The following is a 69,636-nucleotide window of genomic DNA, read 5'->3' on the forward strand; positions in this document are numbered from 1 at the left end:
TAGGGCGTCCCTTTTTATAAAGGGGATCCGCTTGTTGTGAAATCGAGAGGAGCGACTTTGTCAACTGATATCGACCTCAATTTTTCACAGATCGCGAGAGAACGCTATGTGTCACTAGATCAAGGATATGGGGCGACCGGTGTCATAGGATATCAATCACTCATTTTGCCCAAAATCTAGGGATCACGATTGTGTCGTTAGAACGAGCGGGGGTGGACGCGTGTCACAAGTATCGATTAACGCTTTTGCCCAAATCGGAGAACTGACGTGTGTTCCCAAAATCGAGAAGAGCGACCGCGTGTCACATTTTGAGCCACGCGTTTTGCACAATCGAGAGATAGCGACCATGTGGTCGCATGAATTGAGCGAGTGACACGTATTGCAAAATTTGCAAACTCTAGGTTCTTTTTATGTTTTTACATCTTTATTAATGCTTTAACTATAATTAATTTCATTCTTAGATCACCACTTGGGTGGGTGGCCTAGTGGTAAGGAACCGGCCGTGCATCCATGTGATCGCGGGTTCGAGTCCCCACTACGCCCAAGTGGTCTCATGCCCTGACTTTGCTTCGGGGGTAAGTGAGCTATAGCCGATGATTTCCACCCATGAGGCCCCCTTTTTTTTTTTTATAACTACAAGAGTACCCCTTATATATATATATATATATATATATATATATATATTCCATTAACATTAGTATTATTATTATTATTATTATTAGATCAAATAAATGTTGGGCATGTTTAGCCGATTGATGATTTGACATTGGTTAGTTATTTGAAGGAAATTAGTAAATTTTTATATTGCTTTCATTAAAAATATATATATATATTTTTTTATATAGAAAATTTTAAGTTGTATTAACTTTTATAAAGTTATACAAAATTAAAAATTTCATCAAAATTTGTACTCCTAAATTAAACTTGGATACTTGATGGAAATTGAATATGTAATGGGAGAAAAAAAAAAATTAGATATACATATTTAACTTGCACATGCTAAGGGATTATATATATATTGAATTTAAATATAATAAGTAATATTTAAATGATATTTAATTCCTTATATACTAATACAAAATAAAAATTAAAGATTTGTCAAAATATATATTCCTACATTCACCTTGAATGTTTTGTTGATAACTGAATATGTAATGTAAAAATACATATTCATATCCAACTTATACATGCAAAGAAATTTTGGGTAAATTCAGATTTCATAATAAACCGTTTGTTCATATCTATTTGTATGTGTAGCACTTCTAAATTCAGTAGGGTCTAATAGGTTATTTCTTATAAATTTAGTGAAAATAACAACAGTAAAAATAATTAAATCTCAGATATTATTATTATATTTATATATTAAAAAAAATTTAAATTATTAATTGCATTTGACAATTATTATGAATTATCAATATGGGTACGTGTTTCTACAAACATAAATAATATATTTAAATTAATTAACGTGTCTTCAATAATACTACTATTTTTCTCAGAGAATTTATAATTATTACTTATCCTTGGGAGCCTTCACGTAAATCTCATTTCCTCCACTGCTACTATCTTTAGGATCAATTCTTAATAATTATCAAATGTTATTTTAAAAATCATAAATCTATTATTAACGTATAATAATATAACAAACTACAATAAATATTCTAAACTACCCAATCCTACCCAAATCATATTTTATACCTATGCTCTGATAAAATTTATATATTAGATTATACAGAACCTATATCCTATGCTCTGGTAAAATTATTTCTTTAAAGTCTACAGAACCTATAACCTATTGCTCTGATACCAAATGTAACACCCCGACCCCGAGGGTCCTGGGATATTAACTTTTTACTACTAATTTACAGCGGAAGCAAATAAACTCAATTTTTATTAAACCAGAGCACTAATATTCCATATTACAATCATTTATTTCAAAAGAAGAAAATTACACAAACGTAAATATCTGAAATCATACTAATGTTTCTAAGTAAATCTTTATTTTTCTAATCCCCACCCGCATGCTTGCTAAGCCTGATTTCCGACATGTCCTTCAGAGTTATCTGAAATAAAATATGATTGGGGTGAGACGACGCTCAGTAAGTAAATAAGATTATTATTAGTGTGTGGCCAAAATGAGCTTTTAAAGAATTTCGTAAAATAATATTTAATACTATAACTTCAAGACTGCTTTTAGAATAAACATAAATTTAACAATTCCTGCATAAAACTTTTGTCATCAATTTTAACAGTAAATTTTTACAATCATATACTATAACTGTTAAATTAAACTTTTAACTTTAAAACTGTAAAAATATTTAATGATAAACATACATATACTTTTCCTTATACGTTTTCCTTAGATCGTCATTTAAGCACCAAATGATCCTTTTCACGTAAACTTACACTTTTCCTTCAAATCATCAGTAACTTTGTACACGTAATTAAATATGTATAAACATATATTGTAAAAACCACCCTTAGGCCTGTTTGCCGTAAGTCATGTTTATCCCCATAACTGGGTTGTGCGGTCCGAAGACTGGACTTAGCTGGCTGGCCGACCAAACTAAATCAACGTACGTAAACTTTAAGTGAGATTTTCCTTATTAAGTCCTGGACTTAAACCAGGTGTGCACTCAGGAGAAATCCACTAACATAAATAACCACTCTGTAAACAGTGTGGGTGCACTCTGATCCGTATAAACTTTAAGCCGCGGTACCGAGCATCTGTAACTTTGAACTTTCGTTGCCATAAGAGGTTTTAAAATCATCTTATTATAATTTATGCAATTTAAAAATAATATCGTGAAAATCTCATCTTTACTCATATTTTCATAAAAATGCAACATAGAAATAAACTCATGCCACACAATTTTTGTGTTAAAAATATATATAATTTTATTTTTGAATAGAAAGAAATGCTGAAAATTTACCCGAGGGGATTGGAACATTTCTTAACCCAAAAATAGATGCAAGTATATTAAAGATAGAACTAGTATAATTAAATATGCGTAAAAATAAACTCATGGAAATTTTGTGGAACTAAGTAACATAATTAAAATTTATGTACAAAATAAACTCGGGTATGAATTTAAAATAAAAAGAAACTAACATAATCAAAATTTACTTACCTTCTTCTTTTACCGTGTGCTACGAACACAATAGTTATCTTTAAGAAATGAGATCGGAAAAAGTGGGTGATTGAGAATTTATTCAAAAATTCTCTCTCCACCACAAATTCTTTCACTCACTAATCCTTCTCTTCCTTGGAAAATTGTTGTGAAAAATGAAGGTTGAGAGCTCCCTATTTATAGGAAAATTTTGGGGAAGAAATGGAATTTATAAAAGTGTGGGGAGATGAGTGAAATTATAATTTTTTTAAAATTAAAGAATGGGCAAGGGATGGGCAAGGTATGGGTTGAGTATGGGATGGGGATGGAGGCCATGTGGGAGTGCTTGCCACCATTCCCATTAAATAAATTTTTAATTAATCACTTACCTAATTAATTAATCAATTAGTTAATTAATTATTATTATTATTTTTTTCTAATCATTATTATCATTATTATTATCATTGTTATTAATTTTAAACTACTTTTAGTATTTATTTATTTTATTATTTATTTTTTGAATAAGAATAAAATTTGAATTTTGAAAACTCATGTGGGCCCCACATGGTCTTGTGGGCCCCACACAACTTCGAGACCCGAATGGATCCTACGTAACTCGAATAATTCTTATACGATTTTATGCATCCTACATAACTTTGAGACTTGTGAAAACCTCCATACGGCTTCGGGACTCATGTGGGCCCCACACAGTCTTGTGGGCCCCGCATAGGATACCTATATTATTATTATTATTTTATCATATATTTCTACAAATTATATCAGTTAAAACATTATTTTATGTACTTATTTACGTATATAAACAGTGTCTTGTGGCTCCGGGACTCGTGTGGACCCCACATAGTCTTGTGGGCCCCACATATGATACCTATATTATTATTATCTTATTATGTATTTCTACAAATTATGTCTGTCAAAACACTATTTTATGTATATATACTTATTTACGTGTACAAATAGTGTCTATCCTGTTTATCCTATGAAATTCCATTTTGACCAGGCCGACCTCCAGGGAGCGACTGAGCCGCAATGGTCTCTGAGCACTCGCTAAGACAAGGTCTTTCTTAGGCATCAAACATGGAATCAAGGATCCTACAGAAAAACACTTCTGTATTGATATTAACTTAATGACTATTTTTATTATTTTATTATTATTGTACTTTAATCATATATATATATTTTTGGGTCATCACAGTAGGCCCCTCTAACTGAGATTCCATACCTAGATCCAGAATGGATATTTTGTTCTTTTGAATGGTTACCTACCCAATAAGCATTGCAATCCAAATATAGGATATAACAATAATAACAACAACAGTAATAATTAGTTTAGTGTGATCCACTTCAAACCAATTCTATCTTGCAAATCTTAGAGTTGAAAGAAATGAAAATTATTCATGCTCGTGATCATTATTTTGATATGAGATATCCTAATTAGTTTTCATATTGAATATCTATATTAGAAACTTCAATTTCAAGCTTTAAGATGGAGTTACTTAGGATAGAGGATGAAATATTTTGCTTCATATATCAAAGACTTAACCCTCTATTCGAAAGAGATATGAATTTAAATTTATATGAATTCAAAAAATATATATAATGCAAAATTATATTAAATCTTATCTAAATCTACTCTAAATTTAGGTTTTAGATTCAAAAATCTTGCTCCGAAATACCGTGTAAAAGAACTCTTTATTACATTGCATTGACATTTTACTTAAAATTTTGTCACATTATATTTCTAATTCCACGTAAGAATATATTATATTTTATATCTCTCCTCATAATTTTAAGTATTGATACCGTGCTAGTGAGAGAGTTTTCCAAAATATGCCAATAGGTATGGTCAACATTTTTAAAAAAAAACACACATACACACACATAAATATATATATATATATATATATGTAAAAATGGGTTACTACCAAGAAAAACAGAGAGGGCAGACCATAAAATATTGCTTTGTTTTTGACAAAGTTTGTTTAAAAAAAAAAAATCGAGAAGCTTGTAGAACTTATTGCCTGTCTGACAGTTTGGCAGCAAACCCGGAAAGCCTGCTGCAGGGTAAAGATACTAGGTTCTGTTTCTTGTTGCTCCTCTTGGCCAATTGAAATCAGCCACATCTTCAGCCACTTTCACACAGCCCTTAAACATTTGATAATTAAAAGTTTACCCTTAAATTCTTATAATTTTCAACAATATAAATATTATTTTTACTTCTTCGATAAAAATATTCAATTAACAAATTAAACAATATAAAACTCGAAAATTTATCTTAAGAAGCTTGTAAATTTTTTGTCTAAAAGAACATTTTTCTAGTACTTGTTCAAACTACGAAGTTTGATCATGTTACTATAACCCAACAACAACATAATACTTTACGTAAATAAAAATTAAATTATTTAGTATAAATTTATCTCTAAATTTAGTAATAATATTCCTTAGGCCCTAAGAAAAATCATAGTAAGAAGGTTTAGTATCCAAATTAATAATAATAATATCCAAAGATACTTGGGATATTAATGTGAGTAAGAGAAATATCTTTGCTTTCTAAAATCTAATAGTGTTTGCCTATTGCTTCTTGGTGGGCGAGAATACTTTATAGAAGTAGGAGGAATTCCAATACATCCTTTTGAATTTTTTGGTGAAAATAATTTTAACTATTCACATTCGTTTTCGTAATGAAAAAGATGTTGAAAATACGACCTATTGAAGGGGTTCAACTATTGGGCCATTCTCAATTTTGTTATTGGCGACCAAGAGAATGATGCAAGTTGGAAGGTAATTTGGCTGGTTGGAGCTTCATAAAGAGTTCAATCGGTTAATATGATTGGTTGTCAAACAGAAATTATTCACTAACAACAATAGAGCTAAACGTGGCTTAACAAATACACCAAGGTAGACTTGTGTTTATGAGGTACATAAGATGTTAGCATGGGATTCGAAGTTGTCCTTGTGCAATGCAGCTCAACTATGGATCAACAATCCTTGTGACAAGCTCAACAAGAGAATGGAAACCTTCAGGGTAACTTGCTATAGGGAGAAGTATTCCTATTAAAATTCATTGGTGGCAGCCTCCCCATCTACGAAATGAGTGTATGGAAATCTATCCGCAAAAATATGAACAATTGTCTAAGGCTATGTTTGGAACTTGGAAAACATTAAGTAAAGGAAAGGAAATATGAAGGAATTCTTATTTTCATGTTTGGTTATCAAGGAAAGTGAAAAAGAAAATGAAAAATATACCATATTTATTAACAAAATTTTTATTCTACTTATCATTAATATCTGACTTTTTTCATATTTTCAGTCATATCAAAATAACATTTCATTTTCAAAAGTATTTAATATAGAAGGAAAATATAATGAAAAAATGAGTTTCTGATGGATCCATACCTAGTTAAGAGCAGCCGGCTGTTGCTCCTTCAATATTTTTGGCGCCGACTGCTCCTCCGTCAATCTTTGTTGCACTAGTGGCTGCTCCGTTTCAACCTTGTCGGCATCGGCTGTCCAGAATGTCAAAATTAGGCAGCCTACCAACTTTGACTTTTGATCTTCCCCTTCCCTATATATATATGTGTGAGTGTGTCAATGGAAAAAAACAAGAGAAAAGACAACACAAGGCAAGGCAAGGCAGAGGGAACATCGGAAATTCTTTTGTAAATTAGTGTGTTGTGAGTCGGCAGAGAGAGCTATAAGAGTTGAGTGAGAGTTGAGTGATTATTGTATCCTCCTCCTCCTATGTATTTTTCCCATTACATATAGTAATTTCTCTCTCCCGTGGACGTAGGCCGGAATTTGGCCAAACCACGTAACTTTGATGTCAATATTTTTCTCTGTGTGCTTATTTATGTCATTAATTAGTTGAATGGTAAACCTAACAAAGTGGTATCAGAGCATTGTGGAGTGTTTCCGACAAATTTTCTGGACGAAAGAAGGCATCTATGACTCTCAGACAGATTTTTCAAGTAGCTTGAAACTTGAAATTGATCAGACCATCATGTAGCTCTTGTCGATACGATCGCGACAGTGAAAACGATGTCAAAAATCGACTCTGAACGAAGTCACACGGGCCACCGCAATATTGCAAATTAGACTATGTTTCTTAAAAATTTGCCAAACCTGCAAATCTGATTTGTAGTGAAGAAGAAGGAGAGCACCACATTAGCGTGCCCCCTAGACACGTCATCAAAGTGGGTCCACTTTTCATGTCATTAGCAAACCCTATGTGCCACTGCATCGCGGGCCCCACTTTGCCACCTCAGGCGTGGGCCCCACTCCACCACCTCAACTATGGGTCCCACTCTGCCACGTCATCCCGAGGCCCACTTGCCAAGCTAACAAACAGTGTTAGAATATTTTGTCAGCCAGGGGAATATTCCATTAAGTTGAATCAAACCAATCTAGATCTATTTTTGGGTTGAACTAAGTCAATTTTGAGCCCATTTTTGCAAGGTTGGATTGGTTTCCAACAAAATCAACCGTTTCAAACACAACCAAGCATTCGGTTTCTTGAGATTCTGCCTCGATTTTTCTATACAAGTAGGTTAGTGCTTAATAATTACTTAAAATCAATGTAGGAGACACATCTCAGTAAGACAAAATAGATTAATACCAGTGTGTGGCTATTATGAGGTTTGTGTATGTTATTTGTGGCTCTTATACTTTTGTTTTGATAAGCAAAGAAGGAAAAAGGAAAAACATGAAGGGGGCAGCACAACATGCCTCATCGACGAAGGCCTTGTGTTCGTTAACGAGGGGATAGAAAAGATTCATCGACGAAGGCTTTGAAGTTCGTCGACAAATAATTACCAAGAGTAGGAAATTTCAGACTTATGTCATCGTTGACGAAAGTCTTGTATTTTTCGATGAAGGTTCTCTTGGTCTCATCGATGAAGCCCTGTGTTCGTCGACGAGAGGCACCCGGACCGCGACAGTTTCTTCAAAAAATTGAATTTTTAAACGTTGTGTGGTTGGGCAAACGGGGGGAAACCTCCAAGGAACCTCTATATATGTCATATGAGCATATTTTGAGAGAGTGAGTGATCATTTGAGAAGTGTATTGTGTACATTTTGATTTTCATAGTGAAATTTGTGTGTCATTGCTTCCATGGATGTAGGTTTTTCCGAACCACATAAATCTTCGTGTTGATCTTGTTCTGGTTGTGTGTTATTTACATTTACTTGTTGTTTATTCTGTTGTGCATCTTCATTATTTGGCCGTATTACAACAAATTGGTATCAGAGCGATTGTTGTTATGGCATCGGGATCATCTTCTGCAAGATTTGACGTAATCAAATTCGATGGAACCGAAAACTTTGGTTTATGGCAGATAAAAGTGAAGGACATTCTTGTGCAACAAGGAATGGCTAAGGCTTTTCTTGATACTCAACAAGAAGGAATGGATGAGACAACATGGGTAGATTTGAAAGCAAAGGCAGAGTCTACAATACACTTGTGTTTGGCCGACGAAGTTCTCTATCAGGTGATGGAGGAAGATTCTCCAGTGGCTATCTGGCGAAAGTTAGAAACTTGGTACATGTCTAAATCCCTCAATAACAAACTTTTTCTTAAGCAGCATTTATATTTGCTTAAGATAGTTGAATGATCAAATCTGGATCAACACATTATTGCCTTTAATCAAATTATAAGTGATTTGATGAGGGTTGATGTGAAGTTTGATGAGGATGATAAGGCTTTGATGCTATTAAATTCTTTACCCTCGACTTATACCTACGAAAATCTTGTGACCACTTTTACGTGGAGAAAAGAAATTCTTGATATAGAAGAGGTAACAAATGCCTTATTAATTTTTCATCAAATGTTGAAGATATGTGATGAAGGAGAAGGACTTGTGGTAAAGGGTAGCAATGGGGGAGGCAAAGGAAAGTTTAAGAATGGGTCTAATCAGAAATCCCGAAATCATTCTAAGAAGAAGAAGGAAATTTGGTGTTATAAATGCGGTAAAAAAGGGTATGTGAAACCGAAGTGTCCAAATCGGAAGAAGGGAAATGCTGAAAAGCATGAGGGGATTTTAAAATCTATGAATATTGTTCAAGAAGAAGATTCAGTGGATGGTGATGTTCTATCAGTTTTAGCAGAGTCGGAAAATCTAACGAACTCTTGGATACTTAACTCGACATGCTCTTATCACATGACTCTAAACAAGGAGTGGTTCAACACTTACATGTTAGTGAATTCTAGATCAGTTCTTATGGGTAATGATTCTTCGTGCAAGATCGTTGGTATAGGAAATGTAAAGATAAAAATGTTTGATGGTGCTGTAAGAACATTGTGTAATGTAAGACATATACCTGAGTTGAGAAAAAGTTTGATATCTCTTGACACTTTAGATTGTAATGGCTTCAATTACAAGTCCAAAGGTGGATTCTTGACCGTATGGAAAGGTAATCTAGCTGTAATGAAAGAGCAGAAATTGGATGAGAATATTTACACTTTGCAGAGAACTACCATTGTAGGTGGAGTTGCAACTGTAGATGCTGAATCAGATGAGACCATCTTGTGGCATATGCGCCTTTGGCATATAGGCGAACATGGCATGAAATCATGTCAACTGGAATTTTACAGGATATATGTTCTTGGAAAACAGAATTGGGCAAAGTTCAGATCAGCTACTCACAAGATGAAAGGAATTCTTGACTATGTGCATTCAGATGTTTGGGGCCCAGTAAGAGTTGCATCAAAGGGTGGACATGTGTATTATGTGAGTTTCATTGATGATTACTTATGGAAGGTCTAGGTTTAGTTCATGCGTCACAAATCAAGTATGTTTTCCAAGTTTAAGATTTGGAAGACTGAAGTGGAGAACCAGATGGGGAGGAGAATCAAATGTTTAAGGTCAGATAATGGGACCGAGTATGCTTATTCTCGGTTTATGGAGTTTTGTGTGGAGCAGGGCATCAAGAGACATTTTACAGTTCACTGGACACCTCAACAAAATGGTGTGGCAGAACGGATGAATCAAACTCTTGCTGATAGGGTTTGGTGTCTCAGATTGATTGCGGGACTACCAAAGAACTTTTGGGTCGAGGTAGTTAGTATGACTTGTTTTCTGGTAAACCGATCACCAAGGGCATCACTAGCGGATGAAGTGGCGAAAGAGGTTTGGACGAGAAATGTAGTAGACTATTCCAAATTTAAAGTATTAGGGTGTCCAGCCTATGTCCACGTGTCTAGTGAGGAAGGTCTAAGTTTAACCTGAAATCTCAGCGTTGCATTTTTTTGGGGTTTCCAATAGGTGTAAAGTGGCACAAGCTATGGGACCCAGTGTAACGACCTGCTTAATCTACCACATGATTAATCACATTAAATACTTTGATACCACTAAAAAATCATATAATAAAGTCAACCTGAACCCATGGGTAACGGGGACACACCTATCATACACAGCGGAAACCTAAGCAGCAGTAAATATAAATTTCATTCACCAAACCATAAGGCACATTATACCAGAGTTACCTACATTCTACCATATACTGTTTAAATATATACAATTCCTAAACATCAAAAGTTATATCTAGGATCTTACACAAAACCCTATTGACCATAGTTCAAAAACTCACCCTCCTAGCGGGGTAGTAATTACTGTCTCAACGGCGACCTTGGTCCTCCTGTCTTTCTGGGTTCCCTGAAATGATTTAAGCTGGAGTGAGACACCTCTCAGTAAGGGAAATAAACTAAATACAGTTGTGTGACAACATGAATATTTACGTGCTATAATAAATATGCAGTACATACTACATATTTGAAAACATTGATAATATCATAGCTGAATAAATATACCATTTCATAAATATACTGAATCGTACTGTATTTTACTGTTCATAAAATCATCTGATATAACTAATAAATCTAAAATTTACTCTGGATAAATAGATAGATGATGCCATGTATTAACCCCCATGAGGGGTTGTGCAACCTGAAGGTGGGACCTGCCAATGGCTAGCCGACCACTGCCGAGTAAAAAATGTCTGTAAGTACGATGGGCCTGCCACACCCTGGTCCGAATTTCTAGGTGGATGTCTACAACTCTACATTGAAAGCCACATTGACTATCCATCTCCCACCCCCTTTACTAGTAGGGGCAGTTAGCACAAGTCTAAACTGAACTCAACTGAATTGTATAGCTACGTTACCGTGCTCCTGAAACTGATCTGAACTATCATTTAGGTTCTGATAACATATAATACATGATAATATATTGTTTAACGTAAATAGATTGATAGCATTTTTGAATTCTGTAATAACATGAATAATTACGACCTTGTGCCGAATACAATCATAATTGCGGCCTTGCGTCAGCTATCAATCACAGCCTTGTGCCGAACATAACATACATACTTATATGAATAAATGTATTGTTATAATATATTCTGAAATCATGGTTTACTATATCATGTTATTCCTAAAAATAATCGAAACATGTTTTTTTATGTAAAATTGAATTAACATAATACAATCTGCGTAAAATAATATTCATACCACACAATACTGAATAAAATCATGAATTTTGTCCTGAAATCATATTTCCTGACATTTCATACTAAAAATACATATTCCTGTGTAACAGCAGTATTTTCCCAAATATATATTTTCACAAATACACTCATATATATAATACATGCTTTCTGAAAATTAATATGTTATTAAGTAATAATAATTTTCATGAAAAATTACTGTTTTGGTTTACCCCCTTACTTGACTACTGAAAAGCCCCTAGAGTGTCTAGTTCTACACCCATAGGGTTCCCCGTTTAACACCCTGAAAACAATATCTCCTTGAACAAAACTTTAGTATTTCTTCGAGTATTACATTTTCTTTAACTATAGGAAAGATAAATATTAAATAAAAAGCCTTACCCTGAATATGGGATGAAGTTCAAGTTAACCCCACCAATGATCCACTCCAGCAGACTTGAAGAGAACTTTCCCAGGAGTGTCGTGGCGGCCTCGGATCGTCGAACTGGCAAGAAATCGGCCCAAAATCTTAGAAAGAAGGGGGGAAGGAACAAACATGAGAGAGAGAGACAGAGAGAGAGAGAGAGAGAGAGAGAGAGAGAGAGAGAGAGAGGTTTTTTCGTGAAATTTTCTATAGAAAAATCGAGTTTAGGCTATTTATACACTTGCACTCATCGACAAGTCACGTCACTTCGTCGACGAGGCCATGAAGGAAGTTCGTCAACGAACACTTATTCCTCGTCGATGAAATTCAGAGCTGAAATTAGCCTATTGATATCTTCTCGTCGACGAGACACATGTCCCCGTCGACGATCCCAATAGGCCACTTCGTTGACAAATGCAAACTTGCTGTGACCCCCTATACAATTTCCTTTTTCTCCCTCTTTTATTATTTAAATACCACAATTCTTTGGGTCTCTATATTCTCCCCTCCTTATAAAATTTCATCCTTGAAATTTACTATCCATATGATTCACCATCCCGTGAAAACAAACAGTCTACTTATTTTATTACCTACCCTCAATTATGGCGGAGGAATACCGTGATTACATTCAAAGTTCTAGGAGATTACATATATAAAATAAAATTTCTCCAAAACTAAAATATTACTTACTAACTAAATTAATACATATACTGACTAACCTGCAAAAGAAACATTACATAATTACTTATACTTTACCTGATTACAACTAAATTCCATGGAACAATTGCGGGTATTTCTATCTTATCTGTTCCTAAAGTTCCCAAGAAGCTTCTTCTATTGTGTGATTTCTCCACAGGAATTTTACTAGAGGAATCTTCTTATTACGCAATTTCTGCTCTTTCTTGTCTAGAATCTGTACTGGTACCTCCTCATATACTAGTGAATCACTGAACTCTAATTCACCATAATTGATTACATGAGAAGGGTCTGGGACGTATTTCCTCAACATGGAGACATGGAATACATCGTGTATCCTAGACAACATAGGTAGTAAAGCTAACTTGTAGGCAACCGACCTCACTTTCTCTAGAATCTTAAACGGGTCAATGAACCTAGGGCTAAGTTTACCTTTCCTTCCAAATCTCATAACCCCTTTTAACGGAGCTATTTTCAAAAACACATGATCACCAATATCAAATTCCAATTTCCTGTGGCGGTTATCGGCATAACTATTTTGTCGGCTCTGAGCTGCACTGATTCTATCCCTGATGAGCCGAACCTTATCATTCGCTTGTTGTACTAATTTTGGTCCCACAACTCACTGCTCACCCATCTCATCCCAATATAAAGGAGAACGACATCTCTTACCATAAAGTGCCTCAAATGGTGCCATGTCTATGCTGGCCTGATAACTGTTATTGTACACAAACTCCACTAGTGGCATGAATTGAGTCCAACAACCCCCAAAATCCAGCATGCATGCTCGAAGCATATCTTTTAATATTTGTATCGTCCTCTTAGTCTACCCATTTGACTGAGGATGGAATATCGTACTAAAAGATAACTGAGACCCTTGAGCCTCCCACAAGCTTTTTCAAAATCGTGACATGAAATGCGGGTCTTGATCGGACACTATAGACACTGGCACACCGTGAGAACGGATTATCTCCTGAATATAAATCTCTACCAGTTGGTTAAGGGAGTAGCTTATCGTGATGGGAAGGATATTTACAATCACCTAGATTGCATTCTGGCCATGCAATGCCGACGACAACCCTGAAACAAAATCCATGGATATATGATCTCATTTCCACTCTAGAATAAAAAGTGGCTGCAACTGACCTGCCGATCTCTGGTGCTCAGCCTTTACCTGTTGGCACGTCAAACACTATGTTACATACTCGGCAATCTCCTTCTTTATACCACTCCACCAATAAGACTCTCGTAGATCCCTATATATTTTCGTGTTGCTGGGATAAACTGTGTACAAAGATTTGTGAGCCTCTTCTAGGATGGTCTTTCTGTTATCCATATCGGTAGGAACACATAATCAAGATCGAAACCACATAGCCCCGTCATCTGCAATACAAAATTCCTCTCTCTGACCACTCTATACTCTGACCATTACCTCTGCTAACTCTGGATCGTCTTTCTGAGCAGCTTTAATCCTTTTTTGTAAAGTAGGCTGCACCACTAAACTGGCAATACATACTTGAGGATCACTCTCGACCAACTCAATGCCGAGTCTCTACAGATCCATCAAGATCAGATACTGAATCTCCATAACTACCAGCACTAGTCCTACAGACTTCTTGCTCAATGCATCAGCTACCACATTTTCTTTTCTTGGGTGATAACTGATAATACAATCAAAATCTTTAATAAGCTCCAACCACCTTCTCTGCCTCATGTTCAGTTCCTTTTGAGTGAAAAAGTACTTTAAACTCTTATGGTCGAAGAAAATTTCACATTGCTCGTCATACATGTAATGCCTCCAAATCTTCAATGCATGTACTAATGCAGCCAATTCAAGATCATGAGTAAGGTAGTTCTTTTCATACTCTTTCAACTACCTAGAAGCATACGCTACCACCCTGTCATATTGCATCAATACACAGTCAAGTACCTTCAAGGACACATCACTTTAGATAACATAACCCTCACCCCCTGACGGAATGATCAACACTGGTGCCGTGACAAGCCTTTGCTTCAATTCCTGAAAGCTTTGCTCATAGCTGTCGTCCCATTCAAACCTGACGTTCTTCTTAGTCAGTTGTGTCAGAGGCTCTGATAATGCTGAAAATCCCTCATTGAAACGACGGTAATAACCAACCAACCCCAATAAACTCCTAATCTCATGAACGTTCTTCGGTCTAGCCCAATTCACTACCGCATCAATTTTACTAAGATCCATAGAAATTCCATCCTTGGAGATAACATGCCTCGAAAACACAACCTTCTCGAGCCAGAATTCACATTTACTGAACTTGGCGTACAATTTCTTCTCTCTAAGCGTCTGTAAAACCTGCCTTAAATGCATCTCATGCTTTCATGGCTCCTCGAATAGACCAGTACATCATCAATAAAAACAACAACAAACTGGTCTAAATATTTGTGGAAGATCCTATTCATCAAATCCATGAATATTGCAGGAGCATTCGTCAGACCAAAAGACATAACAAGAAACTTATAATGCCTACACCTCGTAATGACCTGAATAATAAAAATGATATTTAAATAGAGAGGAATGGAAATGGAAACAGAAATAGAAGGAGGCAGCTGACTTCGTCGACGAACGCGACATTGCACTTTGGGAGTATTAATGGAGGAAATTCATCAGGTCCTCGTCGACGAACACAGGGGATTCATCGATGAGGGTACAAAAGGGCCTCGTCGACGAAGACGAGTTTCGTCGACGAGAAGTTACTGAGAGAGGGTTTTTGGGGAAGTTTGAAATTCATCAACGAAAGTGCAGATTCATCGACGAAATTTCTACAGGACTCGTCGATGAGGTGACGTGTTTTGTCGACGAATCTGACCCTATAAATAGTGCAAAAACTTGGATTTACGCAAAAAATAAGAAACCCTTACACACTCTCTCTTCCCATTCGGTTTCTCATTCCTCTCGCTTTGATTCTGGCTCCGTCGCTCGTCGGATCGACGATCTGAGGCCACCACGACGCTCCTGGGGAAGTTCTCTCCAAATCTGCCAGAATGGATCGTTGGTGGAAGTTAGTCGAAATTCATCTCTAAGTTAAGGTAAGACTTTTTATGCCGAATTAGGTTTTACTGTAGTTATAGGAAATGATATTCACGAGAAAATATTGAAGTTTAGTACTAGGAGTTTTCATTTTCAAGGTATTGATTAGGAAATACTACGGGTGTGAATCTAGGAATTCATAGGAGCTTTTTAGTTGTCAGGTAAGGGAATAAACTAAAACAGTTATTTTTCACGCGTATTATTATTATTTATCGGTAAATTAATTTTCAGGAAAGCATGCATGATATTTGAGTATTATTGAGAAAATGTATGTTATTGGGAAAATACTGCTATTATACAGAAAATGTGATTTTAGAATGAAATGTACGGAATTATTCAACTTTGTATGGCATGAATGTTATTTTTCATGAAAAGTAATGATATGACAAATTTTACGAATAAAGCATGTTTTCAGGAGTTATGAAAAGATACAGTATATTATGATGATTTTGATAAGTACATGATAATTAATTATTTTGAGTATGATATGTATAAAATGATTTCAACGCGAGACCGTATATATATATGAAATGATTTTGAGGCCGTATTTATGAAATGTTCGGTACGAGACCGTATTTATGAAATGTTTGGCGTGAGGCCATATTTATAAAATGATGTTCGGCGTGAGGCCGTATTAATGAAATTATGAAAAATGCTATAATATCATGTATTATATGTTATTAGAACTCGGATGTTAGTTTAATTCAGTTTCAGGAGCTCAGTACCGTAGTTTATAGATCAGATATCTATGATCAGATTGGTGCTAACCACCCCACAAGGGGGTGGGAGATGGATAGTCGATGTGACTTTCAGTGTAGAGTGTAGACGTCCACCTGGTAGTCTGGGCCAGGGTGTGGCGGGCCCATCGTACTTACAGATATTTTTGACTCGGCAATAGTTGCCCAGCCATTGTCGGGTCCTGCCTTCGGGCTGCACAACCCGTCATGGGGGGTAATACATGATACCAATTAGCTATTCATTCTGGTATGTTTTCAGTATTATCAGTTATAACAGACGTTTTATGAGCGATATGATTTATTAGCAAATATGGAAGTATATGATTATTCAGTACGATATGATGAATGTTTATAGATATATAAAATGTAGTGTATATGTATAATTGCATTAAATGTTCATGTTGCCACACAACTGTATTTAGTTTATTTTCCTTTACTAAGAAGTGTCTCACCCCCGAATTTAATTAATCTTTCAGGAGACCCTAAGAGACCGGTGGGTCGTGGCCGCTGTTGAGTTTGTTAAGTTACCCTACTAGGAGGGTAAGAGTTTGTACTAGGATCAGGATTATTTTGTTGTGAGATCCTAATTGTATTTGGAATGTTATGGGAGATTGAACATATATGTATGTTATTTGGTGTAAGTAGACTCTGGTATTATGTTTTATAGTTGGATGGTTTTAATTTTATACTTACTGCTGCTTAGGTTTCCACTGTTTATGACTGGCCTATCCCCATTGCCCATGGGTTGGGTTGATCATATATTTAAATATGCTTATTATTTGATAAGTTAAGCAGGTCGTTACATACCTGGTCCGAAAAGCCATCTTCGATACATCTTCTGCCTTTACCTTTACTTGATGGCCAACCATTATCGAGTCCTGCTTTCGGGTTGCACAACTCGTCATGGGGGGTAATACATGACATCAGCTAGCTATTCATCCTAGATAAATTTCAGAATTACTAGTTATATCAAATGATTTTATGAACAGTGAAGTACAATATGATTTAGTAAACCATGAAATTGTATGTTTACTTAGTTATGATATTATCAGTGTTTTTAAGCATGTCATATGTATAGTTTATTTATTATAGCATGTAAATATTCATGTTACCACACAACTGTATTTAGTTTATTCTCTTTACTGAGAGGTGTCTTGTGACGACCTGCTTAAATTCCACCTTTTTTTTTTCTTCCTTAAATAATACAAATCAATATAATAAATCTAGAAGATCATGATCAACTTGAACCTGTGGGTACTAGGGATAAAATAGAAACACATAACGGAAGCCTAAACAACAAGAAACACAAAAATCATAATAACTCATAACACCATACACAACACCATCCATCACAATACCAGAGTTACTACATCTACTGTCTTTAAGTATATACATCCCAAAAGAAAGACTTAGGGACATTTTCCACAACATCCAACCGTCCCTACCAAAACTTACCCTTCAGAGAGGGCAGATCAACAGTACTAAATCAGCGGAGCTTTACTCGCTTTCCTATCAGGGGCTCCTAAAATGTTTATAAAATTTTGCGGTGAGACACCTCTCAGTAAGGGAAATAAACTAACAATAGTGTGTGGCAACATGAGCATTTTTGTGATATATACATATATAATAATTTACATAAACATAACCAGTAAAACTGTATATCTCATTTCTGAGAAAAAACATGTATAATCAAAGCATAGCAGAACATACAGGATTCTCATAACATAATTCATCTCATATAAATATAATACGAAAACAATCCAGGTAGGTTAGCTGGCTGTTGTCATGTATTACCCCCACATGACTGGGTTGTGTTGCTCGAAGGTTAGACTTGACAATGGTTGGCCGACCACTGCCAAGTCAAAAGTACAGTCTATAAGTCCAATGGGTCAGCCAGACTTGGTCCGTACACCAGGGGCGCTCACACTTCTTAAAACCACATCGACCATCCAATCTCACACCACTCTGTATAGAGGCATTAACACAAATATCATGATGAATCATGAACACATAGCATTGGTACCGTACAAGTGTTAGCCTAGACCAAGCCAACCAGGTTCTGATAGCATATAACATATAATGAAATTGTGATACATGAATATTTCATACTATTAATTGCCAAATCGATATCATCATGTCGTTTTGCATATATGTGTATATCATGAAAATCAATGGTTCGTACGCTGATATTTCACATTTTACCATAGCTCAGCCCGTACGCTGGCAAATCATATTCATAGTTCAGCCCGTATGCTGGCAAACATATCCACAGCACGGCCAGTATGCTGACAAACATATCCATAGCTCGGCTCATACACCGAAAAACATATCCATAGCTTGGCCCGTACGTCGCCAAATCATACATATAGCTCAGCCCGTACGCCGGCAAACATATCCATAGCACGACCCGTACGCCGGTAAACCATATAAAATTCTCGGCCCGTATGCCGATTTTTCATTATAAAAATCTATATCTTTATCATGTTTCCAGAAAACAGTATTTCATTATAAATTCTACTCATGCCACATGAAATAGGTTTCATACATATTTAAACATATCATATTTTACAGCAGTATTTCCCAAACATAAACATATATAAATATATTTATTTTCCTGAAATCAGATGCTGTAATAACATACATACTTTTTCATAAAATAACTAGTTTAGTTTATCTCCTTACCTGATTCTTGAAAAAGCCCTATAAGAAAACAGTCCTGCACCCGCTGGGTTCCCCAATCAACGCCCTGAAAACGACATTCCCCAGAACTAAACTTTAGTATTTTTCTGTATACAACACTTCTATAACTGTAGGGAAAACAGATTCTAAATAAAGAGGAGAGTAGGGGAGGGAAACGTAGAGAGAGAGTGGAGAGGTTTCTGCGTTGAAAATTATGTTAAAAATCTAAGTTTTAGCTATTTATAGAGCCGGATTCGTCGACAAGACACGTCACCTCATTGACGAATCCTATAGAATGTTCGTCAATGAACTTGCACCCTCGTCGAGGAGTTTCAGTCTACCTTAAATCCTCTCTCGGTATCTTCTCGTCGACGATACGGGACCTCGTCGACGAGATCCTGAAGAGCCCTCGTCGATGAAACCCCTGTGTTCGTCGACAAGTCCTGTAAGAATTTCTTAGGTTATTACATGTCTTACCTCATCTTAAACTATTTCAGGGAACCCAGAAAGATAGGAAGATCGAAGCCACCGTTGAGGCAGTATTTACTACCCCGCTAAGAGGGTGAGTTTTTGAACTAGGGTTAGTAGGTTTTTGATATCAGTTCCTAGATATATCTTTTGATGATTTTGGGAATTGTATATATATACAGTATTATGATGGAATGTAGAAACTTTGGTATATTGTATTATATGGTTGAGTGGTTGAATTTATGTTTACTGCTGCTTAGGTTTTCGCTGTGTGTGACAGGCTCAGGTTGACTTTATTTTATGTTTGGTTAGTGGTATCAGGGTGTTTAAATATGATTAATTATATGGTAAGTTAAACAGGTCGTTACATCTAAGGTGCAGGGAGGTTTGTCTGTAGCCTACGGATGTACGAATGAGGGTTCTATTTGCCACGTATAAACTGACAGGAGAGGCCGAGAGATGGTGGACGGCAGTGAAACTCTTAGAGCAGTAGTCATCAGTGCCTATAGAGATTACATGGGACCAATTCAAAAGAAATATTTTTCGACAGATACTTTTCGGCCTCGTCCAGAGAAGCCAAGGTTGAGAAGTTCTTGAATTTGAAGCAGGGACAACAGACACTGCAGTAGTACGCGACGAGGTTCATTGAATTATCTCGTTTCGCCCCGTACATTATCTCGAACGAGATGAAGAAAGTAAGGCAGTTTGAACGAGTCCTAAGGCAAGAATTATATAAGTAGGTGGCAATATTGAAATTGCAGTACTTTGCCGAATTGGTAGACAGAGCAGCTGTGGTAGAAGCCGAAGAGCGGATGGATGTTGAGGAACAAAAATAGAAAAAGAGATCCATGCCTTCAGGTTTCCAGCAGGAATCCAGTCGGGGTTCATTGAAGAAGGGTGGCTACTATAAGGATCAAAAGCAGGAGCCGGGGAACTGTGGGATTTAGGGTATGCAGTCATACCTAGCCTATCAGATTTGTGGAAAGAAACACCCAGGAGAGTGTCGCACCGGGCGAGGTGTTTGCTACCGATGCGGGGAGTCAGGGCATGTGATGAGAGACTATTAGGCTTAGACTGGAGCTGCTCCCGCTCCTAGACCTGCTCGGGGAGGTTATCAGGCGCCCCGTGGAGGTCAGCAGAGGAATACAACTCCGGCAAGAGTTTACGCCCTAACACCAGGTGATGTTGAGACAGCCAGCGATGTGGTGACAAGTATGATTAACATGCTTTCATTTAAAGTTACTGTATTTTTTGATTCAGGAGCCACATGCTCGTTCATATCTATGAGGTGTATTAGATTATATAGGGCAAAAATACAATTATTAGACACCAAACTGTTAGTAGCTACATTGACAAGGTCAGTAATAAGGTGTAATAGAGTGCTCCGAGGTTGTCCAGTTGATATTCAGGGGAAAGTCTTTCCAGCTGACTTGATAGTGTTGGACATGTATGGGTTCGATATAATATGTGGTATGGACTGGCTGGCAGCTAACTATGCCAGTATAGATTGTCATTTGAAAGAAGTGATATTCAAACCTCCGAGAGGACCAGAATTCAGGTTCATGGGGTCACAAGTGCAATCCCTACCTCAGTTAGTATCAGTTATACAGGCGAAGAGATTACTCCTGGATGGTTGTCAGGAGTTGGTGGCCTTTGTAAAGGAAATATCAGAAAATGAATTAAAGCTTGCTAATAGGCCAATGGTGAAGGAGTTTCCAAATGTCTTCCCAGAGGAGCTACCTAGGTTGCCTCCTAATCGTGCGATAGATTTCTTTATTGATCTATTTCTGGGGATGGCACCGATTTCTAAAGCTCCTTACAAGATGACTCCAGCAGAGTTGGGAGAGCTAAAGAATCAATTGCAAGACTTGCTGGATAAGGGTTTTATTCAGCCCAGTACATCACCGTGGGGAGCTCCTGTGAAATTTGTAAAAAGAAAAACGGGTCCATAAGGATGTGTATAGATTATAGGAAAATTAATAAGGTGACAATCAAGAATAGGTATCCTCTACCCCATATAGACAATTTATTTGATCAGCTTTAGGGTACACGGGTCTATTCCAAAATTGACCTCAGATCAGGTTACCACCAGGTGAAAGTTAAAGTAGAAGACATCTTGAAGACTACCTTTAGGACCAGGTATGAGCATTATAAATTCCTCGTTATGCCTTTTGGTCCTACGAATGCTCCTGTTGTATTCATGGATTTGATGAATAGAATTTTTCACCAATATTTAGACCAGTTTGTTGTAGTTTTCATTGATGACATATTGATTTACTCGAGGAGCTTTGAGGAGTATGAGACGCATCTATGGTTGGTACTTCAGATGCTCAGGGAAAAGAAATTGTATGCCAAGTTTAGCAAATGTGAATTATGGTTAGAGAAAGTTGTGTTTCTAGGGCATGTTATAGCAGGAGATGAAATTTCAGTGAATCCTAGCAAGATTGAGGCAGTGGTAAATTAGGAAAGGCAGAGGAATTTTTAGGAGATCAAGAGTTTCTTAGGATTGGCGGGATATTACCGTCGGTTTGTAGAGGAATTCTCGGGACTATTAGGGCCTTTGACGTGACTGACCAGGAAGAATGCCAATTTTTTATAGGATGATGAATTCAAGAAGAGGTTCTAAGAATTAAAGCACCTGCTAGTCAATGCACCAGTATTGACGATTCCATTGGGGGGTGATGACTATGTAATTTACAGTGACACATCTTTGAAAAGGCTTGATTGTGTATTGATGCATGCGACATGGTAAGGTTGTAGTTTATGCCTCTCGACAGTTGAAAGAGTATGAAAAAAACTACCTTACCCACGATCTGGAATTAGCTGCAGTGGTACATGCATTAAAGATTTGAAGGCATTATTTGTACAGTGAGAGATGCGAGATATTCACCGATCGCAAAAGTTTAAAGTACTTTTTCATTCAAAAGGAGCTGAACATGAGACAAGGTGGTTGGAACTTATTAAAGATTATGACTGCACTATCAGTTACCACCCAAAGAAAGCAAACGTGGTAACTGATGCTCTAAGTAGGAAATTAGTGGGACCAGCACTGACAGCCATGGAGGTTCAGCATCCCATCTAGATGGATTTGGAGAGACTCGGTGTAGAGTTGGTAGAGAGTGAATCTCAGAAATTTATTACCAACTTAGTAGTGCAACCTACATTACAGAAAAGAATTAAACTGCTCAAAAAGAGGACCCAGAATTAGCAGAGGTAATAGCCAGAGTACAAGGTGGTCAGGGAGAGGAGTTTAGTATTTCGAATGACGGAGTTTTGAGGTTTCGCACCATATTATGTGTGCCTGCAGATGCTGATATCAGGAGAACGATTTTAGAGGAGGCTCGCAGATCTCTATACACGATTCATCCTGGTAGTATGAAAATGTATAAGGACCTTTAGAAATTTTTCTGGTGGAGTGGCATAAAGAGGGAGATTGCCGAGTTTGTAACACAGTGCTTAACGTGTCAGCAGGTTAAGGCTGAGCACCAGAGACTGACAGGTCAGTTACAACCACTTTTCATTCCAGAGTGGAAGTGAGATCACATATCTATGGATTTTGTCACTGGGCTGCCATTGTCATTGCATGGTTAGAATACAATTTGGGTGATCGTGGATCATCTAACGAAGACCGCCCATTTTCTTCCCATTAAAATAAACAATTTCATAGACAAACTGGAAGAGATTTATGTTCAGGAGAGAGTCCATTCTTATGGTGTGCCAGTGTCTATAGTATCAGATCGAGACCCACATTTCACGTCAAGGTTTTGGAAGAGCTTGCAGGAGGCTCTTGGGTCTTAGTTATCTTTCAGCACTGCCTTTCATCCTTAGATAGATGGACAGACTGAGAAGATGATACAAATTCTTAAAGATATGCTACGGGCTTGCGTTCTGGAGTTTGGGGGTAGTTGGACCCAGTATATGCCACTAGTGGAGTTTATGTACAATAATAGCTACCAGGCCAACATCAAGATGGCACCTTATGAAACGTTGTATGGAAGAAGGTGTCATTCCCCATTAAATTGGAATGAGATGGGTGAGCAGCGAGTTGTGGGGCCAAAGTTAGTGTAGCAGGCATATGAAAAAGTTCAGCTCATTAGAGACGTGATTAGTGCAGCTCAGAGCTGGCAGAAGAGTTATGTTGATACTCGCCGCAGGAAATTGGAATTTGATATGGGAGATCACGTGTTTCTAAAAATAGCTCCATTAAAAGGAGTTATGAGATTTATAAGGAAGGGTAAGCTTAGCCTTAAGTTTATTGGCCCGTTTGAGATCCTTGAGAGAGTGAGGTCAGTTGCATACAGGCTAGCCTTACCACCCATTTTGACCAGAAGACATGACGTATTTCACATTTCCATGTTGAGGAAATACGTCCCAAACCCCTCCCATGTGATCAGTTATGGTGAGTTAGAGCTCAAGGATACTTTGGTGTATAAGGAGGTACCAGTGTAGATTCTGGATAGGAAAGATCAAGAATTGCGCAATAAGAAGATTCCTTTAGTAAAAGTCCTGTAGAGAGATCATACGGTAGAGGAAGCTTCATGGGAGCTCGAGGAGTAGATACAATAGAAATACCCGAATTTATTTAATGGGGTCTAGCAATAATTAGGAAAAATGCATATAAGTATTTAATGTCCCTTTTGCAGGTTAATCAGTATATGATTTTGGTTTTGGGAGAATTTTAGTTTCTGTATTTGTAATCTTTTAGGACCTTGAATGTAACCACGATATTCCTCCACTATAAGTAAGGGTAAGTAAAAAAATAAGTAGCCCATTTTTCTTTAAAGGATGGTGTCAATACAGATAGTAAATTTCGAGGACGAATTTTTTATAAGGAGGATAGAATGTAGAGACCCAATGAATTACATCAATTAAATAATAAAGGAGAGGAAAGAAAGGAAATTTTAAAGGGGGAATTCGATAGGTTCTCGTCAATGAACAGGCTTCTTGGGCTCATCGACGTAGACATGCGTCTTGTCGACGAGAACTTACCGAGAGACTGTTTCCTAGGGTCGGAATTTCTTTAACGAGGGGTAAGCATTCGTCGACAAAACTCCTTCTTGGACTCGTCGATGAGGAGATGTGGCTCGTCGACGAGGCCATGTGGACAAACATTTCTATAAAAGGTCCAGAACTCATTTTCTATGAGAGAAATATGCAGATCACTCACTCTCTCTCGCTCTCTCTCTAAAACTCATCCCCATCTGCCTTCTCTCTAGATTTTTTACCCGATTCTTGGCAGGTTCGATGATCTGAAGTCGCCACGCTACTCTTAGGAAGATTCTCTTCATATTTGCTGGAGTAGATCATTGGTTGGACCAACTTTGGCACCGTCCAAAAATTTGGATAAGTTGATTATTTTAAATTTTATAAGTTATTTTAGTGTTTCTGGATTGAAGGAAATGTGTTAGGTGAAATAATACTAGGATTTGTTGGGAAAATATTGATTTTAGGGTGTTGAGCTGGGAATGCCACAGGAGTAAATTTAGTTAGATTTGTGGGCTTTTCAGTAGTTAGGTAAGGGGATAAATTAAGTAAGTTTATTTTTATGAAAATTATTATTTTAAAAAAACATGTATTTACAGTAATTATGTATGTTATATTAGAATATTTGGGAATACTGTTGTTGAACAGGAAAACAGTTTTTTAAAATATTTAATCAGAAATATATTCAGCTTAGGTATTTAGTTTTAATACTATTTAAAACTGTGTGGCATGAGTATCATTTTATGAATATTATGTTAAGTCAGATTCTCAGTAAAAGCATGTTTACAATAGTTTTCAGGAAAACCATAAATAATACAAGAAATTATGGTTTCAGAATTTTATGATAAATAGTACAAACTTCAGTTCAGTATGTTATAATATGCTCAGTACAAGGCCGTAATTGATAGCCGGCGCAAAGCCGTAATTATATATGTTATTCGGTGCAAGGTCGTGATTATGTATGATATGTCAGAATTCAAAAAAATGCTATCAATCTACTTTCATGTTAAATCAATATATGTAAACATACTATATGTTATCAAAACCCGGATGGTTTAGTTTAGATCAGTATTTAGGGCTCGGTACCGTAGCTATTCAGTTCAGTTCAGTTCAGATTAGTGCTACCACACTTACAAGTAAAAAGTGTGGAAGATGGATAGTCGATGTGGCTTTAGTGTAGTGTTGTAGACATGCCCCCCAACAATTTGGAACCAGGGTGGGGCGGGCCCATCATACTTACCGACACATTTGACTTGGCAGTGATCGGCCAGCCATTATCAGGTCCTGCCTTCGAGCTGCACAACCCAATTATGAGGGGTAATACATGACATCAGTTAACTATCCATCCTGGGTAATATTTCAGTACTATCAGTTATAGAAAATGGTTTTATAATAACTAAAATTCAGTATGATTTAACATGATCATGATTATGTATGTTTTATCCAGTATTATATCGCCAGATTTTATCCAGACATATGTTATGTATTGTTTATCTATTATAATACAAATATACTCATACCGCCACACAATTGATATTAGTTTATTTCCCTTACTAAGAGGTGTCTCACCCCAGCTTACAAAACATTTCAGGGAATCCAGATAGACGAGCGAACCAAGCTCCGCATCAGAAGAGGCAGTTCTTACTACCCTGGTAGGAGAGTGAGTTGCTAAGCTAGGGTCAGAGGGTTTTTGGATTATGATCCTAGTTTTTGGATGTTATATATTTATATTTACAGAAATGTTATGGATTGTAGTAAAACTCTAGTATTATTTGTTGTGAATGTAATCTATGTTTTCCCCTATTTAGGTGTCCGCTGTGTATATTAGGTGCATCCTCGGCACCCTCGGGTTCAAGTTGATTTTGCTATATTGGTATCAGGGTTATTAATAAGAATGATATTTATGTATGTGAGGAAATATATATACAATTTTGGTAAAATAGGCGGGTTGTTACAATTAAACCCTTCGCCCTCTTTATTTAAAGACATTCTTTGTGAACCAATCATTCTATCAAAATTTTCTTTTTCTTTAGTAAAGTTGTAGATGATTTTGTTTTGGTCCTCAATTTTTCTCTTAAGATTATAGATTTTTGAATTTTTTATATTTTTACCCTTTTCTTGATTTTGAGACATTTTGTTGATTCTATTTTCTAGTTCGGAAATATATAAGTCTTTATCATCATCCATAGAAGTTTTGGACTTTAGATCTTCTAGTTCTTTTATCACTTTCTCATTCTTATTTTCTAGTTTATTGATTTTTAAATCTTTTTCTCTTTCAGCAAGTCTTAGAGATTCCAAATCTTTCATTACACCTTCATTCTTATTTTTCAATGATATATATCTTTTAGTCACATTAACTAAAATCTTATGCACCTGAAATAGTTCATTTTGAAGTTCTTCATAAGAAGGCATACTTTCATTGGATTCTAGATATGATTCATTGCAAGAATCATTAATTGATTCGAATGAGGAGCTTTCCTCATTGTCCCATGCCATATAGCAAGCAACTTCTTGGTCACTTGATTCATTATCTGAATTACTTGTACTCATATTATCCTAAGTAATTGCTTTCATTGCATTTTTTCCTTTTATTTTTGGAATCTTTAAGTTTTGGACAATATGATTTTACGTGTCCAACTTTCTTACAATTATAGCATGTTTGAGGTTCAGCTTTTGCTTTCTTTTTACTGATTCCCTTTCCTTCTTCTTCATCTGATTTTGAGTTCCAAATTTTTCTTGTAAATTTATTCTTCCTTCTAAAAATTTTTGCAAGTTTCTTAGATATAAAGGCTATTTCTTTTTCATCCATTTCTTCTTCATCTTCATCATTAGAGTTTTCGTTTGAAGCTTTAAAATAAATTGATTCTTGAGCTTTAGTTTTTCCACTTCTTTCATTCATAGACATCTCATATGTGAGAAGGGATCCTATGAGTTCATCTAAGGATGTATTTTTTAGATTTCTTCCTTCCGTAATTGCTGTGCCTTTTGGTTCCCATATTGGAGGAAGCCCTCTAAGGATTTTATGGATCATCTCATAAGTGGAGTATGTTTTTCCTAAAGCATTAAGGGAGTTTATAATATGTGTAAACCTACATATTTGTTATGGTTTCATATGGGTTTATCTTGAAAGCCTCATACTCGCTTGTGAGCGTGTCAATTCTACTATCTCTAACATCTATAGTCCCTTCATAGGTTACTTTTAATTTGTCCCAAATTTCTTTGGCTGACTTACATGCCATGACCCTATTAAATTCATTAACATCTAAGGCACAATATAGTGCATTCATGGCACTAGAGTTTGCTTGCATCATTTTGTAATCAATGTCAGTCAAGTCTTTTTCTTCTTTAGGGACTTCTTTGCCATCTACAATTTTAGTAGGAATGTAGTCACCATGTGTGACAACCTTCCATGCTTTCCAATCCATGGTTTGAATATATATTCTCATTCTTTATTTCCAAAATGTATAATTTAAACCACAAAAGATAGGAGACTTAGTTGAGGATTGACCATCTCCAAAGAGAGGTACTCCTAGGTGTGTCATATAAATCTTTATGTAGCTATTAGTTAGGATTTGCTACAACCTGCCTCTGATACCAATTGAAAGTTAAGGTGTAGTCTCAAGAGGAGGGGGGGTGAATTGGGTCATGGCTTTAGGATTTGCTCAAGGAGATAATAATGACCTCTAGGGTTGTTTATTCATTGACTTCAGTCAATGTCCTCTACTCACTGCTAGGGACTCCTCCGGATGGAGTATAGAAAATGTTGTTGAACTTTGTTTGAAGATGGGAATGAAGTTTGAGAGTCATGAAGGAGATTTGTAGATCATGTTCAATGCCTTGGAGTCTTTAGAATAGATATGATGAAAGACAGAAATACCAGATTCAAAACACAGAATAATGAGTCCTAAAATTCCGTCATGGAATGTTCGAGGATTAAATGATTCAGATAAAAGAAAACAAAAACAAATTCTCTTATTTAGCAATAAAAAATGGCAAGTTCTCTATCTCTGTAAGTTCCCATTCAAGTGATGGTAGTTGGGACTGGTTGTTAATGGTTGTGTATGGACCACATGAGGATCGAGAAAAAGAATTCTAGAATGAACTTGCACAAGCAAGGACTCCCTCATCCATTCCCTGTTGTATCTATGGGGACTTCAACAAGATTCGGTATCCCCGTGAGAGGATAGGCACAAACCATTTGACAGAAAACATGCAAAGATTTTCTGGATCCTAGAGAGCATTGGTCCTAAATTGGCAATGTGGAGAAAAAATCACATACATGCTAAGTTGAGTTTTTTACTTTTCTTAGAATCAAACATAAATAGTAATCTCGTTTGTTGCTTGAAAAACATAAAGAAAATAAAGGAAACAAAATCCATTTTTTTTTATTTAGTTATTGATGAAAATTTTATAATATATATAATGAACAAATTAACGAATAACTTTTTTCTTCTTTTTTATCACACTAAAACAAAAATTAAGTGTTCAAAAATCTTAAAAGATAAAAAGAAAATGGAATACATAGGATTTTTTAATTTTCAAAAAAATTGCATATACAGTAAAGCTCGTTGGACCGTCCAGTAAGATTTCAACAAATCTCGTTGGAAAGTCTAGTGAGATTTAAGTGGTCTGCCCAATCGTGTGTTGACGCATGAGAAGCAAATCTCGCTGAACAGTCTAGCAAGATTTTAATGATTTGACCAATCGTGTGTTGACGCGTGACAAATAAATCTCGTTAAACCATCTAGTGAGATTTGTTTGGGAAATAAACCGGTTGCTGATGTGTGACAAATCTCGCCCGACCAAGTAGTGAGATTACGTAAGCATCAAACTGGAAAAAATTTTCTCAAGTAAAATATTATTTAATATTTTGTTATAAAATAATATTAAAATGGGAAAAAACTCCACCAAATTCCCTTAAACAACCTCCTCGATGGACACGGAGTGCTCATTAACATTGATCACTGATATTTCATTTCCGCCACGTGGGAAAAACAAGTATCTCCTTGACGTTGCTGTATCACCGCGGGTAACGAACGACAACCCGTTTCTCTTTCCGGTTAGCGATCCGGGTTCAAGCCGTAAGGGCAAGACGCACGCCCGGCGTTCTCTCTCCTGGCGGTCTCAGTACTCCGTAGAGCGAGAGAGAGAGAGATGGAGGTGGATGGGCTCGGCGGGGATGTGAATGGGGCAGTGTACGGGAGGTGCTTGAGCAGCTTCGTGGACGAAGGGAGCGCTGAGAGCCACAGGTACTACCTAGCTCGGAGAACTGCGTTGGAGATGCTGAAGGACAGAGGCTACGCCGTTCCCGACTCCGAAATCGACCTCTCTCTCCACCAATTCCGATCCAATTACGGCCAGAAGCCCGACATCGACCGCCTTCGCATCTCCACTTCTCTCCGGTCCGACCCCTCCAAGAAAGTAATCTGTTTTCCTTTTTTAATTCCACACATTGGGTCACTGCTCCCGGTTTGGGTTCGAGGAAAGACAGGAAGAGGACAGAAATTTTTGGGTTTTGCGCTTGCTGGTGTTTGGTTTGCAAAACAATGGAGAATTCTTAATTTGTTTCTAGTTTAATTTTTCTTTTGCTTTGGGTTTTCTAAGCAACCAAATGGAGATTTAACATGTTTTTTAGCAGCCCTATTGATTGTTTATTTAATCATATCGATTCTTATGCACGAACTTAAAATTGCTAGGGCAGTATTTGTGTCTCACTGCATGCATGATTCAAATCTATCCTCCTATAGGAACATTCTTCAGCTAGATTAGTCTCTTAGTAGATAAAAATCTATTAGTTACAGTTGTTTGGTGGTTTTTTTTAGAATAATAAAATAATTTCTTCTTTTTATCTGTTCTGATATTTCTTATGTGGGTACTTATGGGCATAGGGTGCTTAGCTGATATCTATTGCATATTTTTATAGTGCAGTATTCTTTAGACAATTAATATTGTAAATCATATAATTGTGTTTCACATCTCATGTCTTTTGCGGTGCTCCCAAAATCACAGTCTTCTTATTTTAATGTAAAATGCTCACTTCTTTTATAATTCTAATAGGGATGTTCCAGTCAAATTTTATGCAGAATAATTTGGATGTTGCCCTTTTCATCTATTGTGTCTCAAACGTTTTGCTTTTATGACTTAGTCATGGCTGTTACCTAATATAGCTGGAGAAGGACACTTTGAGCTAAATCTTTTTAATGGCCACATTCCATGCTTTATACTCATGGAATTTGCTATGTCCAACGTAGATACATTGTGCTTGTTTGACACAGAGCACATGGTAACCTCCCAAATACTGAATTATCTAGTGACTTTGGACAGTTGTAGGTGTCGGATGGAGTGGGGGCTGTGTTGAGGATGATGCAATATAAGAGTTCTCACTTGTATAATGATGTTCTCAATCTATTGTGTAATTAAATGTAGCTAATTATCTACTATTTTACTTGCAGATTCTGGTCATTTTCTGTGGGCCTGAGGTGGTAAAAGTAAATACAATCCGCCGAATTGCAACTCAAATTGTTAATAAAGACAGTCTAAAGCGGCTGATCTTAATATTGCAAAATCAAATAACAAACCAAGCTCTCAAAGCTGTGGATATTTTCTCCTTCAAAGTAGAGATGTTCCAAGTAAGTCTATGTTTTTGTCTTTGTGAGACAACTTTACTGTTAAATTACTTGGGAATCTTTAACTATAATGACTGTTCTGCTGGTTTATTTTGTCACTGTCAAGCAATTATAATCCGCTGCAAGTATTTTTTTTATTTGTGGGGCATTTATGTTCATTTCTGTAAAGGACCTGTACAAACATTGCAGAATTTTGCATGCATGCTTGCCTGCCTGTCTTACTAGGTCAACTCTTTCATAGTTTCTTTGTGTTATTGACTGACTAAATTTTTCCAGAGATTGATCAGCACGACTGAATACTTTGTATTTTTAAGAATCTATGATTATAATTTGACAAGGTGATTTGGCTTTATCTGGAATTGTTATATATAATAGTTGCATACCTGAAGGCCTGGCAGAAGTGATATTTTTGGCATCCTCTTCCTCTGGGTTTTGGACTGTAGATGATGTTAAGCTTGTTCAACAGAAAATGTTTTTAATAACAATGCAAGTGTAGGGGTGGCAATTTAATGGGTGAGGCTTGTGTTGGGAGTACCCTGGTTGATAACATTCGTGGTTCATCTAAGGGGCCTTAGTTGGACTCTGAAAGGAGTCCCATCCTTGGTTATATTATTATTATCATCATTTCATCTCAATGGCTTGAGCCTTATAGACCTGAAAAGGGCCCTACTGTGCATCAGTCTTCTGCGGCCCTTCCAATTCAGTGTGTGGGAGGGTGGTCTGGTAAATGCATCTTACCAGCGGCACATAGGATATTTCTGTGCCTTGAATCCATCATGCAGAGGTCATAATATGGCAACCTCAACCGTTGCACCTAGTCAACCTTAGTTGGTCTGTTATTATATAGTTTTGAAAAATTCTGTAGCTGAGATGGACTTGAACCGTTTATAGCACAAGAATCGAATGTCATTCAAATGAGACACCTGTTGACAGTAAAAAGTCTGTTTGACATATATTAACACTTTTAACTACATTACTTGTTAGTTGTGCTAATTTCCATTCAAGTTGCTTGTTATCCTTAATTATTCAACATTGTAGAAGATGATGAGTTTAAATGGATATTCTATTTGAATTATGGGGCAAAGCAGAGCTGTCCTGTTTGATTTTAAAGCAAGAATCAAAATTTTCACATGCTTGGAGGTGGTTCACTATAGGAATAAGGTTCTATGAGGAGAATGGATAATCGAGGTTTGACATTTTGTTCTATAGACATTGGAGGTTTATTTTGTTCAGCATCACCTTTTGGGTTTCTATTATCGTTGATGCTGAGGGGGTTTTCAAGTTTATGGAGACCTAGGTATCTATCTTTTGGTAAATTAAGTGTTAAGTTCTGAATATTGATCTGGCTAATGTTACCTAGAAAGTGGAATGCTTTGGTTTGTGGAACAGGAAGGGGTTCGTAGTATGGCACATGCCCTAAAATGTGGAAAGTTAAGGGTATACATATTTTGATATATTGATGAAAAAAGTGTAATGGCACTTATATATTTTGGACAGGATGTTGAGGTGTTTCTAAATGTAGAAGAGATTTTCTGTTTAGTAGAATTAGAATGTCATGATTCCCCACTTTTAGCTGAAAAAAGTTATGTTAAGTACTTTTAACTAACAAAAAGTTATGTGAAAACTATTGAATTAAAACTTTGGATTGTTAGATTTAGAGTTCTGGAATGAAAATGTTTCATGTTTTGGAACATTCGTACCAGTACATGGTTTGATAGGGTGTTAGTGTTTTCTGGTAAGCAGGATCAGACTCTGAATTAGTGAACAGGAATTTAGAACTACTTTGAGTAGTGACACTGATCAATTCATAAGTATGATAATTGTTTTGTTTACATCTGGACATCCTTACTTTTGCCTTTTTAACCCCTTTTATTGATAATAATCCTGCATAATATGTAAACACCATCACAATAACCAAAAATCAAGATTGGTTTTTGCCAGTATTTGATCAATGTCAACATCAATATGTTTTGCTGGAATTTGATCGAAGATGTGGAAAATTGCCCATTTACAAATTTAATTATAAAAAATCATAATATAATGTATCACGCCGTCACAGGAAAAAAAATTACAGATTATTGAGAGGGGGAAAAAAAAGTTTGAATCACTGAAAAAAATTGCATCAGATGTGAGGGATTTTTTCTTCTAAAAAAAAATTGAAAAATCATGCTAGAAAATTTGCATCACAGCCTCAAACTGGACCACTATACTTCCATCCATCCATCCACCCATGGCAAGCAGAAAACTGCACTAAGTATTTTAAACAACCATTAATTTCATCTTTCGTGAGCCTGAACCAGCGGAAATGGCTATTGTCAAGTTGCTGTAATCAAATCATACCCCTGTATGCTGCGGTCACAAGCCACCCAGCCGAACCACTGTGACTGCCTTGATTGGAACATTGGACAATTGCATGATTGATTTGAGTTTTATTTGTCATTTTCTGGTCAGTCCCATCTTGTGTTAAAGGGCAGCTCGGTGCACAAAGCTCCCACGTATGCAGTGTCTGGGGAAGGGGCGGACCACAGTTTATACTTTATTATAATTATCATATCCAATCTAATTCTTTTCAGTTTAATCCAGTCCTGTGCAACCTAGTTTGTGAAACAAACACACCCTTGGTGCAAACAAGCAATCCTTGTCTGTACCTTATCTCTGTTATTTGGATGAGATGTAGTATATATTGCCAGGATGAGCTTCCACAGCAAATCAGGGGAATGATTCGATTGGATTTATTGGGATTTCCTTCCTTGCGCTCATGATGTTTTGTGCTGGTGTTTGTGAAGGTTGGAGTGGTTGGTTTATTCCTCGAGATCTTCCGGAGTTTTGTTTGTTTTCTACTTATAGTTGTATAGTTCTTATTTATTTGTTTGGTTGTTGGTCATTGGTTTCTTGCTTTTGAATAAGTTGGTTAAGTCAGTTTTAGATGCTTGGGGTTTGATTTTGTTTTCCCTAAATCTCAAGGTTGGAACCACGGTATTCCTCATTATAAGTGAGGGGTTTTCTAATAAAGATAGGAGGTGTCACCCTCTTTTTCCAAAAAAAAAAAAAAAAAGAAAGAAAGTCCAATCCTATATGAGTACATAACATGCTTTTTGTTTTTTTTTAAAGGAGTGTAGAGACCATTACTAGATCGCATAAATTGGCGGAAAAGGATTCATATAGCCAACCTCACCTAGTGGGACTAAGGCTTGGTTTTGTTGTTGTTGTAGAGACCATTACTAAACCCTCTTATTCTCTCTTATAATTTTCTTTCTAAAATAGAAATATTCTAAGCTTTTTTATGATTATTAGACAACTTTTAGCTTGTTGACATCCTCACCCAAAAAATAAAATCAAAAAACATAAAAAGGAAAGAATTCTAAATATTCCAGAAGAGACAAAATGAAGGAAGAACTTATGGGGAATATTACCGCAAGGGGTGCATTATTTGGCTGATGTTTTCTGGTGGTTGGTTGTGGTTGATACATGTATTCTGAAGTACAAATTATATGAGGTGAATTATTAATGGCATTTCTTATTTCCAAGTAAAATTATATGAAGTGAATGAGAAATGGCATTTCTTACTTACTATGTTGTTGTGAAAGTGTTTATACTGAGCTTGTATTTGGGAGCTCAATAGTATGATTCACTCTGCTTTCTTGAGGATTTCAATAATTGTAATTTCTTTGCCCTTATGTGAGTTCCAATCATCAGGCTGAACAAAATGTGGACTTGGAGTGTTCTAGACACTGGCATAAATTGATAAATCATAAGTTATTAATGTTGTTTTATTTAATTTCATACATGATGTGTATTTTGCTGTCTTGTTGCTAAGACAGAAAAGCAAATCAAGACCTGTGTCTTTACATGCCAAATGTTCTCTTTCCTCTTATGTACCCGTATGGAGTATCAGGGAAAATAGTTCGAGGAAATGTTTCTACGAATCACCTTAGGAAATGGATTGTTTTTAACCCTAAAAGAAAGGATATATTTTCTTAAAGAAATATATAAAGCAAGATCACTGACTGACAAAGCACGGCATTCCAGGAAACATATTTGCCTTCCCTGTCTCGTTCTTCCCTTGTCATGCAAATAATATGGTAGCTGCACTTGATCTACAAAAACATTAATACCATTGAATCTCATTACCTGATGATTTTAAACTATTGAGCCCTAAAAATATGCTTAATTGAAGTTCAAATGTATATCCATATGTTTTTGCACATGTATTTTGTTCTATTCTTAAACATGTTTTCCTGTTAGTTGCATTGAGTTCAACCCTATAGGTTTCCATCCCATTTATGTCCTTAATCTTGCTGTGGTTTCATTTGCCTTCAGATTACCGACTTGCTTGTTAATATTACAAAACACGTGTTAAAGCCAAAGCATCGAATTTTGACCAACAAGGAGAAAGAGAGGCTTTTAAAGAAGTACAGTTTGGAAGAGAAGCAGGTTAGTTATTGAACTCAACAAAGCCACCACGAGAAGTTGCAATTTAATAGGGAGGGTCTTGTTTGCTATCTTTGGAGATGCTGAGTATGACAGATCACTTTGTTCTTTAGAATGATGTACTCTTTTATTCATGAACATGCTCATAAATACAAGCATATACAGGTTACAGGTGTTTGTTATATCAACCTGGATGCTTGAATGTAGTGTTTTTACACGAGACTGCTTGAAAATGAATCCTTCTGTTATTTTCTTGATGAATAAAATTAAAGCATGACTAATTATGATAACTATGAACAGGACTAGGGGTTATTAAGTTTTAATTGCATGTGGTTTCAAGTGCTTGGGTTGAAAAACGATTGTCATATTTTAATTTCTCATTTGTTTATTATCACTTTTTTCAGCTTCCTCGAATGCTGGAGAAGGATGCGATTGCTCGATATTATGGGCTTGAGAAAGGGCAGGTGGTGAAAGTTACTTACAGCGGTGAAATTACGGGATCACATGTTACTTACAGATGCGTTTGGTGATGCCCTTTTTGTGTTTTCACTTTCACATTTCACCCAGTGCCCAATGCATATGTAGCAGAATGTTTTGCCCTTCTCTTTTTTTTTCTTGCGCCAGGCCAGGGACATTTCACTCTCTCTGATTGTGTGAACTGTGTACCAACTTGCTGCTGCATGCTCTATGAATATTGTGGATTCAGCGAGAGTAAACTAGTTTTACTGTTATGTTCACATGTGAACATCAATATTACTTTCTGTTTGATTTCGAAATTTTCCTGTTAATCCTGTTTGGTTTTTTGTCTTTTTGGGGTCAGCATCGCATTTGATTTGATTTGATTTGATTTGATTTTAGAGAATGGAGTAGTTTGGAAATAAACTGGAATGAGACTTCAATAGAGGGTATGGAAAAATTAAGTAACAAATTCATTTTTTCGTTCAATTCTTATGCAACAAACGTCAATTGGTGTCTAGGGTGTGGAATCTGAAGAGAGGAGTTATGAACAGATTTTGGGAACTATTAGCTTGCTCATCAATGCGGAATGGAGTTGAAATAAGATAATTGAGATATATAATCGTTAATAAACAGTTATATGTTTTGTAGGCAAGAATGGAATGGGAGAAGAATGGAGGGGAATGGGGAGTGAATGAAATGACTAATTGCATTCCATTGTTTGATAACAAATATGGAATCACACTAGAATGGAATTTCATTGTTTGATACGATCATATTGGAATGGAATGGGCATTTTCATTCTTCATTTCATTCTTATGTTTGGTATAAGTAATTAATAATAAAATGAAATACTCATATTTTTTAAAAATGCATTGAAATGCACAAATGAAATAATTTTTTTTAAAGAAATTAACATTTTTTAAAATGTTTTTTAACTAAAGGAAAAAAAATAAATAAAGCATTCATTTATAATACACATGTAGAATTTTAAAGAAAAAATTAGACAAAATATATCCCTACAATTTCATTCTATGAATATTACTTATTTTAAGTGCACACTAAAATTGAAAATTTCCTATTCTATTGAGAAGTTCAATAGTTTGTCAAATAAAATCAACATTCACATAACAAAACTAAGAATGATCTTCAATCATTCTATCTTTTCATTATCAACAACAACAACAAAAAAAAAAAAGTTCAGTCAAAATGCAATTTGATCCAATTTTTATCATTATCTTGTGCCTCTTGATCATACTTAGACCTTGCATAACCTCAATTCCCTAACCGACACATCTTCAATTGCACAACTAATTCATGAACTAGACCTATATAACTCATCACCTAGAAAGATAACTGTTCTTTATCACCCATTTTCTTCCTTCTCTTCTTTGAGCTCACCTCAGCAAAAGTAGTTGGGGCACCCCTATTGAAGATTCAAAAGGTGAGCACTGAAATGAGAAAGGCTTGTAGACTCGTGACGTTAATGTCCTAGTTTTTTTCCCTTCTCCTAACCCCCCTTCTATGCTTGAAATTCCAGCGGTTCTTTATACGACCTTTCTTTCCATAGTGCTAATGTGGAAATGGAAAGATGTTGAATTTGGCTTCGTTGTGCCTTGAATCAATCAAAAAGCTTATTAATAAGATTCATCCCGATGAGTGAGATTTCTACTCATTGCAATCACTTGTGGGGTTCTTCGCACCTGGATAGCGATAGAAGTACGAAATTCCAATTGTTCAGAGGAGTCTTTAAGTCCCTATGGTAGGTATGGTGATTGCTATCATTCGGAAACAGATGCGCCTAAGGGAGTACCACCTGGGCAACAAAGAACTCCATGTGAGAAGCATCTTCATCTTCGAGCTAGTCATAAGAACATGAAGGAAGCAAGCTAATGTTAGGCTTCTTCAGCACCAAAAAAAATATACAAACATAATTTAGAAGTTCGAAGAGTTCATAATACCGGGGACCACATTCAGTGCTTCTCGAATATTATCCTTTGGACTGCTTACAAAAGGCTTCTGTCCACATTATGTTGAGAATTTCACTTGTGAGCTTGTCCTACATTGAAAAATTAGAGTGGATGATCGGTGCTTATATACATGGTTGGGCCCAAGACCCGATAGGCATAAGCTTTTGGGTCAAGTTAGTGCTCACCCATGTGTATCAAGCCCACCCATGGGCTCCTCCGGTCCTAACAAGTGGTATCAGAGCCGACGGTTCGTAACTTTGGGTGAGCGACATCGTAAAAGTCGAGACGGGAAGTTAATTCTCCTAACGTGCTAACAGTTGGAGGACCAAGTGTGTGGCTGAAGCCAATAAGGATCATCTAGGTTGTAGATGGATCCGAATAGGGTCAAGATGTGAGAGGTAGGATTGGTTCGGAGACACGTGGAATACAATCTGATGCACGTAAGGCGCCAGTGGTAAGGCCCACTTGAGCAACTGTTGGAGAATTGTCCCAAAAGGGAGACGGTTTTCGTTCAAGGGGAAGCAGCTGGAACTCACAAGTGAGGGGGAGATTGTTGAAAATTCTACTTATGAGCTTGTCCTACATTGAAAAATTAAAGTGGATGATGGGTGCTTATATACATGGTTGAACTCAAGACCCAATAGGCTTAAACTTTTGTGTCAAGTTGGTGCTCACCCATGTGTATCAAGCCCACCCATGGGCTCCTCTGGTCTTAACAAAAAATAAAAATAAAAATAAAGTTTTTTAAAAAAAGGTATGCTTGTTTGTAAGAATACCAATTTAGTTTAGAAAATAAGAAAATAAACATCCACTGGTGGGAAGTTTGGAATAGTTGTTGTTATTGTTGTTGTTACTTATTGGTTAAAAGGGTGTTTTGTTATCAAAATACTAGCAAACATGTTTTTTTTTTTTATTATGAAGGTCTTTTAACAAGTGTGTAATTAGCCCAAACGGAGCTTTTGTACTATTGGGGGCACTACTAGATGGGCTTTTAATTGTTTTGTTCTAATTTTGGTTTAAGCCTGCAGAAGTGGTGCAAGCTTTGGGGTTTCCTAATTTTTAATGCTCATTAATTTATACAAATGTTGTTGTGAATTTTGATATATGCATCAAATACTCCAAGCTTAACTAATAATGCATGGTCATGACTATAAATATATCTATATATGCATTAGAAAAAGTAGGAGAGTTTTTTCAGTAAAGCTAAATTTTATAGGTCCATAGCCAAAAAATTTTTATCTCTGTTGAAGTTTTTAAGTGTATGGAAATGAAGATTGATTTGTTAATAAATGCAATGCTGAAAATTTATTCGTAGTATTTAGAAAGGTTTGAGTTTGTTATCACATTGTGTTGGGAAGCCATATTATGGAAAAACCTAGTATTTCTATCTCCTGCTTTTAGTCATAGTTCTCGGGATTTTAATCTCCATGAAGCTTCTTCCCTATCTAGTACAATAAGAAGCCTTTTATTAGCTTCTTCTTTCAGAGCTTTGTCTTTTGCAAAGAGAGACCCCTGCTCTAACTTGATATTCCATGCATCTACCTCCTTTAGCCATGAAGCTTTAAGCTATGTTTCAACAATCTTGTGCTCCTTCCTCCACTCTTTTAAGAAATCTTTCAAGCTCTTTAATTTTTTTGGCTAGAACAAGGGAAGCTGATACTTTGAAAGACATAGACCCCCATTTTTCCTCCATCTTTCTTTGAAGCCCTTCAATTTTTAGCTAGTTGTTATCAAATTTGAAAGGGGAATTACCCAATTTGATACCTCTGCAATCTAACATGATAGGGTTGTGATCTGATAAACACCGAGTTAGAGCCAATTAAGTAGTCTCATGTGTTTGGGAATTGTCCTCTACTAAATCCTTTTCGGTAAAAAGCTTTTACAATCACCTTGCCTACAGGGATCCTCAACAAAATGTGAGCATCCCCCAGTCTTATCTATGGAACACAATTATCCCCTCAAAAGTGAGTGTTTTTTGTTGCCTTGCAATTGACAATAGGAAAATAACATCCAATAATCTGCAAAAAAATAGGCTGAAGGCTGGCCTCTATGTGTGTTTTATGTAAGAAGGAAAGTGAAGAAGTCAATCATCTCTTCCTTCATTAATGTCAATTCAACAGGCAAATCTGGAAGCTCGTTTGTCAAAGGACGTCAAATCATGTTGTTATGCCAAACTTTTTGGCACCCATGTTCTTATCTTGGGATTTCTCTAAGTTTAGGGGATGTCTCAGAAAAATGAAAGCAACTATATCGGCAATTATATGTTGGGAAATTTGAAAAGAGAGGAATGGAAGAATCTTCAAGGGCAATCGCTCTGCAGTAGCAATAGTGTTTAAACATTGTTATATAAGCTTATATCAATGGACTAGGCCAAACGCATCTTTGTCATCCTTAGACTAGGAAGAGTTTTCATGCATCTTTTCTAATATGGGAGGGTGATTTGCTCATTCTCCTTTCTTTCTTTGTATGACTTTCTTCAAGAATCCAAGCTCCTTGCTTGTTTTCTTTTTTCTAATGAAATTACACTTCTTTAAAAAAAATGCATTGCCCACTTTAATTTTGTATAAAAACATGCCTTAAGAGTTTTAGAACTTTCTGAGCCCTCCCCATCTAAATTGCTTCTTCCTTAACATTTCTATGTTTTTTTTCTGTCTTTTTGAACTTTCTGATTCTGTGAGGGTCTTTTAAAGAGGATGCAGTTTTAATAAACCAAACACTTTACAGCTTTTCAATCCTTAAAGACTTCCTAATTACCATTACACTAAGCAGCACGACCCTCCACTGCCTCCTTTTTTGGGTGTGCTAGGGGTGGGTCTCTCCTTAGTTAGGTTTGACGTCCCTTGGCTATGAGTTTCTCAAAAAAGAAATATTCGGATAAATTTTCCCTTTGAAACTCATCGCTTGTCATTTCTAGCTTATCCTCCCCTCTCCACCAAGCTTCACCCATTATGGAAGGGAGCCCACCTTTTCAAAATAGTTGGGGTTGGAGGAGTGTTGGATATTTAAAAAAAAAAACAGAGACTAAGGATAATGAGAGAAGCTGATTTAAAGACTGCAGAAGGCTAATTTTTATTGAGCAACAAACAAAACTTATTCAGCTCCTAACGAATAGCAACGAATAAAACTGATTCAGCTCCTAAAGAATAGCAACAAATAAAACTTATTCAACTTCTAATGAATAGCAACAAATAAAAATGATTCAGCTCCTAAAGAATAGCAACAAATAAAACTCATTCAACTTCATTAGACACACTAGTCAACACTCCTCCTTGACTCTGGAGCTCATACACCAAGCTTCTGCCTCAAGAATTCATATCTAATCTTCAGAAGTGCCTTTGTTAGGATGTCAGAACTTTGATTTTCTATTTTGCAGTAGATCAACTGCACTTCTCCTTCCCTTTGTACCTCTCTTAGAAGATAAAATTTTATTTTGAAGTGTTTTGTTTTGCAATGGGACACTGGATTATTAGCAATTGAAATTGCAACTTGGTTGTCTACAAATAATTGTGTGCCTTCTTGTTGTTCCATATGCAAATTTGTCATAAGTTGTCACGCCCCAAACCCGGAAATAGGACCCGGGGGTGAATTTGAGTAATCCAACCTGTGTTTGTATCAATTAAAACATACATGATACAACATACAAAGAGGGTTCGACCCCGTGGGGTGAACGGTTGCCCTATATACAAACACATACCAATCCATACTCATCAGATACGTAGCGGAATACGGTCTTTTACACATAAACAAGATCATACCAGAGTCTATACCATATAAGCTAGGATATACATTCCCACGACTACCATACATACTACTGACCTCTACAAAATCCATCACGACAACCCAATTACAAAACTCTTACCTAATGGGTACAAGCAGTAGCTATGACACTCTTGCTTCCAGACGCTAGGATGCTACTTACCACTACTTGAAGGCCCTGAAAAATATTGTACGTACATTCGGGGTGAGACACCTCTCAGTAAGGAAGAAAACAATTTATATCAGTGTGTGACATACCAGTGTCATTTTACATACTTCATAACACTATACATACGATACAATTTGAAACAATTCGTACAATTTCATACAAATACATACAGTTCCAGTATTTTCAGAAAACCTTTTCAGTTCATACGATACCCAACATACATACATACATACATACATACATACATACGGTCAGTGTCGTCACACCAGTTCGCAACTACACCTGGTCACCTCGTCTCACAACGATTACATTGCTACATACGCAACTACGCTGCGACGATCAAGGCGCAATGGTGAATCCATTGCATCATATGCAACTACATAAGGTCACCTAGTCTCACAGCGATTACATTACTACACATGTAACTATGAAGATCTACGACTCAGACCCAATAGTGATTACATTGCTACATATGCAACTACACAAGGTCACCTAGTCTCACCACGATTACATTGCCATAGCACAACTATGCTGCAACGACCTAGGCCCATAGTGAATCCATTGCAACATACAATGTAGCATATAGCTCACACCACTTCGGTGACCAACCGGAATTAGACTGGTGATATTTCACACCCTCGGATATAGATCTGGTCACTCTCGGAGTACGGTAATTAGTCGCCCTTAGCCGATTTCACAAAACCTGGAATCATTTTGGAACTCACGTCCCTATACATTTTAGCGTACGATAATTAGCCGCCACATAAATGTTTTACAAATACTTGGAACAAATACATACATTCATACATACCACACTTATTTGGTTTACGGAAAATCATATCAATTACAATTTCAAGTATACAGTTTATGCAAATATGGATTACGGTCACCTCAATAATACAGTTTTAATGCAAACAACAGTTTTCCAAACAAAATAGAGATGATACCTGAAATCCCCAATTTTTCTGAAAAACTATAACCCGAAAATCCCGTATTTTTACCCGATAGATTTTCCCAAATAAGTAGTCAAAACATACATACGGTCGTAGCCTACAAGCTTACCGATCCTGATTTCAAAAATGGACTGATATAAACAGAATCCCCTTACCTTAACCCGAATTCCAATTATGAACTTTACGGTCCTCAAAACTACGAACCGAGACTCCAAAACCTACAAACCATAGTACAAAACATACTTACAATCCGTACTACTATACATATACCGAATCAGAAATGAAAACCGAGCCTTACCTCGATTTTGGCCCGAAACTTGAAATCCTTCGAGACGAGATTCCAATCCAGTAGAAACGTAGAGAATTCTTCACTGATCCTCGCAGTAACTTTGGATTTGTGAATCCAGCGACAAACGGCGAAGGAATCGAAGAGAGAGAGAGAGAGAGAGAGAGAGAGAGAGCTTCGAATCTTAGAGAGAGAAAGAGAGAGAGAGAGAGAGGAAAACCATAACTTAGCAAGTAAGCAACCAAAAATATCCTTATAAAGACCTTTGACCCGGGGGATTTCGTCGACGAATTGGGATCCTCGTCAATGAATTCTTCACAAGATTCGTTGACGAATCGGTGGCCTCGTCGACGAACCAGATATTTCCATTTTTCCTGAACCCCTCGGCTTTTCCTCGTCGACGAACCTCTGAATTTCGTCGACGAAAAGCCTTCTACCTTCATCGACGAAATATGGCCTTGTCGACAAAGTCTGCAGAATTCCATTTTTTTTCCCTCTTTTACACAATAAACCCATATATCATGGTTCGGGTTCTTACATAAGTTGCCTAATCCAAAGGGCTTGATTCACATTAGCAGCAGCATCTACATACTCTACTTCGGATATGGATTGAGCTATGACTTCTTACTTCTTAGAACACCATGAAAAAATTCCAAAACCAAAGCTAAAATAGTAACCTGAGGTGCTTCTCATATCATCATCGCATCCGGCCCAATCACTATCAGTGTAAAAACCCCAAAAAGAGATATAAAAGATTAATAGAATGATTCCAAAAAATAATAATAATAAAATTAAATTAAATTAAAATTTTTTTAAAAAAAAAATATATTAATTAATTAATTAATTAAAAGAATTTAAAAATAAAAATAAAAAAATAATTAATTAAAATTAATTTTTTTATTAAAAAAATATTATTAATATTAATTAAATATTATTATTATTATTATTATTATTATTATTATCCTCCTGAAGCTTCAACAAGCTTCAGGAGATTCAAGTATTATTATTATTATTATTATTATTATTATTATTATTCTTTTTCTTCTTCTTCTTCTTCTTCTTTTCTTTTCTTTTCTCTGTAACTCTCTGCATCTCTCTCTCTCTCCTCACATTCTCTCTCCCTCTCTCCTCGATTTCGTGACGGATTTTCATCCGATCGAAAATTCGAAAATACTACTGGACTCCATTCGCCGCTGCCGTCATTTCTACCGGAGCGGATCGGTGGTAGGAGCGGCGTAAGCGTATTCCCTGGGGTAAGTCATTTCCCCTTTTTCTTTAATTTCTTGCAAAATATAAGTCCAATTGACGAACGGACACCACCACGAGAATTTAGGGATGATTCTCTACAAGTCTAGTGGGACGGAATTCTCGTGGGGGTGTCGGGCCAAAACTCCAAATTTGGGGTGCGGCGATTATTAAGGGCTTATTTTTAATTAATTAGCATTAATTTAGAAATGCTAAAATATTGAGCATTTTAGGTTGAAGTAGGATTTCTGAAATTTTGGGCCCGGGTGAGCGCCGCGGGTGTAATTTTGGGACCCGCAGGCAAAATTTAGAAAATTAAGTGGGGGTGTTAAATAATAGTTTAAATATTAATTTGAGGTATATGGAGTTTAGGGAAGGCTAGATGGGTATTATTTTGGAGAAATAGATTAATTAATTTGGGAAAAATGTAAATTGCAGGAGTTGAATTTCAGACGCCAAGGGCGTAGAATTTGGGATTCTAGGGAGACTCTCAGGAAGTCAGGTAAGGGGAATAAATTATAGCAGTGTTTTTAGAATTATTATTTGAATGAATATGTGAAATTGAGCATATGATATTTTGTCTGAAAATTATTATGATATAAATATCAGATAAATTGTGTGGCATTTGAGTAATTGTAAATTGTGATATTTTGGAGTGTAAAATATAATAATGTATAATTTCTGAGAAAATATTGAAATGAGAATTACTGATTTGATTAGTGAAAAATAATGTAATATGGTATTATTATATGAGTAGAATTGTTTTGCCTGGAAAATGGGATTTTGTGAATTATTGATATTGGAAAATAATGAAATGTGGTATTTATTTGTGAGTGAAAATTATTTGCATGAGAAATGAGTATTTTGGGAAAATGTGAAAAATACATGAAATATGATATATGATATTACGAGATGATGAAATGTGCACAGAAAATGATGAGAATATTTATATTGAACTGAATTGTGATATATTGGAATATAATTGATAAAATGCCAATACCGCATAATGATTGCGGGTATGTGGTGGTAAACCCTGTTGGATGGTTATGATATTTAGCACGGTACCGTTGCGAGTGGTGTTAGTGCAACCACACGGACTCTTGGAGTGTGTGGCGTGACAGTCGACTGTGCCATTGTGTAGGGTTGTTGGGCCCCCTAAATCCGGATCAGGGTATTAGGCCAGCCAGTCGTACTACAGACGCGATATGTGATATAATATTTGATCTAACAGGGTCGGCCAACCGCGGTTAGATCCAGCCTTCGGGCCGCACAACCTTGACCATGGGGGGAAGCATGGCGTGTATAGAAAGATCCTCAGGGTGGCCATGAGTTACAGACGCGATGTTGGTATTTGATACCGAGGATACTCATGAGCCGGAAAGTAAAGTGGAAATGAAAAGTGAAAGAATGATAAAATTGGCTAAAATGAGAAATGAAAGAAAGAATGGAAATTGAGAAATAAAGAATGATAAAATTGAGAAATAGAACAGTGTAAGTTAATAATATAAATAATTAAAGCGAAGTGAAACTCTCTGCCTGAGGGCTTATTGAGTAAGGTGAGTGCCCTGATGGGTATCAGATGTGGCTATACCCGGCTGCATAACGTGTTAGGGCAGAGGGAAGCTACCTGTATGGGCGGGTAATTTTCCCTATTCTTAGGAACTTTGCGTGTAAATATGTGTTGGAAATCATTAAATTTGATAAATGATTTTTAAGCTTATAAAAGCTTGTGTTGTATATTTATATGATTATGTATTTGTGAATATCAGTGTATTTTCTCAAATGAAATGGTGATTTGAAAAGTAAAGTGTATTATAATTTTACTCATTTGGCCACACATTGTAAATAATCTATTCCTTCTTACTGAGATGTGTCTCACCCAAATTATCTAAATTTTTCAGGGAACAGAGATAGGCCAAGTGGTTGAGCTCCGTGATCATAGGGAGCTGGGACCCTGAGATACAGGGTGAGTTTTGACTAGGGAGGTGTGGTTTCCTAGGATTGTATTATTTTTGGGTATGAGATAGTGTTGTGTATTTATGTATGTTGATACTTTGGGTATTGTATTCTGACTTATGCGTATATACTGGCTTCCGCTGTTAGGTTGTTTAATAAAATACTTTTTATCCGGTATCCAATGCGGGTCGGGTCGTATGAATGGTACTAGGATTGTTGACGTGGCCGATTTGTGGATGTTGTGGATTTATGACGTGATTATTTATTGTACCAAAATTGAGGCGTCACAATCAGAATAACCATGGTGATTGAAGTTTTTAACTTGACTGAATTTTATTCCATAATCAATTGTGCCCCTAACATATCTAAGAATTCTTTTTACTGCTTGAAAATGAATTTCACTAGCACAGTGCATATACCTTGATAGCAGACTTATTGCATGCTTGGTATTTGGCCTAGTTGTAGTTAAATACATTAGACAACCTATTAGGCTCCCGTATAGCCTTTCATCCACCTTTTCAGCTCCATATTCTTTGCAAAACTTCTCCTTTTGATTCATTGGAGTTGCAGGTGGCTTGCACTCTTTTATGTTTAATTTCTTGAGGACTTCCTTTGCATATTTATGCTGGTATAGAAATATTTCATTTTGCTTTTGACCTGTATACCAAGAAAGAATTTCATCCTCCCAAGGTCTGTCATTTCAAATACATCTTTCATTTCTTCTTTAAACTTGTCAATCATCTTTAGCTCCTCCTTCATTGCAGCTATCCACTTCTGATTAGTTGCAGCTTCTTCATACCCTGCAGGCACCATTACAACAACATTACACCTCTGATAAATGTCAAAGAGTGATTTGGTTCCTCTAATAGGTTCATCATCCATATAATTATTCTCCTCCTAAACCTCAAGCTTCTTACCATTCTCCCAACTCCAGTTATCTAACTTAAAAAATTGAACATTTCTGCTAACAATTACTTTGTTACTTTGTGGTATGTAGATCTTGTAGGCCTTTGAAATTGAGTTATAGCCAACAAAGATCCCAAATTCTGCTTTTTTGTCCAATTTGTCTCTCTTAACTTGAGGGATGTATGAGAAACATAGGCAACCAAATGTCTTCAGATTAAGCAACTTTCGTTTATAGCCATACCATGCTTCAAATGGAGTCTTTTTAAGAAAAGCTTTTGTTGGCAATCTATTTAGTAAAAAACTACTATATTTATAGCCTCAGCCCAAAATTTCTTTGGCAGCCCTTTTTCATGAAGCAAGCACCTTGTCATCTCCATAATTGTCCGGTTTTTCCTCTCCACAACACCATTTTGTTGAGGAGTGTAAGGTGCTGTCAGCTGATGTTTGATGTCTGCATCTTCACAAAACTTGTTAAATTTTTCAGCAATATATTCAGTTCCATTATTAGACCTAATCACCTACATTTTGCATCTGCTTTGAGCTTCAACCCAAGCTATAAACTTCCCAAAGATGTCAGCAACCTCGGATTTGAGCTTCATAAAATAAATTCAGCACATTCTAGAGTTGTAACACCCCGACCTCGAGGGGCCTGGGATATTAACTTTTTACTACTAATTTACAACGAAAGCAAATAAACTCAATTTTATTCAAACCAGAGCGCTAATTATTCATGTTACAATCACTTATTTCAAAAGAAGAAAATTACACAAACGTAAATATCTGAAATCATACTATATTTCTAATTAATCTTTATTTTTTTAATCCCCACCCGCATGCTTGCTAAGCCTGATTTCCGACATGTCATTCAGAGTTATCTGAAATAAAATATGATTGGGGTGAGACGACGCTCAGTAAGTAAATAAGATTATTATTAGTGTGTGGCCAAAATGAGCTTTTAAAGAATTTCGTAAAATAATATTTAATACTATAACTTCAAGACTGCTTTTAGAATAAACATAAATTTAAAAATTTCTGCATAAAACTTTTGTCATCAATTTCAACAGTAAATTTTTACAATCATATACTATAACTGCTAAATTAAACTTTTAACTTTAAAACTGTAAAAATATTTAATGATAAATATACATATACTTTTCCTTATACGTTTTCCTTAGATCGTCATTTAAGTACCAAAATGATCCTTTTCACGTAAACTTACACTTTTCCTTCAAATCATCAGTAACTTTGTACACGTAATTAAATATGTATAAATATATATTATAAAAACCCACCCTTAGGCCTGTTTGCCGTAAGTCATGTTTATCCCCATGACTGGGTTGTGCGGTCCGAAGACTGGACTTAGCTGGCTGGCCGACCAAACTAAATCAACGTACGTAAACTTTAAGTGAGATTTTCCTTATTAAGTCCTGGTCCAGAACCAGGTGTGCACTCACGAGAAATCCACTAACATAAATAACCACTCTGTAAACAGTGTGGGTGCACTCTGATCCGTATAAACTTTAAGCTGCGGTACCGAGCATCTGTAACTTTGAACTTTCGTTGCCATAAGGGGTTTTAAAATCATCTTATTATAATTTATGCAATTTAAAAATAATATCGTGAAAATCTCATCTTTACTCATATTTTCATAAAAATGCAACGTAAAAATAAACTCATGCCACACAATTTTTGTGTTAAAAATATATATAATTTTATTTTTGAATAGAAAGAAATGCTGAAAATTTACCCGAGGGGATTAGAACATTTCTTAACCCAAAAATAGATGCAAGTATATTAAAGATAGAACTGGTATAATTAAATATGCGTAAAAATAAACTCATAGAAATTTTGTGGAACTAAGTAACATAATTAAAATTTACGTACAAAATAAACTCGGGTATGAATTTAAAATAAAAAGAAACTAACATAATCAAAATTTACTTACCTTCTTCTTTTACCGTGTGCTACGAACACAATAACTATCTTTAAGATATGAGATCGAAAAGAGTGGGTGAGTGAGAACTTACTCAAAATTCTCACTCCACCACAAATTCTTTCACTCACTAATCCTTCTCTTCCTTAGAAAATTGTTGTGAAAAATGAAGGTTGAGAGCTCCCTATTTATAGGAAAATTTTGGGGAAGAAATGGAATTTATAAAAGTGTGGGGAGATAGGTGAAATTATAATTTTTAAAAATTAAAGAATGGGCAAGGTATGGGTTGAGTATAGGATAGGGATGGAGGCCATGTGGGAGTGCTTGCCACCATTCCCACTAAATAATTTTTTTTTTTAATTAATTACTTACCTAATTAATTAATCAATAACTTAATTAATTATTCTATTATTTTATTATTATTTTTTTCTAATCATTATTATCATTGTTATTAATTTTAAACTACTTTTAGTATTTATTTATTTTATTATTTATTTTTGAACAAGAATTAAATTTAAATTTTAAAAACTCATGTGGGCCCCACATGGTCTTGTGGGCCCCACACAACTTCGAGACCCGAATGGATCCTACGTAACTCGAACAACTCTTATACGATTTTATGCATCCTACATAGCTTTGAGACTTGTGAAAACCTCCATACGGCTTCGGGACTCATGTGGGCCCCACACAGTCTTGTGGGCCCCGCATAGGATACCTATATTATTATTATTTTATCATATATTTCTACAAATTATATCAGTTAAAACATTATTTTATGTACTTATTTACGTATATAAACAGTGTCTTGTGGCTCCGGGACTCATGTGGACCCCACATAGTCTTGTGGGCCCCACATATGATACCTATATTATTATTATCTTATTATGTATTTCGACAAATTATGTCTGTCAAAACACTATTTTATGTATATATACTTATTTACGTGTACAAATAGTGTCTATCCTGTTTATCCTATGAAATTCTATTTTGACCAGGCCGACCTCCAGGGAGCGACTGAGCCGCAATGGTCTCTGAGCACTCGCTAAGACAAGGTCTTTCTTAGGCATCAAACATGGAATCAAGGATCCTACAGAAAAAAACTTCTGTATTGATATTAACTTAATGACTATTTTTATTATTTTATTATTATTGTACTTTAATCATATATATATATATATATATATATATTTTTGGGTCATCACAAGAGTAATCATCAATGAAAGCAATATAATACTTACTGTCATTCAATGATGGTGTTTTCATTGGTCCTCCCACATCTATGTGTATTAATTGCAACCTATGTGCAGCCCTTCAAGCCTTGTTTTGTTGAAAAGAAAGTTTGGTTTGCTTCCCGTACTGACAGACAACATATTTAGGAGACTCCTCTAATTCATGCAAGCCTTTCACCATATTGTTCTTCTTCATAAAAAGTAGAGCGACATGATGGAAATGCCCCAATCTCTCATGCCAAAGCATTGTATTGCTATCTTCTTTGTGTACAACAGTCTGCTCCTCTTTCATCAAATCCAAGGCAAAGCTTTTACCTTTCATTTGAACTTTGAACACCTCTATGTCTTTTGTATCTTTAATCACATAGTTTTTGTCTTCAAACAACACCTTATAGCCTTTCTCCAACTATTGAGTAACACTCAAAAGATTTTGATTAATTTCAGGAACATATAAAACATCATAAATTAATTTCAAACCTGTGTGGTCTTCAATTGCACTGTTCCTTGGTCTTTTATTGCAATGTGTGCTTTATTTTCAATTCTGACTTTAGAAATAGCAGTCTTGTCAAGCTCTCTAAGGAGCTCTCGATCATAAGTCATGCGGTTTGTACAACCACTATCTATAAGCCAACTTTCTATGGAGTTGTTGGTGGTTAAACATGATACCACAAACAACTACTCCTCTTGAGGTTGATCCTCAGCAGCCTTGGCTTCTCCTTATTGCTGTTGAGTCTTGCATATCCTTTCCATGTGCCCTAATTAACCACACTTGTGACATCTTACATCTGGCCTCCACCAACACTTATTTTGTGGATGATTGGTTTTTTTTGCAGTGGGAGCAAGGTGGAAAGACTTAGTGTTGTTGCTTTGGCTATTTTTGTTATTGCTTGCATAACCTCCAAGCCTGTTGTTTTTGTTATGTTTTTTTTGTTTTTACCACCATTGTTGTTCTGTGATTTGGATTGAAAAGCACCCTCCACATATCCTTCTTGCCTCACCTCCTTTGTTCTTGTGCATGCACTGCATTCAATGTAATGTTTGATAAATCTTTCGAGTTTTCCAAAGATGAAATTGTAGCCTCAAACTTTTCAAGAATAGTGACCAAGACCTTTTAAACAATTCTAGAATTAGGAAAAATTAGTACCAAGAAGTCTTACCTTGTTGACAATGCCAAGAATTCTATCAGAATATTACTTGATTGTTTTTTGATTCGTTCACATTTTGCATCTCAAATTCTCAGATCAAATTCAGTACTTGCATCCCTTTGACCCTTTCATTTCCTTCATATTCTTGCTTCCAAAAATCTCAAATTTCCTTAGCTGTTTTCAGTGTCTGGTAAAAATGGTGGATGAGACTGCTGCAAACAAGGTTACTCTTGCTTTTGATTTTCTTTGCTTCATCTCCATTTGATTTTTGATTTGTGCAAGAGTTGAATTATTTGGCAAGGCTAGAACTTCATATACTTGTTCTGCAGCTTCTCATAGATCATTAACGTCAAGATAGGCTTCCATTCTAACGGCCCACATCTGATAATTTGTTCCATCAAACACTGGAGGTGCAATTGCAGTGAATGAATTTTATGAATTCATTCAGAATAGGTTGTTTTGTTTGAGCTCCCTCAATCTCACAGGTCCCACAAGACTATAGCTCTGATGCCAATCTATTGGATATTTAAAAAAAAAAAAAAATAGATACTAAGAATAATTTGAGAAGCTGATTTAGAGACTACAGAAGGCTAATTTTTATTGAGCAACAAACAAAACTTATTCAACTCCTAAAGAATAGTAACAAATAAAACTTATTCAACTTCTAAAGAATAGCAACAAATAAAATTGACTGAGTCACACCATTCACGAGTTGAGAGAGAGCAGCCAAATATTTGTCACAGGCATCTATCGGCGGAGCCGCATTAGTGTACCCTAGTGGCGTTCATGACATCTTCAGACGAATTTGCCAGAGGCTTGTGTAGGACAAGTGCTGCGAGACCCTAAATGACGTCATCGTCAGAAAATGCAAATGGTCCTCCACTGCATCCGTGAAATCTTTTCTGCCTTTGGACTATCCCTCGGCAAGGAGTGTTGCGAGTCCCTGAACAGCTCACTCTGACAGCCACCTCTTTGCTTCTCTCATCAACCTCCATTGCACCAACAAGGCCGCCACCAGCGTCGGCACCCATAGAGTGAGAAGAAAAATTCTAATAATTCTTCAGAATTTTTGTTAAATATATATATGTTAGGAATTTAAGGGCATCTAAAAGAAGGATGAGCACAAGGGGCGTAGGATGCAAGGATGCCAAGGCAGCTTGTGCTGTCATTGTTTCAGATGGCATGCTAAGCTATCCTGTGGTCGAACTACAATAACTGTCAAAAGAGATCCTATCCTCTATCTACCTATTACAGTTTATCTCTCAAACTGTATCTATTATCCTTACGTAAATTATCAAGAAGGTTAGGGGAAACAATGCATTTTACTTACTTTAGCAGGAATCATTGTAAAGCTTGTAACCACTGCTCATACTATGGACAACCATGTGGCATCCCAAGATCATCAACCCTCTCGCAGTTTAAAAGATAGTTTGCGCCCGTTGGTCTTAGAAATGAATAAACTTGGGCGCAATGAAATGATTTTTCTTTGTAAAGGGAAACGGTTATTTTTACATCCCCCCAATTGTTTCTCGATCTTTTATTTTGGATCCATCGGTAAGTACAAAATTCATAGATGATTTAGTCTCTATTTTTTTAATCTATCCATGGTAAGTTTGAAATCCCTATATGATTCTGTCTTTATTTTCGAATCCATTTGAGGTAACATAAATACAAAATCCCTAAGATGATTTAGTCTCTATTACTTTTGAATGTAAGAGGCAAGTAAATATGAAATCCCTAAAAATGATTTGGTGTCTATTTTTGAATCCATCTGACCTCGGGTAAATACGAAATCCCTACAGATCATTTAATCTCTAGTTTTGGATCCATTCGAGGTAGGGTAAGTATGAAATTCTTACAAATAATTCAATCTCTATTTTTTCAATCTATCAAATATAAGGTAAGTAATCCTTACAGTATCTATTTTTTAATCCATTTTAAGTTAAGGTATGTACGAAATCGATATGGATGATTCAATATTTGTTTTGAATCCATTTGAGGTAGGGTAAGTACAAAATCCCTACAGATTATTTAATCTCTATTTTTTAATCCAATAAAACCAATATCCACATAACAAAACTAAGAATGATCTTCACCCATTTTTCCTTTTCATTATCAAAAATAATAAATAAATAAATAAAAAGCTCTGTTAATATGCGATCAGATTCAATTTTTTATCATTGTTTTGTCCTCATGATCATACTTAGATCTTGTATCTTCAAAAGCTCATCATTGATCTTCAATCTCAATTTCCTAACCGATACATCTTCAAAAGGTTCTAATTTATGTTTAAATATGTCATAACTGCAATAAATATACCTGAAAAAAATTTATAAATATAAATCAAATAATAATAATGTATAGTATATAGCACCTACTTTTGCAATGAATTTATAATGCAGCAATGAGCATTCTCCCAATTTACATGTGAACAATATATGCCTTAAACAATGAAATCGTTTGGTCACACAAATGATGGCAGCATTGTCTTTCCATGTAAGGAAAAATAGTTAACAGGGATTGTTTTACTCGGTACCCCAAGCAGCTCTAGTGGCAGTGCAATATTAATTCAATCCGAGGAAAAATAAGGATGGTTTGGTAGTATTGTACATATATAGCCCTGTGCATGGCTCGCTACACTCAACAATCATTACTTACACCAGGCCCTCTATATGTGTTGCTTAATAATTAATTAGCAGCAAACTCCCAACCATATTCCATTTCAAGATACCCTAATTGTAGATACCCGAAAAATAGTAATAATAAAAAAATAGTAATAAAAAGAAGAATTTGATTTGGTGCAGGACCAAACCGTCGACGGTTTGAGGGAGTCTCAAGAAAACCGTCGATGGTTTTGTGTGTGCATGGTTTGGTGAGATCAAACCTTCTGTTGGAATTGATGTATTCCCAAGAGGGGAGGTAAATTGGAAATTTAAAAACTTTTGCTTAGGTTAAACCAGATAACAGTAGTATTTCATAACCTATGATCTTTTTATACAATCCTAATCACACTGGTAATTAACTGAGCAAATATTTAAACAATTAAATCAATCTCAATATTTCACAAGCATTCACAGAAATTGAAATATAAACAAATAAATATGGAAAATTAAATAGTGTGGGGAAAGAGAATGACACAGGATATGTTATCGGCGTTCGGCCAACTGTGCCTACGTCCCCGCCTTAAGTCGTAGCTCAAGGATTCCACTAATTGCTCACTTCACGGGTGGAGAAACACTGATTACAACACTTTATAGGATGGTACACCTAGTTCTCTTAACCGGGTTTGAACCAGTCTGACGCTCTCCTAATCGAGTCAGAGCAATTCAGAACTATTCACAGGGCTAGTCTCCCTTTTCCGACCACACGTCGGGAATACAACGGATATAAAAATTTACGTACAAATAAATTTGCTTCTTACACAAGCAAATATGTACCATGATTTAACCAATGCACTCTTATATGATAAAGATTTATGCTCAGTAGAGTTTATGTGAATAGGTGTATCTCTCAAAAGAAAGTCTATGAGATATGTGAGAGATAATGATCTTTGAGTTGAAAGAAATTTATATAGAGAACACTTCAAAGATCTAATGTGTGCAATAAAATCTTCTAAATGTTTTAAAGATAAAGCATAGGAGATGTTGGATATGGCTTACAAAAATTAATTTTAGCAATATCCACAAAAAGAGCTCTTGAGTCTTGCAATCAATATGCCAAAAGACTCACAAGCAATTAAGATATTTTTCCAACGAAAGTTTATCAATATGAAATAATATGGAAAAATCTCAAGGCTAAATCTCAAGAGGGTTTTTCAAAATGTATGAGTATGAGAGTGTAGAGACTTGGAAAAATAATAACAATAAAATAATAACAGAAAAGGGAAATGAAAAGAAAGTGAGGGAAAAAGAAATTTGAAAGGAGGCATCAGCAGGGACTCGTCGACAAGTGCCATGCGCTCGTCAACGAGGAGATACCGAGAACAGAGTATTTCAGGCCATTAAGCGTTCGTCGATGAACCCATTATCTTCGTTGATGAACACCATTCTGTGACTCGTCAACGAGTACACGTGTCTCGTCGATGAGGACACGTGGACAGCTGTCTATATATAGGCTCAAATTAGATTTTCAGTGAGAAAAACATATTTCGTTTATTCTCTCTATCTAACTTTCAGTTTCTCCACCTTCTCTCTTCAATTTCGGCCCGATTTTACCCTATTTCAACGATCAAGAACCGCCACGATGATCTAGGGATGATTCTTTGCAAGTTAATCGAAGCGGATTGTTAATTTGGGGTCCTTGGGCACCACTTTAAAGTAAGGGTAAGTAAGTTATTTTAAGATTTAAATGATTATTTGGAATATGTGGACCCATGAAATGTATTATATGATATTTATACTGGGGTTGAGTTGATTGAACTGAGGATAATGCGATTTAAGGGTTTGGAGTTCTGAGCCCTGCGGGTGTGGTTTAGGGTTTTAGCAGACTTCTTAGGAAACAGGTAAAGGGCTAGATTAAGTCAAGTATTTTCATAAAATTTGTCGTTTAATATATAGTATTTGATTCAAATATATATATATATATATATATAATTATAATTTAAGTGATTTTTGGGAATACTGATGTTTGAACTGAGAAAAATCCTAGAAATAGATTTATTGTTACCTTTCAGAAAAAATATGATTTTCCCAGACATATGATATAATACAGAGTAGTACTCACTTGTGTGGCATGAGTATAAATTTTACTGCAAATAATAGCATGTCAGAATATTTTATGTTTTTACAAAACAAGCACAATTTGACAACAGTTTTTAGAAAAACTATTAAATAGTACAGAAATTATATTTTCAGTTTATTATGATATTCAGCCGGCACAGATGTCGTGATATTCAGCCAGTGCAAATGTTGAGACTAGATATATTTATAATAGTTATTCAGAAAATATTATCATTACAGATTTTACATAGAATCATGAAACAGTATTATTACAGCTATGTACGAAATATATTGTATGGTAGCAGAACCTTGATGGCTTAGTTTAGTTTCAGAGCACGGTACCGTAGCTATTCAGTTCAGATAGTGCCACCACACGTCTCAGATAGAGTGTTAGTGTATTGATAGTCGATTGAGCCAACGTAGAAGTGTGCCCCCCTGGCAGTCCGAACTAGGCTGGGCAGGCCAATCATACTAATAGATAAGTTCAGTTTTGGCTTAGCGTGGTAGGCCAACCATTGCTAGGTCCCGCCTACAAGCTGCACAACCCAATCATGTGAGGGTAATACATGACATCAGTTAGCTATCCATCTAGGGTATGATTTCAATAATATACAGATATAACACATGATTTGTATGTATACAGAAATTTAGTATGACACGGTATGTTATGTTGAAATATGATTTATTCAGACTTATACCAAAGAGTTTTACCTGATTTTTCAAATACAATTAAACTACGTATAGATTTTCCTTATTTATCAGATATAGTTTATCATGTACAGTATATGTATACAACACAATAATACTCATGTTACCACACACTGATATTAGTATGTCTCCCATACTGAGAGGTGTCTCACCCTAGAAATACAAACATTTCAGGAAACCTAGACAAACGAGCGGAGCGAGCTCCGAGATAGAGGAGGTTGTTAATGCTACCCTAGTTGAAGGGTAAGTAGTTGAGTTGAGATCAGGATTGATCTTTGGGGAATGGCGCTAGGATATCTATGGTCCTTTTTGGGATGTATATGTGTACTTACGAATACGGTAAAACTTTGGTATTGTATATATCGTTAAATATATTATGGTTTCCGCTGCATAGTTGACATGTATGTATAAACAGGTTGATCCTCGGTACCCCTTTGGGTCCGGTTTGGCTTTGATTATGTTTTATGGTATCAGAGTTCTATTATTATTATTATTATTATTATTATTATTATTATTATTATTATTATGTGGAAATATATATATATATATATATATATATATAGCAGAATTTTCGGGGCGTTACAGAGAGAGTATTAGCTTAGACTGATATATGAATAGCCACACAACAATAAAACCAAACACTTTTCAGGTTGCAATGAGTTTGCAAATGAAGAGGATAAGCAAATAGAACTCTCTTCTTTTAAAATGATTTTTTAATAAAAATAAGAGAGAGTATAAGTGTATGCTTGATTTTGAAATAATATGCAATAAAAGCACAAAGAAATTTTGAGAGAAAATCTGGTTAATCTTATATCTAATCAAGTTGCTAATCAAGACAAATGAGAGAGTATTTATAGGTTTTCCAAAAAATATAACCATTGGGGACACAGCTGGTATTTTTGAAAAGTTTAGTTAAAAATTAATCCTGATTACTTGTAGTAAAAAAATGAAGAACCTGAGAGGTTCGGTTGCCCGTTGCTTAAAGTCGGTTGCCCGAACAAACACAAAAAATTTGCCTTTTAAGTTGGATTCGATTGGCTGTGCACAGTACCGATCGGCCGAACCAAGGTGATTTTCCAAACCTTTGTAGGTTCGGGCACCCGTGCGTATTGGCCGGTTTGCCAAGTGGATGAGTTTTTGGTCGAATGAGGGTATTTTGAACTGATAGTTCAATCGGCCGAGGAAGGTAAAGAAAGTCAGCTTTAAGGTTTGGTCAACCGTGGATGATTAATTCAAATCTATTTGGATCGCCCGAGCCAAATCAAAGAAATTGATTGCTAACCGATTTGGTCGACTGAGGTGTTTATAACGCCATGGTTCGGTCGACCGAGGCTTTTCAACTAAGCCCTAAAATCAAGCGTCGGTCGACCTTGTAAGCCCCGATTATGACCTTAAACTTATTCAACTATGTGTGAATAAGTTAGAGCATTTTGTGTAAGAACCCGAATTGTGTTGTACGAGTTAATTACGTAAAAAAGGGGTAAAAATGGAATTCTGCAGACTTCGTCGACAAGGCCATAATTCGTCGATGAAGGTAGAAGGCTTCTCGTCGACGAAATTCAGAGGTTTCCTCCGGGTCAGAGGTCTTTATAAGGATATTTTTGGTTGCTTCATTGCTAAGTTTTGGAATTTCTCTCTCTCTCTCTCTCTAGGATTGAATCTCTCTCTCTCTCTCTCTCTCTCTCTCTCTCTCTCTCTCTCTCTCTCTCTCTCTCTCTCTCTCTCTCTCTCTCTCTCCCTCCTCGATTACTTCGTTGTTTGTCGCAGGAATCGTAAATCCACGGTTACTACGAGGATCAGTGAAGGATTCTCTACGTTTCTAGCGAATCGGAATCTCGATTCGAGCGTTTTTGGGTTTCGGGCTAAAATCGAGGTAAGGTTCGGTTTTTATTTCTGATTCAGTATATGTGTAGTAGTACGGATTGTAAGAATATATTGTACTGTGGTTTGTAGGTTTTGGAGTCTCGATTCGTAGTTTTGAGGACCGTAGAGTTCATAGTTGGAATTCGGGTTAAGGTAAGGGGATTCTGTTTATATTAGTTCATTTTCGAAATCAGGATCAATAAGCTTGTAGGCTACGATCGTATGTATGTTTTGGCTACTTATTTAGGGAAATCTATCGGGTAAAAACACTGGATTTTTAGGTTACAGTTTTCAGAAAAATTGAGGATTTCGGGTATCATCTCTACTTTGTTTAGAAAACGGTTGGATGTATTAAAACTGTATTATTGAGGTGACCGTAATCCATATTTGCATAAACTGTATACTTGAATTTGTAAACAATATGATTTTTCGTAAACCAAATAAATGTGGTATGTCTGTATGTATGTATTTTTTTTCAGATATTTGTGAAACAGTTATGTGGTGGCTAATTACCGTACGCTGAAATGTATAGGAACGTGAGTTCCAAAATGATTCCAGGAGTTTGTAAAACAGTCATGTATCGGTTAACTACCGTGAGCGAGAGTGGCCGGCTATATATCCGGGGTGTGAAATATCACCAGTATGTTCCAGCTGGTCACCAAAGGGTGTGTTCGACACTGTATGTAGCAATGGATTCACTGTGGGCCTAGGTCGTTGTAGCGTAGTTTTGCACGTGGCAATGTAATCGTGGTGAGACTAGGTGACCTTGTGTAGTTACGTATGTAGCAATGCAATCACTATTGGGCCTGAGTCGTAGATCTTCGTAGTTGCATGTGTAGTAATGTAATCGTTGTGAGGCTAGGTGACCTTGTGTAGTTGCGTATGGAGCAATGTAATCACTATTGGTCCTTGATTGTCGCAGCGTAGTTTTTCACGTGGCAATGTAATCGTGGTGAGACTAGGTGACCTTGTGTAGTTGCGTATGTAGCAATGTAATCACTATTGGGCCTGAGTCGTAGATCTTCGTAGCTGCACATGTAGTAATGTAATCGCTATGAGACTAGGTGACCTTGTGTAGTTGTGTATGGAGCAATGTAATCACTATTGGGCCTTGATCGTCGCAGCGTAGTTGTGTAGGTAGCAATGTAATCACTGTGAGATGAGGTGACCTTGTGTAGTTGCGAAACTGGTGTGACGACACTAACCGTATGTATGTAGGTATGTATGTTTTGAGTATCGTATGAACTGGAATGGTTTTTGTGAAAATACTGGAACTATATGGAAATGTATGTATTTGTATGAAACTGTACAAATTGTTTCAAATTGTATCGTATGTATAGTGTTATAAAGTATGTAAAATGACACTAGTATGCCACACACTGATATAAACTGTTATCTTCCTTACTGAGGGGTGTCTCACCCCGAATGTATGTACAATGTTTTTTTTTCAGGTCCTTCTGGTAGCGGTAAGTAGCATCCTAGCGTTTGGGAGCAAGGGTGTCGTAGCTTCTTCTAGTACCTTTTAGGTACAAGTTTTGGTATCCAGGTTGTCGGGATAGTTTTTTTGACACCTGAGTATGTTTTGTATTATGGGAATGTGTATCCTAACTTGTATAGCATAGACTCTGGTATGGTATCATTTATGTATAAAGACCGTTTTTCACTATGTATGTTGGATGAGTATGGATGGATGTATGTATGTATGTGGGCATCCGTTCACTCCACGGGGTCGGACTCCCTTTGGTATTGTATCATGTATGGTTTAAATTGATACAGAGATAAGTTATGTTACTTTATTCACACCTAGGACCCATTTTCGGGTTCGGGGCGTGACATTTTGTGCTAAGGTTTTAGGGTCCTAGTGGTCAGTCTATGGTCTTTTGTATCTTAAGCATTCAACCCTTATCATGCATGAGATGCAAATATTGCAGACCATATGATTATTACAGACCCAAAAAATATAATGCAATTACAATTGACAAATTTTATCTTCATTCCTTTTGCACTTCGTATTGTCATGTCATACGCCAGGTGATATTGAATTTCAGCTCCTCATGGCTTCTATTCTATCCTTACCATCCATGCATACAAAGTGATAATCCTATTCACATACTCAATGCACAGGTAAGATACTTTGTATTTTTCATAATCAAAATGAGATAGGACTCAAAAAGTCAACACCGTCGACGGTTTTAGCAAGCTCAAGAAAACTGTCGATGGTTTCAATTTACTAAGGGTTGTTAAAGGTAAATATGCGGTAAAACGGTTTGGTTAAAAACCAAACCATCAATGGTTTCAGGAAAACTGTTGATGGTTTTGGCCGAGGTCAATAGCCTATAAATAGGTTTTAAGTCTTTTTTTTTTTTGAACTCTCTCTCCCTCTTTCACTCTCTTTCTAGGGCTACGACACACTCTCTCTCTCTCTCTCTCTCTCTCTCTCTCCTCAATTTCTCTCAAATCTTCATTCAAATTAGCAGATAAACGTCATTTCAAGATCCTAGCTTCGATCCTCTTTAGTTTAACCGGAGTGGAGTTGCTATTTGGGCATCCTAGGCACCACTCGAGGATTAAGGTAAGGGGAATAGATTATGTCAAGTACTTTTAAAAATTTAACCGATTAAAAGTAGTATATGATTACCGAAGTATTACATATGGTTTTTCTGAATAATCAAGCATGAGAATAATTATTATTATATGTATGTTTTTGGAAAACTAGGTATTTTGAGTTAAGTAAATCCCAGAAGATAATGATAAGTTTAATTTTCAGCGATATATATATTCCAGGCAGTTATAATATTATGAATTATCACTCAACTTGTGTGACAAGAGTAAGGTTATTTTTTTGGTATAAATAAACACGTTAGTATATATCCTATGATGATACATAATAAGTATGATTTTATACTGATTTTAGAAAATGTCATGAATAATGTGGAATAATGAAATGACAGTTTAGACGGCTGTGTGCTGAGTTTAGACAGCTTTGTGTCAAGTTATGAAATAACAGTTTTATACAAAGATATGATATGACAGATTTATAAAAATGAGATTATGTTACAGTTTATTATTCAAATTGTATTATATGGTAGCAAAACCCTGATGGACTAGTTAATACTTAGAGCATAATTGTAATAACTCGGAAAAAAAAATTAATTAAAAAAATTAAAATTAAGTGTAATTATTGATTAGTTAATTAATTAAACGTTAGTAAATCAATTAAATAAATAAATAAATAAAAGGAATAAAAAATTAATTAAATTAAATTAAATTATTTATTATTAATCAATTAATTAATTAAGTATGGTTAAATTTAATTTATTGAATAAATAATATGAATAAAGTAACATAATTTAATCCACCTCTCTCTCTCTCTCTCTCCTCATTTTCGTTGGCCTAATGAGTACCGATCGAGAAACGAAAGGTGTCGTTGGATTTCTAACTCCGCCACTGATATTTTTACTGGAGCAGATTTGTCGTGGGAGCGGCGTAGGCATCATTGCTGGGGTAAGGCAATATTTCCCTAATTTCTCAATTTCTTGTTAAATCGACGATCAAGCACCACCATGGGGTCCTAGTCGTGATCGTCGTCATTTTGGCGTAGGTAATTTTTCAATTAGGATTTTCTAGGTCTCACTCCAAAGCGAGAGTAAGATTTGGGAAATTTAGCAAATTGGTTATATTTGCGGGTATAACTATTTATTTGGTATTTAAGGGCTTAGGAAATATTAAAATAGTATTTTATTTAGGGTTAATTTAATGGAGTTAGGATTTTTGATACAAGGCTCGGGTGAGCGCCACAGGTATTTTTTGGGGTCCCTGTTGGCGTAGTTCAAGAAATCAAATAAGGGAAAATTATATATTAAATCAGAATTTATGAAATCAAAGCTAATAATTTACGTTATATTATATGTTTATTTTGGTGTGAATTATTAAAATGTCAATCATGTAAAACTATGATTTCTGAGCCTAGGACCACTTATTTAGTTATGTATTTGTGGAAATGAACTAAAGAAAGTAGAAGGAATTTTCTGGGTAATTATGTAAAAAAATGGAAATTGTATTTTCAGTATATAAATGTTAAATGTGGGTTGGTCTATTTTACAGGAATATGTATGAATTTTTTTACTGTTAAATTGTGTGGCATGAGATTTTGTGCAAATATATGTTAAATGTATGAGATGCAGGCTAAGTAAGAAAGACATTATGAATAAAATATGATATGGATAATGTTGCCTATGTATGTTAAATGCAACCATGTAAATGTAAGAAAGCTGAAAGACAACCATGTTAGCAGATCTAGCTCATTTCTATGTGGACTAACTGATGACAGCTAAAAGGAGTTGTGATAGCAGATTATAGCCCATTTCTATATAGACTAACTGATGATGGCTAAAGACCAGCTGTAGTACGAAGGAATGAAATGAAAATGTTATGTAATGAAATGACAATGGAATGACCATGAAATGAAATGACAAATGTGAATGATGTAAATGGGAAAGAGTCACTTAAAGTAATGTAATGCAATGTTAAATTATGAACATGAATGGATATGTATGATTAAATAAAATCAGAAAGAATGGTGTATTATGATATTAGAAGTATTTATGTATGTAGAACATGTTACGTTTGGGCGGGGCGCACTCTTTGCCTGCGGGCTTACTGAGTAAGGCGAGTGCACTAATAGCTTCAGATGTGGCAGTAGCTGCATAATGTACTAGGGCAGAGGGAACCTACTTGTATGGGCGGGTAGATTTCTCTATCCTTAGGGCCTTTGCTGGTAAACTATTGTTGAATACGTGAGTATGAGATCAATCTAACGCTTGAGGGCTTACTGAATAAGGTGAGTGCTGTGGTATGCTTTAGTTGTGACCCTAGGGTTGCTTGAGTATCAGAGCAGAGGGGTGCTACTTGTATGGGAGGGTAATCACCCCTATCATTGGGTAATCTCATGGGTTAAACCTTTGTGTGTGACTATTTAGATTTAAAGAATTATTTCAATGTATATGAAAATGCTTTACAAATGTTATTAAAATAATATTTTTATACAGACTCATGTGGGCCACACACTGTTTTAATATATTGTTTTTTCCCTTACTGAAATATGTCTCACCTGAATATGAATTTATCTTTTTCAAGATTTCCTCAAGATCGAACTTTGAGAGTTCGAGGTTTTTATAGTATTATTGGGAAATAGAAAAAGAAAATGGTATATTTCTACGTTAATTTTGAGGAATGTAAATGTTTATGTCTTATGTCTTTATATTTTAAGTCAGTTATGAAAGGAAATTGTAAAAATAGTGGAATGTTTGGAGAGGTATGTATTTATGGTAATGTAGGTGCTGGATGGATAGTATGGATGTTATATAGGGGTAGTAAACTCTGATATTATTGATTATGACTTTTATATTATATGGAGATTATGTTTATATTTTCCGCTGCATATATCATGGACTATGGATTATCAAGAATTTTATTAGGTATAACGTATCGGACTCTGGTTTAAGGGTTCGGGGCGTTACAACTGTACCGTAGTTAATGTGATATAGTCAGTGCCACCACACTATTCAAAAAGTGTTGGTGATTGGATAGTCAATTGGGTCAAAGAAGAGTAGAGTACCCTCTTGGAGTCCGGACCAGTTTGGGTAGCCAGTCGTACTTACAGATGCGTATAGTTTGACTTAACTTGGTAGGCTAACCAATGCTAAGTCCCGCCTTCGGGCCGCACAACCCGATCATGTGGGGTTATTATATGATGTTATATGACTGTCCATTTAAGGGAAAATTCCTTATATATATAATGATTTATATACGTAGAGAAATATGTATTACGATAAAGCATGTTTTTAAAAGTAAATATGTGTTCTCAAGAATATATATATAAGTGTGAGTACATATTTGCACGATTTATTAGTTAAAGTTAATTATTTAAAGGTTGTGTTTATGCCACATTAAAGCTCATGTTGTCACACACTAATAATAATCTATTTCACCTTACTAAGAAGTGTCTCACCCTAATATTTTAACATTTTTAGGAGTACCGGGAACCAAGCCCAAAGAGCTCTAGGGTGGGATTAGTTAGTGTGGTATAGGTAAATTTTGGTGAGATACCGATATGTGTTTACAGAAATGTTTTTGACTGTTTGGGATGTAAATAATGTGGAATTTGGAGGTATATGTATAATTATGGTGGTGGTAGTAGAACTCTAGTATAATTATTATGGTATTGACGTTTTCCGCTGCGTGTTTTATAAGGGTTATGGGCTGGAATACCCGGTACCCCACTTCGGGTTCGGATCGTTATAACTTAGGTATCAGAGCTTGTATTTATTATTATTAGAATTTTCGGATCTCTACAATTGTGGTATCAGAGCTTAGGTTGCTAGGTTGGCAGATAACAATAGTTGAGTATAGGAATGAACCTTGATGAGGGTGGGACATGGGTAGATCAGGATTTCAGTGAGTCATTACTAAAGGTTAAGATTGAAATTTGGGGTTTTGTCTCGCGGCTTGGAAGCAGGAATTCCATGACGATTTCTATATTCTTCCTGAAATGACGGTTTCGGGAAAGCCATGGTAAACTATCGTCGGTTTTTGTTTCTGAGCAGTAAGATTTAACCTTAAATTTAGGAACATGGATGTTAAGTTGGTTCGTTGTATGAGGATAGAGTGCATTTTTATGGTTTCTTAGTTAGATGAATGTACCGGTAGTATTATAATATAGGATTCTAAGATTGTTTCTATCTTATTTTCAAGATAGACCCTGGGGGTAACAACGCAAATGCTGGAGGTAGTAGTAATGTGGGGGCTTCCAGCATGAGTGGCAGTGAATCTGATCAAGTACTGTGTAGTGGAGATTGCACGAAACTCTAGGGAACAGGTTTGCCCACCAGCTGATCAGGGCTAAACAATAGAGCAGTTTACCCGGATGAATCCCCTATCTTTCTCAAGAGGAGCCAACCCAATTATTGCAGAAAATTAGGTGCGGGAGAATGAGAAGATATTGGCAGTGTTGCGTTGCACTGACGAGCAAAAAGTCCTTTATGCCACATTTAAGATAACGGAAGAGGTCAAGCAGTGGTGGTTAGCTGTGAAGCTACTTGAGGAGTAAAGGCCAGTAACTGCAACACTGACCTGGAACTGCTTTAAAGAAATCTTCTTTGATCGGTACTTCCCCGCCTCCACCAGGGATGCTAAAGCAAAAGAATTTCTGAGTTTGGCCCAGGGGCACCTGACAGTCTAGCAGTATGAGGCTAAATTTATTAAGCTATCCCATTTTGCCCCGTATATGGTGCCAGATGAGGCGAAAAAGGCACAGAAGTTTGAGAGAGGGAAACAATCAGGCACCCCGAGGCGATCATCAGAGGAACACCGCCCAGGCTCGGGTATATTCTCTTACACCGGGTGATGTAGAGGATGTTGGTGACATGGTGATAGGTACTATTTTAATTTTGTTATAAATTAATTAAAATTAAATGTTAATTATATGTAAAATTAATTTTTATTTATTGATTTAATTTTTTTAATTTTATTTCTCATTTTCCTTAAAAACCATATATGAAAAAAAAAAAAAAAAATCCTTCAACTTTTTTCTCCTTTTTCCAATATTTTTCAAGTTCCAAATTGGGTCTTACGATTGTTGGAAAGTAATTTTAAATTTTACCCTTGGATATACCATTTTTTTGTCAATTACTATATCCTATTTATCTCTAAATTACATTAATTTGTTACTTATCATACTCATTAATACCTCAACTTGCACACATGCATAATATTAATCCTTTACATATTTTATTAAAGCAAGATACCCTTTCCATATAGAAAAACTACAGTTTCCATTTTTCAATTATCGTATGTATATATGTATATACCCTTGTATCTCTTGTAAAAGTAGAGCATCAAAAAGATTTTTATCTTTCCCCTCCAAACTTAGCATGGTATCAGAGCCTAGGGTTTCTTAACCCGATTTTCTTTTGCGTCCGCCCGTCGTTTTTTTCTCTGGTTTATTTTCAGGTCGCCTCTCTCTTAGCTCTTCTTCTCCGGCGGTTGGTTCAACAATCTGGAAAAATTTTGGCTCTCAGCAACATCCCTCAGTTCGTCCGGCTATCACTCTTCCCTTCCGGTGTCATCTCAGTCCCAATTTGTTTCTCTGGCCTCTCTCCAGTGCTCACAGCATCTCATTTTTCCAACAGCATTTTTTTGGTGTCGTCTCACTCTGCACTGCGACTCTGCGAGTTGTCTACGCTAGTCACACCACTGCCTCTCGTTCCTCTCCCTCAGCTCCGACTCTTGGATCCTTTGCCGCCGCCGTCATCCACTCAAGAACTTCAACAGCAGCAGTACCCTCGTCAATTTCCTAGCCATCTCTTGGGTCTCTCACCTTCTCCGGCGTCATCCCCGTCCTCTACATCTTTTCCAGCGAGAGCAGCAATGGCAGTCCTCTCGGTTCCTTTTTAATTTCAGCAGAAGCAGCAGTCTCTTATCTCTTCCCTACAAGAATTTCCTCATCCAAGGCTATCTCCCTAAGCCTGTCACCCATGGCCAGACACTGCTGCATCTGCCGCATCTGCCATCGTTCTCCATTATCTCCGGCGGCCTTCAAGTGGAGCTTCGGTAATTTCCAGCAGCTCAGGTGTTCATTGGTCATCATCGCTCAATTTTTTCAGTTGTTCTCCGTTCCCTCTGCAGCCCGCTACTCCGACTGTCATCTCCGACAATCTCATATTAGTTCAGTTCTCTGACGTCATCATCTCCGGCATTATCTTAGTCTGGCGAAGTCTCATCTCCATCATTCCTCAGTTATCCGGCGATTTTTTCCCATCTCCGACATCATCCCTCTCAATTCTAGTTCGTCGTCTCGGCTAGTTTCTATTTGTAGTTTTCCGGTGATCCATCTCAGTAGTGTTTTCTCTACCAGCGCCTATCTTCGTCGGTATTTTTTTCGGTTGATCATCTTCGGCTCCACTCGCCTTAGTGGTCTCAACATTTTGATGACACTTTTGGCTTCTCTGATTAAACTCAAAGATTATCAAATCGAAGGTTTATATTTTTTGGTTGTTGCAAAAATCGGATTTGACTAAATTCGGCGGTTTGATTCCTCTGCATATGGCAACATCTGGTTTTTCAATGGCGAAAAATATGGTCATGGGTTCTTCAACCTATTCTGAGATTGTTATCCCTGGTCTCACCAGCGAACAATACTGTCAACTCTTGGATCTTTTATCGCCCTTGAACATCAATTCTGCTAATTTTGTTGGTAATCTTGCCTCTTACCATTCTACTTCTCTTTCTAATACTAAATGGATTGTTGATTCAGGGTGCCTCCGATCACATGACTTCTAATTTGTTTTCTCTTGATAATATTCAGCTTCTCAATCAACCATGCCCCATTAATCTTCCAAATGGTGACATTGTTCCTGTAACTCATACGGGCATTATGTGATTTTCTCCTAATTTCTCTCTTTCTAATGTTCTTTATGTGCCTTCATTTAAATTTAACTTATTATCCATCAACAAACTTACCACTGATCTCAATTGTGTTACTATATTTTTTTCCCACTTTTTGTGTCTTTTGGGACTATCAACGAGGAGGCTGATTGGAACGTGTGAAGTACGGGATGGGCTTTACCCCCCTCCGCCTCAGTTTTCCACTCTCAACATGTTTCTGCCATTACTCTTCGGCACAAACACCTCGGTCACCCTTCCATTTCATGTATTTCGAAAACCTTAAATATTTCTTCTCCTCATTTGCCTTATGATGTTTGTGCTAGAGCAAAGCACACCCGTTTACCGTTTTCCTTGAATACACATAAGAGCACATTTTGTTTTAATCGGATTTATTGTGATATATAGGGTGGTTATCCTACAACTTCGCTCTCTGGTGCACATTATTTTTTAACAATTGTCGATAATACTCATGTAACAACCTCAAAATTTACATCTATATATATATATATATAAACTACTCTGATACCCCCCCCCCTGGCTATGAAACTCAAGCCTCGGAAGGCACCGGGGTAAATTTGGATATAAAATCATACCTATGCAGCAGAAATGTAATTCATACATCCATACACATCATACAATACCAGGAATCTATATTTCTAAACCATAACTATATAATATATCTCTCTCCAAAATATATGTCCCAAAAATACAAAACCCCACACAAACTTACCCTCTAAACTAGGGTAATCAATATACTCTCTATCCGCGAGCCTGATCTGCTCGCCCAGCTGGCTCACCTGAAAATATTAAAGTCATAGGGTGAGTCAACACTCAGTAAGTGGAAATATGCTATTACTAGTGTGTGGCAACTAAGTTAGGAATACTGTTTAAATAACAATTGGACTATAATACAATAGTAAAACTATAAAGCATATCTTTCTTTTCACAATTTAAAATATAATTGTATCATCTGTATTTTCTACTTTTCATACTGCTAATATCATACTATACTCATCATATACTGTAAAACTGTATACATATACATATCTGTGCTTTATCCCTTAAACTCTGTATGTCATGATTTGACCCCTCACGACAAGGTTGTGCGGCCCGTAGACGAGACTTAATCTGTACCGAGCACGACTGACGGTACCCACTCACTATCTGAGATATATGGTTGCACTCTAT

The 69,636-nt window shown here is 36.2% G+C and overlaps 1 protein-coding gene across 1 annotated transcript; it reads left to right on the forward strand.

The window, feature by feature from the left end:
* Positions 1–29,600: 29,600 nt before the first annotated feature.
* Positions 29,601–36,487, forward strand: LOC131167809 (DNA-directed RNA polymerase V subunit 5A). Its single transcript, XM_058126730.1, has 4 exons — positions 29,601–30,075; positions 31,107–31,283; positions 35,601–35,714; positions 36,116–36,487. Exons 1-4 carry the CDS (start codon positions 29,809–29,811, stop codon positions 36,239–36,241), a joined length of 684 nt encoding a protein of 227 aa, XP_057982713.1. The 5' UTR covers positions 29,601–29,808; the 3' UTR covers positions 36,242–36,487.
* The last annotated feature ends 33,149 nt before the right edge of the window (positions 36,488–69,636 follow it).

The sequence above is a fragment of the Malania oleifera genome, chromosome 11 (genome assembly GCF_029873635.1).
Source record: "Malania oleifera isolate guangnan ecotype guangnan chromosome 11, ASM2987363v1, whole genome shotgun sequence".
NCBI lineage: Eukaryota > Viridiplantae > Streptophyta > Magnoliopsida > Santalales > Ximeniaceae > Malania > Malania oleifera.

Bases quoted from the DNA above. Each gene is read 5' to 3' on its own strand.
- LOC131167809 (XM_058126730.1), top strand. From the start codon at position 29,809: ATGGAGGTGGATGGGCTCGGCGGGGATGTGAATGGGGCAGTGTACGGG. The intron at 30,076-31,106 runs GTAATCTGTTTT...TTTTACTTGCAG, and splicing joins GGTCCGACCCCTCCAAGAAA to ATTCTGGTCATTTTCTGTGG. The intron at 35,715-36,115 runs GTTAGTTATTGA...CACTTTTTTCAG, and splicing joins ACAGTTTGGAAGAGAAGCAG to CTTCCTCGAATGCTGGAGAA.